Source organism: Cuculus canorus, chromosome 5, assembly GCF_017976375.1.
Source record: "Cuculus canorus isolate bCucCan1 chromosome 5, bCucCan1.pri, whole genome shotgun sequence".
Lineage (NCBI taxonomy): Eukaryota > Metazoa > Chordata > Aves > Cuculiformes > Cuculidae > Cuculus > Cuculus canorus.
This window is the reverse complement of record NC_071405.1, coordinates 32,822,219-32,894,307: the sequence shown is the minus strand read 5'-3', so window position 1 is coordinate 32,894,307 and position 72,089 is coordinate 32,822,219. Positions and strand designations below refer to the sequence as shown.

General features: G+C 39.5%; 1 protein-coding gene and 2 long non-coding RNA genes across 3 annotated transcripts; 2 read left to right on the top strand and 1 right to left on the bottom strand.

Annotated features, from left to right (window-relative positions):
* Nucleotides 1–12,138: 12,138 nt before the first annotated feature.
* Nucleotides 12,139–24,600, bottom strand: RCN1 (reticulocalbin 1). Its single transcript, XM_054068710.1, has 6 exons — nt 24,356–24,600; nt 20,550–20,743; nt 18,782–18,960; nt 18,187–18,247; nt 15,162–15,361; nt 12,139–14,207 (listed from the first exon to the last, which is right to left on the bottom strand). The coding sequence occupies exons 1-6, from the start codon at nt 24,556–24,558 to the stop codon at nt 14,100–14,102; spliced, it is 945 nt and encodes a 314-aa protein (XP_053924685.1). The 5' UTR covers nt 24,559–24,600; the 3' UTR covers nt 12,139–14,099.
* Nucleotides 24,601–26,557: 1,957 nt separating this feature from the next.
* Nucleotides 26,558–40,098, top strand: LOC128852322 (uncharacterized). Its single transcript, XR_008450083.1, has 3 exons — nt 26,558–26,675; nt 39,543–39,704; nt 39,924–40,098. It is a non-coding gene; the product is annotated as an uncharacterized LOC128852322 (long non-coding RNA).
* A 1,969-nt stretch (nt 40,099–42,067) lies between these two features.
* Nucleotides 42,068–67,174, top strand: LOC128852321 (uncharacterized). Its single transcript, XR_008450082.1, has 4 exons — nt 42,068–44,066; nt 52,036–52,141; nt 59,845–60,013; nt 66,625–67,174. It is a non-coding gene; the product is annotated as an uncharacterized LOC128852321 (long non-coding RNA).
* Nucleotides 67,175–72,089: the final 4,915 nt, after the last annotated feature.

Genomic DNA, 72,089 nt, shown 5'->3' with positions numbered 1-72,089 from the left:
TTATTTGCACTGAGTTGTATTCTTTGTCTTGGAAAGCTCTTGGTGAGTCCAAGTAAGATTCTTGATTAATTATTCAAAGCAACTTTCCTTATGACTTTTTTTCTCTGTTTTTGTCTTCGTTCTGGATTCTTTGATACATTAACTATACCAGACTTCTTCCTAAGTGCACTTCCTTCATCTTTTTAACAAATGTCCAAATTATTTTATAGAAAAGTAAATTATTGCTTCTCCCCCACCAACCTTGTTAACGAAGGCTTCCTTTTCATTTCAATGCTCTTTCTGTTTGTAAAAATGTTAGCCTAACCCCTGTTTTTACCAATATATGATTAAACAGCTTATCAAATGCACTTTGTATGCATTTCAAGAATTCATTTTCTGTTCTAATTTTTTTAATGCATTTAGCTTCCAATATGAAACTTGGGGAAATGATTCTGAACATCTTCACATCAGGTTCCCACTGCATCCCTTTGGCTATCCTCATGGTAATATCCTTGGAGATTTTCTCCTACAGGCATCTCTGGAACCCTTAATTGAACTACTAGTGTGCTTGTTTAAAGCATTTCCCTCTCTTGGTTTTCTAAAATTATTTTTAAGTTTTCCCAACGCATGTTTTCAGTTTCCCTGGGCTTTCCCTTAACTAATGGCATTATGATGGTATCTTTTCTTGTCTTCAGGGATCTTTCTTGAGCTACATGAAATTATAAAGCATCAGTGAAGACTTCTCTCAATTTCTGCTCTCACTTTTTTTCTCTCTTGGGTATCTGATGTCAGTATATGGTCTTCCTTAGGTCTCAGTTATAAGTAGTTGTGCATCCTTTTGCAAGACAAGAAAGAGGCATAAATCACTCCCTTACTCCCTTGCATGGGCTGTTCAGGCAGGAGGGCACAATGTGAAAGGGCAGTTGCTACTGCTGCTGGGCTGATAAGGGAAAAATAAGTTGCACTGGGAAAAAGTTGGCATAGATCACAACACCAATGGATCAAGGAGTAAATTCTTTTGACTGGTTATATCAGGTTATGCCAATATAATGCTTGCGTGCTTAGTTTAGTTGTCTAATCAAAGTTAGAAAGCTCAGACTAAACTAGTGATGTCTTTTAGGATAGAGCTCTGGTATACATGCAAAGTCAAAGTTATGGGAACCTTGCAGGAAAGATTAAGGAAGCTCTATGGAAGACCCAGCATGCTGATAATTTTAACTTGTTTCTCTAAAAAGTTTACTTTGATTGAGACAAGTCATGCAAAAACCAATGCTATTGTACTACTTTTTACTCAGTAGAGCTCAGTTACCATGAAAAACTTCACCTTTCCACTTTTTTTTTGGTTATTACAGTATAAGGAGCCAGATAGGTCTGCTGAAGGCACTTTGCAACAACCTGTTGCAAAGAAGTCGTTGTGAATCGCTGGCATGATCTGTATCACGTCAACCAGAAGTAATGTGCTGAGAATGCTCCGGGGCTGAGATGGGGAAGAACAGTGTGTGCAGTGAGTTACTGTCCAGGCTCCACCTAAGCTTTGGAAAGCAAATTCTTAATTATTTTGGTTTGTCCTGATTTAAAAAAAAAAAACAAACTTCAAAAAACAAAACAGGAAAAAAACCCTCTCATACTGAGAGATTTTGATCTGTATGATTCACTTTTGTTTTTGTTTCATTTCATTTAGCCTTTTTCTTTTAATACTTAATCAAATCTTTCACTTCTCATATTCTGTGGATGGGTTCAAAAGCATTTTTGTTTATCTTACGTATTGTTCCATATATCTGTCTTGAACCGTGTTGGCTTCTCTTGTCATTTTGACACTGATTTACTGGAATGAACTCATATTTTAAACTCCCTTACTGTTCTTTAAATGCCTCCCATTCCACATTAACATTTCTCAACAATAGTTATTTCTAATTAGTTTTTTTCCAGCCTGTTTGCAAATCTAGCACGATGCTTTCTGAAAATAAACTTGCTGAAGAATATCAGACATTTTAAGATAATAAGCTATCAAGTGACGTTGCTGATAGTTCATCTATGTGCTGTGTGTGCTTGTATCCAATTATATACATATCGAGTAGTAATTTAACTCTTAAAGAATAGAATTTAATTCTATTAGAAGATCTGCTCCAGAAACTCATTTTTTCCAGTGACCTATAATAAGTAGAGTTTCAAAGGCTTTTGAGTAGGTCAGAGATTTCTATTAGGTTGTTCCAGAAGAGCTCTCATATTCTGTTGTGGTTTAACCCCAGTTAGCAACTAAGCCTCAAGCAGGCTCTTGCTCACTCACTCCTGGTGGGATGTGGGAGAGAATCAGAAGAGTAAAAGTCAGAAAACTCATGAGTTGAGATGAAGGCAAATTAATAGGTAAAGCAGTAGTCATTCACACAAGCAAAGTAAACAAGAAATTCTTTCACTACTTCCTATTAGCCAGTGGGTGTTCAGCCATCGCCAGGAAAGCAGGGCTCCATCACATGTAACAGTGGCTTGGGAAGACAAATGCCATTACTTCAAATGTCCCCTCTTCCTCCTTCTTCCCTCGGTCTTTTATTGCTGAGCGTGACGTCATATGACAAGGAATATCCCTTGGGTCAGTTGGGGTCAGCTGTCCCAGTGGTGTCCCCTCCCAACTTCTTGTGCATCCCTAGCCTGCTCACTGGTGGAATGGTGTGAGAAGCAGAAAAGGCCTTGACTCTGTGTAAGCACTACACGGCAATAATGAAAACATTCCTGTATTGCTAACACTTTTCAGCACAAATCCAAAACATAGCCCCATACAAGCTACTATAGAAAAAAATTATCTCAGCTAAAACCAGCACATGTTTTGATGGCATTCTCACTGTCCTCTGATGTGTGTACTTATCCTTTTCTTGATCTTAAATAGGTCTTCAATTCTAGGGACAATGGAAAACTGCAGCAGTACCAAGATGTCTTTATAGGCCTCAGTGAAAGAGATTTGCATATGTGTTCACATTTTTATTGTTTTTTTTAATCCAAACAGCTGAAGAATTTGCTTCCTGATGTGTGTTTCTTATGCTGCTGGATGTACATCAATTACCTGTCTCTTATATTAGCAGAAAAAATGTTCAGGGATGCTTTACTCAGTGTTCCTTTTTATCTAGGAGGATTGTTTGTAGCCAGGTTTATTTCAAATAGTGTCTGTGGATGTAAATGAGCAAAGGTATGCTGGAAGAGACAGATAAAATGTACATTTTTGAGCCATAAAAAATATTTTTTTGAGCCATACCAATTAATACTAGCTCAGGGTTGATGCATCTGCAGTGTGCTGTTCTTGTCTGTGTGACTGTTTCTCTTTGACTTGTATGCTATTTCTTCATGGTTTGGTGGTCTTGAGGTATGAATTTTAGTCAAATAACATTAAAACTGGGTTGTTTTATTAATTCTGTTAATGTAACTCTTAGGAATCCAAGTCATGAGGCACAATTTCACTCTCTTAAACACTGGACCAGCACTGAACCAAAAGACATTGCCAAAGAATTTACAGTGCAAGAAAAGGGAGAGCACATGGGTGGAGGCAAAACAAGGAATGCATGTAGGCTGTGTTTGACACCTGGGGTGGGATTTGTGGAAGTCTGAAGAAGTTTTCTTCTTCTCCACTTTCTGAAATGTCAATTGGTCTATTAGAGAGCTTCTTGTCGTCCTCTCTCTTTTGTCCTGCAGGGAGAGAAAACATAATAATGTGCTGAATGGCAATTATTTTTGGAAGGTGAGGCTGAGGAGAGCTTTGGGAGAGCATTGTGAGTAAAGTTGAAATCTAGAAAACTTTCTCAAATATGAGGAAGAGGAACAGCATGGGAAAGTACATACAATATTTGGCTTTTATTTGCCCTTTAAAAAATGAACTATTACTGTTACGGGCAAATGATAGGAATAAAACTTTCAGCAGTGGGTGAGAAACTAGGGATATTGGGGACTGTAGGCTGTGAAGACCTTTCAAAGTGAAGATTAGTCACTTGAAGTTTGGTGGAGTGGAGGGAGCAGGGTGTTGGCTTTGCTTTGCAGTAGTGCTTTTTGCTGAGCATATGCAGGAGCAAGTCTGTCAGGAAAAAGGTATTGTAGTATTAAAGTTATGAGTAATACCTGACTACTCAGTTAGAAGATTTAACTGTGGGGATGGACAGAAGTCTTACATAAAAAGAGTCTGTAAGACTTCAAAGATTGCATTCCAGAAATTGGGTTTGGATAGATGTCTAAAAGAAGTGCAACTTGATCAAAGCAAACTGTTACACCTTGCCTGAGTTGATATTTACAGTAAGCTTGGGGCTAGTATTTTTCATCTCTCTCAAACTTTCAAGGGGAGCAGAGCACAAAAAGTGAAACAGATTTCATCCGTGAGAAGGCTAGTTTTCCTGGCTTGATTGGAGAGCAGTTGGATAGGCAAATTTGCAATGCTATCCCTGCCTGTATCCCCTTGTTTGTGCCTGCTGTAAACCTCTACGCCAGTTTCGCGGCACTTAGGTGAACTTGTAACTGGTTTTCGGCTTGTTTCCTATACGCCAGAAGCTCAATGAGATACAGGGATGACGTATGAATGAGTAAACCCTTGAGAGAAGAGGATTTTTGGACAAAAGAGCTGTGGCAATCTCAGCAAGAAAATTATTTTGCTTGATTCCTGTGTGTTGTACCAAGGTTTCAAAGAAATGCTTGACACGACTGTCAAATTACCGTTCTTCCCAAACAACCTGCAGGACCTGCAATTTAGGCAAAACTCTGGGGTTGAAGAAGCAAGCAAGACATCACACTGTGCGCCTTAATTAAAGTGTGTGGATTCCGTGCATTCGTGTCTGCATCACGCAGCCTCATCCACACGACTTGTTATGGCTTCGTTATGCTCCTTCATGGCTGTAAGAAATGTGACTCCTTGCATAACTGCCTCTGCTGAGTGGAACTGTGGAGGCAGCTCTGTGAATCACCCATGCATCAAAACAAGAGGCATATCAGGGAAGGGACAGCTGCGGTTCTGGGAAGGCAGGGCTGGTTTTTATCTGAGATTGTTCTGAGTTTTACCTGAAGCAAGTGGGATGGTGCAGAGCTGAAGAAGGTACAGCAAGTCCAAGGCTTTCCTTGCCCTCCTTGAGCCTGTGTTGTGGTTAGCCTATGGCTCACCCCTTTGACTAAACAGCAAGGTGCCGGGCTTTGCTTACAAGGTGTATAAACTTTTCCCATTAAATGCATTTTTAAATATAATTTTAAAGCATATCTTTGGAGATGGCATAACCCTGTCTACAAAGCACATCTGAATTTTTGGCATGCAAATAAATGTCAAACATTTAATTTGATGCTGTTCTAATAAATTCTTGTTTACAGTGTAGCATGTAGGTAGATAAAGTATAAAAGCATGATCTAATGCAGTGCAGTGCATGAGTATCTTTTCAGTTCTATTCTGAGAACACAGCAAAAATAGCCCAACGTCAAATGTTGTTTGAATATCTTTTTTAATGTGTCTGATACACTCATTCTTTATGTGAGCCCACTGATATCTTGCTTATGCCACAAAATTTTAAAAATATCTATTTTAAAAATATCTATTTTAAAAATATCTATTTTAAAAATATCTATTTTAAAAATATCTATTTCTTTGCTTCCAGGTTTCCTATATTAGTTTGTTGGTTTCATTCTCAGCTCCTTATGATTTCTGCAATGATTGATGATATTCCTGCTTATCATGTTGTATAAGAGAATTTGATAGTTCTAAGTTAATAGCTCAGTGTAGTGTTTACAAAATCTAGTATCTCTGCAGGGGAAAGAATCCTACACAGTTTCACTTCTTGCTGTTACCATCTTGCCAAATTGAGAGAAGGCAACTGTGATAAATTCTAAGGCTGGTACATCTGGTCCAATATCAATACTAGATAATACTAGAAGAAGCAGCAATGAGAAAGCTACATAAAAAGCTTCTCTGTAAACTGACACACTCTTCGGTGACAAAGGCAATACTGTGTGTGGCTGAATTTTATTCTTTACTAACAGTATGCAGTAATAATAAAGCAAGAAGACAAATGGGAGAAAAAGCTATTAAATGTACTGCATATATTAAAATTAAATGACATTTTTAGCTAAATTAGTTGATCTGTGCATCCTAGTAAGAGCCATCTTGCTATATTGTCTATAACCTTTAGCCACATCTCGGATTGTGGGCTTGAGTTACGTACTGACAATAACCACACTGTTTCGCTGACTTATTTTGACAGTTTATGTCCGGTTACTTTCAGTGGTTTGCAAAGCTGACATTTCCCTTTAGTGAACCTGAAACTCTTTTCTGCTGTATTACCCAGATATTTCTAACCTACCAGACAGTAGTGAAAAGCAGAGAAAAGAGAAGGAGTCTCCATTCTCACTCAACCTAAGGAGTGAGTCTTATAACAAATGTGAGGGGCGAAAAGAGCTGTAGAATAAATGAGGATTGGGCCTAAGATGAGTATATTTGTGGTCAGGGTGTATTGTTATGAATTTCTCATGCTGTAAATGTCACACTACTGTTTTGTTCCTTAGCAGTTATTTTTCTGATTTTGCAATATTATCTTTCCTTATGATAAAGTGTATTTGATTGAGTCAATTTATACTGACAGCTTTCCTAAGTTAACTTCTCTGTGAATTCCCAGTTCATTTAATATTTTTTTCTTCCTGCTTCCCACATTTGAGCTACCTTTGTTCTGTGTCTGAAGGATAGGACGATGATAGTTATTTTATATTTATATTTCAAGGCTGCTTAATGTTTAATGAGGCTGAATATGTTGTAAAAAGCTTCAGAACGCTCAGACTGGTTAATATTTCATACCAATCTATGGAGACAACTATATTGATCTTTTAAGCATTTGCTAAACAAGACAAGGAATAAATTAGATTTTGGTCAGTTTGATTTGGCTGGTGAGTTAAATAGCTTTTAGAGCATTATCACCTTTTAAAATGTTTTGTTTCCAGTTGAATAAAGTAGATTTTAAGGGCAATATTTCACTATGTCGTTTCTCATTGCTTTTCATCTTGCCTGTTTTATTTCAAGTGTGTTTGTATATGTTATGAAGGGGTGCAGAAACATGAAGAGAGGACATTTGCACTGTCTGCTTTATGCACCTGTAATTATACCTTCTGAAGCTGTAGTTTAGGGGACCCACTTGTCTATATTGACTGTATTTTAGACCTAGGTTCCCATTATTAATCCAACATTTATTTACACCACAGTTACCTGCCTGGAAAATTCTCTGAATACACTGCAAAGCTGCAGCACCAATGGTTGATTTAGGGGAAAACCTACCTTATCCATAAGTTCCTGACTGTGACACACAGATTATTTGAATTAACTTTGTTTAGTTGTATATAATATTTGATATTTATATGTTGTTTTTATTGTAGAAGACTTTTTAATGTGTGTATGCAATCTTCCTTTTGACAAGCTTTGGGGCAGCAAACGCAAAAAGTTGATTTCCTTGAGAAAAGAGGGAAAATAAATTATATATCCATTCAGCTGTCTACATAGCTGTTCTTTAAATCTAATGCTAGTTGATAGAAAGGCTTTTGAAAGGTCTTTTCTATACTGCAATAATTTCATAACCTTTTTGCGATGACTGTGAGTTTCCAAACTTTGCACACAGCACATGCAGCAATTGCAAAGCTGATGGAGTGTGCATCCTTAGAATAAAGTTATTGAGTTTGATTTTTAGTTCAAGAAGATACCCTAGAATTTTGATGGTCATGCAACTACACTGAAGAAAGACCAATGCAGGAAACATTTGCTACAAATCATGCTAGTTTGACTGAACTTCAGTATAAATTACTGCATTTATTGTCTTCCAGGAAAACAGTACTTTGCAGCCTCCAAGTATACAAATATTTTTCTTGTCTAGAGTTCACTTTTAAATATTTTTGTAGTAAATATTCCAGCCCAATATAACCCTAAGTCTGTCTGTTCCCGGTTAGACATCTTTTTATTTATGAACATAGATGGGAATAAGGGAATAGTCTTTTTAGTATCTTGCATTTTGTTTCTTTGTTTAACTACACTTTGCTGCACCCAGTTCAGAGCAGACAAAATAGTTGTGAAAACTTCCTTTCTTCAGCATTAAAGCATTTCAAAGTTATGACTGACTGGGGAGGTTCAGGGCTTCCCAGAAATGTTATGTCTGTACTGGTAACTGCATTTGAAACTTCAGGACAAAGAAAGAAGAGGGAGGCTCAGGCAAAGGAATTGATGCAAAATCTTCTAAATGAAGAGCAGTAACAGAGGAGAGAATCTTTCAGTTTTGTTCGATTCTAGGACACCTCTCCAGCCACTCTTCCATTCATTTCTATTGCCTGTGGAATTCGCTTGTGAATTCAGCTTTAAAGAAATTCTTCCCTATCTTTTTAAAATGTTTCATCTAAATGTTACCAACCAAAGGTTTCAGGAAGTTCTAGCTATCTGAATTCTTTTGCACATCTTCATTTGATGCATTCTCAACTAGCATTCCTTTCTTTTCTGCGTTCCAGCAGCCAAGCCTTGGTTGGATGCTGTGAAAGCAATCTCAGCAGAACTTCAGTTCAGGTGAATTTACAGTTAAGGGGATTGGAAGGGGCATTGGGGGAGTAATCGAGGGGGAAAGGTTTCTACTGTTTTGGGTATGTCTGTGTTATCTTACATTTGATCTAATGCTAAAAGTGTCCCCCTACCCTGCTTTGTTTTTCTTCCTGAAACATTAAACTCACAGGCTTTTACCCAAACAGAAGAAAAATCCTGAGAACATCATCTCTTGGAAGCTGAGAATTAACAATGAGAATTTTTTCTTTTTTTACTTCCTAGGTGCTGTGGCCTTGATAACCAGCTTGTTAACTTCAATCCTAAGAGGTGGGATTCATGATGATGAACACAGTGTTCAATGTCACGCACCTATTAAACATCCTTAGACTCTAACAGCAGCCTTAGGTGGGAGAAGATACAAGCTCACTGGAGCAGCCTATTGAGTATCTTCATTTCTGTATTTTATTTTTACCTAAACATTAGCAATCTGTTGGGAATGAATGCAGTACCTTCAGCCGTGGCTGTTTCTTGGGCGGAGCTGTACTCCATCTGTTTGAGAATGTGGCATGTGCTATGAGATTATCAACTCATGTTTCTGTGACATCACCCACAAAAGCACCGAGGAGCCTTACTGAGAATTTTAAGGTATGTCTTCAAAATCTATACTCATTTTTCATTAAGTTTTTATATCCCTATTGATCTAATGTACTTTCATTTTAACGACTATCAGGCTTTTCCCAAGAGAAGATTCCCCATTTAACTGTTTTGATGCATATCTAAATTCTTGTTGATATGATGAAACATTGACATTTCTAATGTATGTGTCACCCGTAATTACTATTCAGATTCAGTATCATGCCATGACTTGTTCTATATATGTCCTGGAATTTCAAGTATGTGGTGGTTTCAGACCACAAATGTAGTCAACCTCACAAAACACTTAAGCAAATATTAAAATTTCAAACACTAGCCAACCGGATCATATTTGGACTCTACGATTATGAAATAAATTCCTCCACAAGGAAAACTACAAATGCATAGTATTATGAAACTGAGCTCCAGAATTCCACTGCCCTGACTAAAGCCAGCACTTGTTCTGAAGATTAATATCCTTTAGTTATCAATAGGAATAGTAATGAATAGATGTAAGTGTATTGTCATCACTGGCATAGTGAAGAGACACTCCCATCTGTTGAAGACATTTTACCTCATCCTGTAGAGAGACAGAATGCAGGTGTGAAATTGCCTGTTGTGCCACATGAATATCTATGTCCCTTGTATAGTATTTCACACTATGGGAAAGCTGGTAACTTTTTCTTCTGAGGTTACTTTGAAATTCATTGTGTTTGTAATAATCTATTAAATCACCTGAGTTAAAGGGACTTCAGTCTTACTGCCACCTGAAACTTCAGTGGAAGATAATCCTAAAATCTTGCTTTGTAATTAGTGAATAAGGTTAATATGCTCCTTGCTGGACATGGTATACAGAACACACTAAATTGGCATGATGAAAACAGAAGAGTACTGCTTATTAGTGGTGGATGTTTCCAAGTATTTGACCACAAGTTGAGTAAGTTTTTGCAAAGTCTTTGGCCTTGTAATGTTTTCTGTGGCTCCTTCTGCCACCCTATAAAAGCAGTTCCATTTGCTACTGGTAACTTGCTGTCTAGGATTGATGCCACCATTGCTCAGTAAAATGACTAAGCTTATTTGAACAGACCAGTAAAAGATCAGATACTGTCTTCCGTGAACTAGACTTATGCCCTAACTATCTTACATGAGTATGAATCAGTCTAAATTCCTAAAAGCTAAGTGTTCAGTAGTAGTAGTGAGATCAGGATCTGATGGCTGTAAGGTTATTTGTAACCTCTTGGCTTTGGGTGGCTAAGGCCATAGTCCTACACAGGGAATAGGAGCTCTGCCATTAACTTTACTCGGATCAAGATCAACTTCTGCATTGCAAATAGTACAAAGCATTATGCAACTAATTTAAGATACTTGTAGAAGTAGATCAGGATAAGCTACATTCTCCTTTCCTCAAGGAGTTATGTGTGGTACCTTGATTGGAATTGGAGACAAATTTAACCTGATTGAATCATTAAATGGAAATATAAGACAATGAACATTAGCCACTTAGTTCATTTCATAAATTCTAATAATTAAAACTGCATGTGCAATAACAATGGCTATCCAGATATCTAAGTAAGAAAAATGCATCTTTGATATGTTGTGGCATCGGCATAATGAAAACATTTAGTTAATGGAGGATATATGTAATAAGAGTTACCACACTGAACCTGCAGTTGGAAATATATAAACACGTTTCCCAACAGAATTTTACTACGTCACAATTCATTAAGAAAATTGGCAACAACTGGCAAGATAGGCACAAAATGGATTTTCATGTTGCTGGGATGAAGTATGGCTCCCAGCAATTAATGGGTTTAGTCATATTAAGCAGATAAATAATGCTATCTGACATTACAGTATTTCACATTACACTAAAATTTTGTAACGTTTGCTCATAATATGACTTGAAATATCCTACCTAGGAAAAAAATGTTATCTCTGGAACAGTCAAACCCCATTAGAAACCTTAGGCTTGAAAAATCACAATGTTAACAGTTATACCCCCTAGCAAAGGTTTGCTTTCCTTAAATAGTGTTAAATTTAAACCCAGAAGCTCTAGTCTCTTTTGGAGTTACTCTTCCTCAGTGCATTGAGCCTGAAAGGAAAATTTAGTGCACGAAATGTACTGTGCATTACTGAATGCTGGTAAGTGAAACACTGTGAAGAGCTGCAGAAAGAAGAGTGTAGCCTTTAGAGTGAAATAATTTCAGTGATACTCATGTTCTCTAGAAAAAGGTTTCTACATTCTAGTTTATAAAAAAGCTCCTAATCTTAATATGACCCCATTACCCTTACAATAATTGATAAGTAATTTGATTATTTTAAATCTCATTCTAGCTGGTGTGTTTGCCTTTTTCATAGCTGATATAGTTTACTAGAATACCACTCTTTTCGTGAAAAAAAAAAAAAAAGATTTTACTGTAAAATGCTATAGGTCTAAATTTCCAGTTCCTGTTTGCATAAGTAACTCTTCTGATTTTAGCACTGTTACTCATGTAAATATAGTTTTATACTGGAAAATGCCCACTGCATCCCAATCATTAATAGAAATTGAGAACAAATATGGGAATATGATTTCTCTCTCATTTGACACTAATTATATTCCAAATTCATTGAGTAATGTGGAAAATGTGATTGTTCGTCAAAGCTCAGATGCAGTGTTTTGTTGGGATGGAACGCAGTGGATTTGGAAGTGTCATGTTTAGCTGAGGGCAACGATGCTTAGTGTCTCAGCACCCAACTCCCACTGAATTTCAACACGAGTTAGCAAACAACCTTCCCTTGGGCTCCAGTGAAAATCCTTGGCTTTAGTATCCAGTCAGAGCTGCAGTTTCGCTTACAGGAAACAAGTTTTGAGGTCTTTTAAGGTATTGTTTCCTGAAACAGCAGAAGATAACTGAAATGCAGAGAGTACTGCAATTCTGTTACTAAAATATAAAAATGTTGAAATTTAGTATGAAAGAACTACTAAAAGAAAGTGTTAAAATCTTGAGAATTATCGAATACAATAAACCTTTCCAAGTCATAAACAAAACAGATAATATTTTACATGTGCCAAGATACAATTTTATTGCTTCTCAGATAACACTGCATTTAGGCATTTATTTAACTTGAGGGTACTGGAAGAGCAAAAACACTCACTTATGTCTTATGACATTTGTCCTACTGTATGTTAGTCAAAGGGGTAAGGACTTTTTGGAGACATTGCTGGCAATGTCATAGGAAGTGCACACCAAAAGCTTAATAATCATGCTAGGAAGGACATGTAATCTCTGCCAGACTCTGATATCTGGAATTAATTGCCTTCAATTGGGAGATGTAACATATTTCACCACAGTTCTTATATGACCTTATAAAAATGACACCGTTTATGGAGCTCACAGTTCTGCATTGTATCATAATGATTTTCACAGAGTGGTTAAATTGCTGAAGTATATCATGATCTGGGAGTCTCAAAGCTCCTGTCTAGATGGTGGTGTGGTCACTGGCTTGTGACGCTGCACACCAGATCTCCAAGGAAACTCCAAGTGAACTGTGTTGTGGGCCTCTCATCTCCCAGTGTTAGTGTTCAGCACAGATTCTAACGATAGCAATGGCAACTACATACATTAGACTTATTTCTAGCTTTTTTATTTTACTAAGGTGAAGAAACAGTTGGTGCCATGTGTCCATCGTAGAGGACCACATAGTGCTGCAGGAGCTGCCAGTGACTTAGTGCTTTGAGAACTACTGGATTTAAAGGCTTGTTTCCCGTCTTCACATCATCTCTCAGTGCTAGTCTGTGTTACTGTTATAGCACCTTCGTAGTATCAAAAAGTATTGGTTTTATTGTGCTTATTTTAAAACCAGTACATTTAAAACCAACCAAACTTATCTAAGTTGGGTATATAAAAATATACATGTAATAGCTCACGTTGTACAGTAAAAAAGAAAGCACCTGTGTGGACAGCTTATGCCTTTCTTTAGAAGGAAAGTTGCCTTCATGTAGTTGCTTCAGTAACACATATTTATACGTATATACATGCAAAATCAGAACTTTAGCCACATAAATCTGTCCTCTTATGTGGTACAGAAGGCCCAGAGGGGTGATATGTCTCATTCTTTCTCCATCACAGAACCACTGCCACTCACAGTGTGTGAACAAGAGTACGGCTTGGGTAAAGTGCGAAAAAGCGCGAGATAAATTGTGCTCCATGTGGCGTAATTCCTCCCAGGAAACAGCATAACCAACAGCCCACAAACAATTGTACATTATTCTGTTGTCAGGAGAAGCAGCTGTCACTATGAACTCAACAACCCCTGCTGAGAAATGCCAACACAGGGTGTTGAGCCACATGTGTTGTCTCTGACCTGGGATGGGGGTTAGAGAGAAGGGCCAGTTGTACATGTTGCACTACCAAAGCAACAAGCCAGACAGCTGCTGGATACTTTCTTCAGCACCTCTGGCCCAAAACTGTGAGAGAAAAACAGTGTGGAGAAAAAGGCTGTGTATCTTGATTTGTCAAACCTTTTCTCTGTGTAGGAAGGTCAAAGCATAAATTGTTACATGCTATTAAAAAAATTGACTTAATAACTTAAGTCTGTTTAAACATTCTTTCTAATCCTAGTTGCATTTCACTATAGTAAAAATGTTTTTCTTCTTAAAAATGTGTATTTGAAGAAAATATTTCACTATTACAGGTCCTTGCAATTATGTTTTAGAAGTGCCTTTTCCAGATCAGGCTCTAATCTATTAAGAAAAGTTACCTTCTTATTCTTTCCAAAATAAAACTGTAGTAATTAGATATTGTATTTAACCATGTGAAAAGAGTAAAAAAACTATTCTACGCAGTTTCTGAGGTAATAAGCTGACATGTGAAAAATACGTTAATGCAAGTCATTCAGTTGTGAGTATGTCCTTTGCCCATCATCCCCACCCAAAAGAGGGGACGGACATAGTGATTTCAGTAAAGGTCTGTGGCATACTGGCTGGTACACTGTATCATAGTTCATCATGGTTTCTTGTGAGGTCCTCTCCGTAATTAGTAGCTTGACTTCCAACGAACATATTCCAGTTGTCTAGAACCTCCTCTTTTGTTAGTTTTTGATCCTAATGGGAGGAAAATAAAATCTCCGTAAGAACATTTGCAAAGCTAAGTAAAAGACACATTAGCACAGATTTACAAGAGCTCTGGAAATACACAGTTCTTCAAAGCAGGAGACTGCAGGTTCAGGAATTGTAGCTGTCATGGTGAGTGAAGTCTGGACCCCAGTGGAAGACATAGGTTCCACTGGCTCCAGTTGGGTCAAATTGCTAATTAACTCACTGCCAAACAGTATATGGGTTATATGGTAGGCAGTTTTGCCCTGTGGTTTGGTTTCACCTTCTTAACAGTAAAAATGAAAATTCTCTGGTGTATTTTGTTGAATATGGTTGTTTAAGTTAGCAATTTACACACTCTCTTGTGTAAGAGTGTTCTGGCTTTTCAGGTTCCAGCTTTGTTCACATTACACTTCAGAAGATCACTGCCTAGGATCTACTCAGCCATTAATCTCCCACATCAGAAGACGCAGATGCATTGAGCCAGTCTTAAAGACAAAGATGTGTGTTTGATTATAGAAACAGGGGTCTTTCACTACCTCCTCTATCTTTAACTTTTCTCTTGGAATCTGACAACTTAGCATACTAAACTTATGACTGCTCTTAAAAGGAAAAAGAATATTTCTACTCTATTAAAGCTTCCGAGTTTAAGATGATAAATAATTTCTTATCTAACCTAATAAAAGCTGGGTAAAGTGCTGATAAACCTCATGTTTATCAGCTAGATAAACATGAGCTGATAAACCTCATGTTACTACTATTACTTTGTGATTCTAACTACACCAACAGAAATTGGCATTGATACGTTAATACACCAGCAATTCTAGCCTCTAACCCCCATTTGAAGTCTACTAATAAGAAAAGTTATTAGGAATAATTTCTTATTACTTGATATGTTTAAAAAAAAAAAACACACAACTTTATACAACTTCTAAAAAAAATATATATTAGAACACTAAATACCTTGTCTACATCCGACTCATAGACTAAGTGCCTGGCTTCAGCTAGTGCATGGTCATAGTCTTGTGGGAGAATCCAGTGCTGAATCTCCTCTTTGTCCATTTTTCCATCTTTGTTGAGGTCACGAAAATCTGCAAACTGTTCACGCTCTGTAATCACCCAGTCAGGCTCTGGTCCACCCTCTTCATTTGCAAACATATCAGCTGGAAAGGAAATAAAAATCTCACTCAAATCATATTTAATTTTCAAATTATGCACAAACTAAAGAGATTTGCACAGTGTTCCTCAAAGGAAGACTAAACTTTTCTCTTTCCACAGCACTTCTTTTTGGATGGAATGAAAGTTGGGAGTCAATAGAGTAGCTGTGTGTGTCTTCTCTCAGGCCTATTTCTCCATTGCTGGTGATTCTGTCCATTCTTACGTTACGCTTGCATCTTAACTCTGCACCACTGCTGAGGCTAACATGAGAGGTGAATGTGTCCAAAGGTCATCATTCACTGAATTTCAGTGTGAAAAAATTCTTTACAGATCTTTAGTAAATCATAAGCTTTAGTGCTGGGCTCAGTCACATGGGGAGAAAGCAACTTAGTACTTTTATCTTGTCGCTGCCAGCAAATGTCTTTGTGGATAAGATCAGGCTCCAGACAGTGGAGTGGTTAAGGCAAAAATGGCACAGGGGAAATTTAGGAAAATAAAAATTGATAAATGGAACTTGAATGCTTTTGTCCTGCTTTTAGAGAGGTCTGTTTAAGAGAAATTCATCATAGTAAATGAGTCCTTTTTTAACCACGCACTGCTGCAGAACACTCCAGAAGAAGGTATGCTACAAAGAAACCTGGAGAAGTCGTCATGAATTGATGGTGCACTCTGGATGAGAAACCACCAGCACTGCACTTCCCATAGAGTGGTACCTTGGGACGGAGTACCGTTTGTGACATAGGATGCACAGATTACATGCCCAGGCTGCTCTGTACATTAGTCCTGTGCTATCTTTAACAAGTATCAGTATGACAATGCCGCGGTGGCTTCTATGTAGAGCTGGGAGAGTCGCAGTGATTACTAAGTGATATCTATCTATTCTTCAGAGCACAGGCCTTCCAAATTACGTGTCCACTCTACTCCTCTGGTCACTGTAGCAAAACAATGGTTTCCCGCTCATCCGGGCTGCTTATTACTCAAGCTTTACACTTTTCCATTTATAATTACAGCCTGCTTTGTGATACTATGCTGTTTTTGTTTTCAAGATGTACTAAATAAAAATGAACCCCGCATATATGGTCTCTAAAACAGAGGCTGACTGGTATCTATAGGAAGTATAAATGCTGGTCTCAAATCTAGGAGTAATCTCCTCCCAGCCTGCAGTTCTCTATTGGTAGAACTGTCCACAGTGTCCCTGAAATACTCCATTAACTGCTCATGCACCATAAAAATTTAGTTCTCTCTATTTAACATAACTAGAGATATTTTCCTTTGCTACTTGTGTAAAATCTAAGCCAAATTTTTTAAAAGACAAAATAGGAAGAAGAAAGGAGGAGACGGGGGAAATTGTTCTATAACCCTCAGCAGACCTCCTCATTAAATACCTGACCTAGAGATTGTAATTTTTGGACTTTTTATTGTTATTCCTTGTGAACACCTGAGGAAGAAATTTGGTTTTCTATTTGCTTTTTAACCCCAGCTTGATCAGAAATAAAAAAATTATATCTGAAAAAGGGAAGTAGGCATATTTTAAGCATATTTTCCTCAACTCATGAAGAAAACTTCAGACAACACATTCACTTTCTTTTTTCATTTTTTTAAAGTGCAAATTATATTGTTTATTTGAAGCAACTGACATGTCCTGTCAATTTGATTTTTATCCTCCTTGCCAATGTGGGGTGATCGTGACTAGAACATTCTATGTTCTTATCTACAGAAGACAAGAAAAAACAGCATTCACATGGTAACAAATGTTGACAATTACCTTATAATTATATGTAGGTAATGTCACTGAATGAACTGAATTTACTGTGGAAATTATGCTGCTCTGTTATTTCAGTCATAAATGAATAGCACTCACATTCTGAGGCTAAATATAATTTACACGGAATAGAAACCTCCTGCCATTAATTAATGTGTATATATTGTTCCTGATTATATGTGAAGTGATCTTTACAGCACCACAAGAAACAGAAAGATTTATCTGAGTTTGCACTAATGCTTTCCTGGTGCCACTTTCTTGATTTAAAACCCATCAAAGTAAGTGCAGTGGAAGAAGTTAGCTTTTGGAATCAGCATAATGATTCAAAAGGCTAAAATGTACTACGTACTGCTGATCTCTAGTCCCGCTTCCGTTTTGTCTTCATAGGCCTAAGTGTAAGACAGCAGCTAACAGCCTAGTGCGACTGAAGTTTGTGCAAATGAACTGTGACTGATCTGCTATTGGTCTTTTCCATTTTGTTCTTTCTGCTACTGAAGTAATGCACAGCTGACTTTGAGAATGTTAAATCTTAGTGTTATTTTTACGCAGTTCACTTTTGATGCATCCTATATTTCCAGAAGAAACATAACAGCATCACCATAAAAAACCAATAGAGAAGTAGGGGTTCTTACTTACTAATTAAATTATGAGAATAACTATCATAAAAACAATTAATTTTCTTTTTTGCAATGTGTGCTTCCTAGCTATTTTGCATAGTCAAGTAACATTCACATTTGGGAAGAGACTAATTCACTTTCTGATCCTCCGGCAGTTCTAAACAATGCATTCAAAAAAGCTGTCCATGTGGTCAAGTATAGAGTATTCCTGTCTTGAAAAATATTACTCCAGACCATCTTAGCCAAATTACGTAAGACTTTACAGCATAAGATTCTCCTCTTAAGTGTTAGGAACCTTTTGCTGGTGATGCTCCTATGTGCCTAAAATTGAATTAAACTTTATGGATGTTATGGTTGGTTTAAAATAGTTGAACTGGAACATACAAATGTTCATCACTACTGCAAATTTGAGAGAAGATGGACAAATTGAGAAACGAACTTCAACACTTACCAATGTATTCATCTTGATCCACAAAGCCATCCTCGTTTTTGTCTATGTCTTCTAAGGTTTCCTGGAAAACAGTTTTGCATTGAAGTAATCAAGAAAGAACTGAGAATTCTGGCTACTCACCTCTTCAATCTTTTCACATTTGAGGCCCTGACCTGCCCTTGTGCATAAGTAAATGCACTCCAGTGTGACTGTTGTTTATACAATGAATGTACAAATATCCTCTCGTGTTGAAAAAATGTCCTGCATGTAAATGAACTGGACACCATGCCTAAGTTTTAAGTTAGGGGCAGATACAAGCTTGCATCAAAAACTTGTTAGCTACAGGTCAGCATACCCTTCTTTTCTTTTTGGTGTTAAGTCCATGGCCTATAACAGTTTATTGATTCCAATTAAGAGCTTTCTAAGTGCATTTAACAACTGTTTCTTATACTGAGAGCTCTAAATCAAGTGAATTTCATGAAAGGCACCCCTTTCTATTCCCCACTTGGGTATTAGGTTTGTGTGTCTTTCTAAATCCTGTATGAAAAGCTTAGAGAAGCATTTCAAAGCTCATCCAAAAAAGTTAAATCAATGGCATTGGTTTTCCTTTGCTTACTAAGACAACGATGTTTTTCATATGCTCAAACTCCTCTGGGTGAAGGAAAGCAGTAAATTCTTCACGAGTGGCAGCCAGGTCTCCATCCAGATCTGCAGTTTTGAATCGTCTTTCATCTCTAGGCAGCATTTTTTTAAAACTGTGCTGGTCAGTTGCATCTTGGAATTCTTCTGGATTTTCTGTAAATGAATTAAGATGATGTTCCTTTTAAAACATATTACTGCAAGAAAGTACTCCAATTTGATGTTAGAGTCTAGAAATACAAAGGCTTATTGCTGGAACAGCTGCTGTATTAAAATGGAACTTCTTTTTCCTGCAGAGTTTTAAAGTCACAGGTTGAGCACTTGGTTTGATTTTTAAAGGTGACTTAGTAGTGTAGGTAAATGTCTGAGTAAGCCGCCTGTTGGAAGCCAAGCTAATGGATTTTGCAGTATTGTATAACCTTCATAGATTTAATCTTTTTTTCATCTGCTTTTACAAGCACTGCTTTGGCAGCATTTGGGGTAGATTTCATTCAATGAAGTTTTATTCTTCTTAGGAATCAGTATGATCTACACAACTTTTTCGTTTCAAAAAGCAAGCAAACCAAAGGTAACTGGTTTCAGAAGCTGGCAGCTTGACTGAAATTATCTAACTGCCACGCCTCTGCTACAGGGAACCTAACAATTATTTTCAGTTTAAAACAATGACATTTTTTCAGGGTGTTCAGTGGCATAAAATGAATGGTATTTGATATGATTTTAAAAATAGAATCACTAAACTGACTTCAAACATGAGAAATATTCATATTATAACAACTTCATAGTTCACGTGTTAGGAGATAAATGCAGTTGAAAAAGACTAGGCCAGGAACCATAGATGGGGGAATTTTAAGTGTGAGTTAACACACAGTATATGTAAGACCACAATATAGTAGCTGTTCTCCAAATCTTGGGGATTACAGAGCAAAGACAAAGACCTGAGAAGGGCTCTCAGGGATACTGCTTCAGGGATGGTATGTTAAATATTTCCTTCCACAAATTTAATAAGCTCCATTTTAATCTAAAGTAGACTTTGGAATTATTACTGCTGCTGGAAGCTTGCCCCAGAAACTGCCTCTATAGTAGATAGATGTTGCTTTCTAATTTCCAGTATAAATGTTCAGTTAATACCAATTTGTTGTTCTGCCAGCACTGCGCTTTAGATTAAGCGATCTTCTCTGCTCCTCTCCCTTCATTAACTTAAAAAAAGCAAAGGGAATGTATATGGGAGGGAAAAAAGATTCAGGTATATTTTTTAATACATGTTTCTTTTGCCTGATTTGTTAAGGATTTTCATTTGCAGTCTGTGGCATGTTATTCTGCAAGAACTATTTTAATCAATAACTTTGCTGTAGCTTAGACCTGATCTTAACTTTTAGCATCTAGACTCTTAGGAGTTTAAAGGGAGCAGAATTAACAAATACTGGTTAATTATGCAATATATATTTAATTAAAGTACCATTTTTAATGTTTAAAAATATGCATTTCTAACTGGAGGAGACTTTAATTCAGCTTTATCAGTATGGTTAATAATCCCTCTACAAAACCTTCTGTGTTCTGGTGACCCATGTGGAAATGGCTGCAATAAACAACTGAGAAGTGATTTTGACCTCTGAGCATCTATAAAATTTAATACAATTTTCAAGAATTCCAAATGAGACACCAAACTCCTGTTGACTGCAAGGCATCAAATCATGCCTTGTCATCTCAAAAGTCTTTGGGCATATCATCTGAAAATGTTATCTTACCTAGATAATAACCGTATGTGGCTTGTTTGTATTCTTCCCAGGCGATTTTATTGTCCTTGTTTAGATCATAGTCTTTCCAAACTTTAGCCACGTTTTCATAGATATAGCGTTTCTGTACCCGTTTGATCCAGTTTTTTAATTCCTCTGTTGTGATATAGCCATCTTTGTCGTCATCTATTCTATCCACAATTTTCCTGTAAAAAGAGACCAGCACCCTTAGGAGTTGAAAGAAAAATAAACTACACCAGTCCAATTTTAGTAATCTTTATCTGGCCCTAATTTCCCACAAAAACACAGTCCCTAAAACTTATAAAGCTGCCCTAGTGGCAAAGGTTTTCCTGCATTTTGCAGGTCATCTTAAGGAATATGTCTCTATTCATTATTCAGTATTGGTATGAATAATTGAAATGGAACTCGCACGATCAAAGCAAGTGAACAAAGTACCTCAGATAATACCTGGATTTCTTAGGTTGTATTTACTAACTTGGGGGAGCTGTTCTTCATTGTCAACAGGGAGTGGCCTTGCTGGACTAGGGGCAGCAGACATGAATTCACCTCAAAAGAAAGCCTGTACTGCAGCTTGCTGGAGGCAATTAGAGCAAAAAGCCAGGATTTCATAGGCATGTGCAGTTTCTCCTATGGTTTTCCAGCAGACTGATGGTGGAGTGAGTTTTATGACTAGTAATGTTGGGTATGTACACCATGTACAGTCTTGTCTTCCATTCCCATTCTTCCACTTCTATTTCTTTTCTTTCTCTCCCAGCAAAAAAACCAATATTGCTTGTGTTGCCAGGAATACCTGTTACTAACCAAAGCTATAGGTACTCTGCAGCTGGTCTTCAGTCATTGCTGGCAGTTGGGCTATGAGCTGCTGCCACGTGTGCAGCTGCTAGCCTCAAATCCTGTTGAAATCAGGAGTGATGGTACCGGTATACTTGCAGGGAAGCTTCCATTTTGAAAAGTTCTGCACCCACAGCTGCAGATAAAACTGACCTAAAAGAATATGTTGGAAAAGGGGCAACGCTGTCCTCTACCATTTCGGTTCTCTGCAATAAATCTCTCAAGGCATGCCTGTGATTGGTAAACGCCACCAGTTTGGGTTCGAGCTTGTAAAACTAGCTTCTGGCCCGGTGGTAGACCAGATGATAAAACCCCTTATCTAAAATGAGAATGCAATTTTAATCTCACAACTTGTAGGTAAGCTTGTCATAGCGTTACTGCATTCTGGGTGCTGGCCTGTGGGAAACTGTGTATGTTGCTCTTGGAACTAGGGCAGTTAGCACTGTGTGTCTTCTGTGCATTCAAATTAGCTTTAGGCACATCAGCTCTTCTAACCCTTATATCACTGCTGATGAGGCACAGAAACAAACTGTAGTTGCACTGCATCTAGTCTGGTTTAGCTGGTATTTCTTTCTATTGTTAGATGTATTAGTTATAATAAACAATTCTGCTAGTAGCTCTTCGCTATTTTTAATGTGAAAGAAGTTGAGACTGTTAGGTGGGACTGCAGTCAGTATTAGCTTCCCCCCTCATAATAAAGAAGCTAAAGGGCACATGCAGCAGGTAAATACACAATAAAAGAAGAAAGTTAAATGTTTTAAAAATCCTCTCTCTCCTCTACCTTCTAGTATGAGATAGGAAATTATGAGGTTAGGAAATGCTGAAAGTTAAGAAACTGTCCCACAGGGCCCCCCAGGAACCACAATTCTTATGTTCTGCTGCACAATGTCTGGATAAAAATGTGGGCTTTGTTCCTCAGAGGGACATATTAGTCACCTCCACTTAAAAGGTTATTGACTGTGGCTGTAGCTCAACGTGCCTATGTCAACCCTCCAATGTGCACACAGTCAGATGGCTAAAAGTTAAGCTTCTTCCCTTCCTGAATTAGTGTTTGTAAAAACTGTTTAAAAAACAACCCTACCGTTAAATCATATCCCCAACTAAAACAACTGTACTTCTGTAAGTGTAGACCAGTTTTTAAAAGGCACATCCATTTTAGAGATACACTTCATGAGAATCTAAGTCATATATCATGTACGCTGTGACTATGGTTTCTTTTGCTCCTTCTTGAAACAGTGTGCACAAAACTGGTCATTTCTGATAACCGCTTTATCCATTTACCCACTGAGATACAGCTAAATAGTAGTGACAGCTTACAGAAGGCTCAAGAGGTCAGTCTGGAGACAACAGCAATTCTGCACTAAGAGCTTATGATAGAACTAGACAGACATACAGTAAGCTCCACTCCCTATGGAAGGGCAGTAAAGGCAGAGCTAATCTGAGTGAGAACATACAGATATTTAGAACTAATTTCTCATCAGTAAACACACAAAAGGATCTTTTAACTACTGTTATCTTCATCCTAATTAATGTTCTGACTCCTTGCAGGTATAGGGGAGGGAAAAGCAGTAACATCAGGCAGCTGTTGCATGAACTCTATTCTTCGTGTAAAGAGCAGCACAGAAGCAAGAGCAACACCGCAAGACCATGCATAAAGATTTCACAAGTGGAAAAGTTTGGGAAGATGGCTTCATGTGGAATTGTAAATGGAGCTGTGAGGAAAGAATAGTTTAAACTCAATTCAAACTACTATGGTCCTGACACATGACCCAGAGGTAAGGACTTGCAGCAGCAAAGCCCTTCAGCAGCAGATGAGGTTTGTGCACACACCACACACAGCAGCTCCCTCCTTGAGTTTTTTTGCTGTAGGACTAAAAAAGGCAGCAAAGAAAAACACAGAAGTGATGACTTGGTGGTTGCTTGTTTGCAAAAACCAGTGGCACTGAAGGGGCACCACTGGCTACATGGAGGTACAGGCTGCTCCAGGAGCCCCTCAAAGCAGGAAGCAGCAGGAGCTGGAGCAGAGCAGGCAGCACCCAACGCCCTCCAGCCGCAATCCCCTTCTCTGGCCATGACTGCACCGGCCCCTCGGGCACCACAGCATTGCTCCCCGACTCCATCCCGCACTCGCCTCACCTCCCAACCCGTCCCACATGGAATCATAGATTCTATGATTCCGCACCCGCCCTGCCTCCTGTCCCCATCCCGCATAAACCCACAGATTCTGTGATCCTGCACCCCATCCCGCATCACCCCCTCCCGCATCACCCCCTGGCTCCATTCCGTGCCTCCATGCCGTGCCCGCACCAGCCCCACCCCGCCATGGTATCATAGTTTCTACGATTCCATGTCCCATCCCGCACCCGCCCTGCCTCCCAGACCCATCCCGCATACAATCATTGATTCTATGACCGCATCCCACACCGTTTCCAGTCCGCACGCCGCATCGCCCCCTGGTCCCAACTCCCACCCTTTTCCCCCAGCCTCCCGACCCCATCCCGCACGGAATCATAAAGTCTATGATTCTATGATCCCGCACCCCCATCCCGCACAGAATCTTAGAAGCTATGAGCTACGATCCCGCTCCCCAGCCTGCACCACCGCCCGACCCCATCCCACACCACCATCTCCCGGCCACATCCCGCATCTCATCCCGCACCGCCCCCCAGCGCCATCCCGCATAGAATCATAGCTTCTATGATTCCGTGCCCCATCCCGCACCCCATCCCCCCCACCTCCCGTCCCCATCCCGCATGGCCTCCTGGCCACGCCCCGCACCGCCCCCCGCTGCATCCCGTCCCCATCCCGCATCCCTTCCCCCCGCCTCCCGTCCCCATCCCGCACGGCCCCCCGGCTGCATTCCGCGCCCCATCCCGCACGGCCCCGGCTGCATCCCGCACCCCTTCCCATCCCCATGCCGCCCCGCCCCCGCCCCGCCCTCGTCCCCTCCCCGTGCCACGTCTCACCCGAGCCTCTCCCGGCTCTCCTCCGGGCTGAGCTGGTCGAAGCTCCGCGCCTCCTCCTTGCCCAGGAAGGCCTCGTGGTCGTACTGGAAGCCGGCACGGTCCTCGTGCCGCGCGCGCTCTTGCCGCGCCGTGGGTTTGCCCAGCGCGCCCGGCAGCACCAGCAGCGCCAGCGCCAGCCGCCAGCCCGGCCCGCCGCCCCCCATCGCCCGCCGCGCCGCAGACCCGCTCCGCCCCCGGCCGGGGGGGCGGGACCGAGAGGCGCGGCGGGGGGGCGGGGCCGAGAGGCGCGGTGGAGGGACTCGGTGGGGCTGTGTTTGGAGTGGTAGAAAGAGCATCCCTTACCGGGCCGGGGCAGCGCGAGGGAGCGAGCTCCATCGGTGTGCGAGCGAGGCGGCAGCTGTAGAGTGCGCTTCCCTCTTACCTGCGTAGGGATAAATTCTCCCAGAAATCTTATGCGTATCCTGTTCAAAGTGTAGTTTTAATGTTGTTATGAAACTTCACAGCAGTCAAAACTCTTGCTATTTGGAGCTGGCTCCAGCTCTCTGCTTGTCCTTGCCTTTAGATAGGAAGAAAACTCCAAACAAGCGATTACAGAAGAAGAGAGAGTATGATTTTGGCTCTCAGTGGGAGAACCCCACTCGGGGAACTTCAGATCCTCTCCCATTCACCCTTCACCATAACATGCTAACCTTAAAAGATCCCCTCAGTGCAAAATACTCAGTCATTTCTGTGTCTCTGTTATCCTGTGTAGTTTGTTCATCTGGAGTATCAGGTTGGTCATGTCTACTGTCATTCCTGAATTAGGAAAGGACCTTTGAGACCATCAAGTCCAACGGTACCTGTCCACCACTAAACCAGATCCCTGAGCACCTCATCAACCCATCTTTTAAACACCTCCAGGGATGGGGACTCAACCACCTCCCTGGGTAGCCTCTGCCAGTGCCCAATAAACCTTTTGGTGAAGAAATTTTGCCTAATTTCCAAACTGAACCTTCCCCTGGTGCAAATTGAGGCTGTTTCCTCTCATCCTATTGGTTGGGAGAAGAGACCAATGCCCATCTCACTACAACCTCCTTTCAGATACTTGTAGATAGTGACAAGGTGGCTTTAACTGTTACTTTTACCCTTAACTGTTACATTAAGGTATCAACACAAGCAAACTCTTGAAAACAGCAGGAGTTTTATTTTGTGATTTGTTGGGTTTTTTCTTCTTAAATTACAGTTTATTTTGCTCGAGGTTCTAAAAGTCTCTTGATGGCAGTAATTGAAATTTGCACTGGATGCATTTCCTTTTCCTACAGTACATCTTTTATTCGCTGCTAGGGAGAATTGTCATTGTATGGAACATGTTGTATGTTAATGATCCTGTTGCTAAGGGGCCCTGCTTTAAACTATATGACCAAACTGTACAGTTAAGCATCACCAGTGGGGCTTGTCTATCCATTGTCACTTTGGAGGTGAGGCTCTTTGAAATTGCAACGTCTGCTTTGGCAGCCCGGTCCACAGGGTATATAAACCATGTTTACAATGTGGTCTGTGGCTGTGCCACTGACACTGATGGGGAAGATGTTGAACACGACCACAGCTTCCCTTCTACTGTTGTTACCCTGGCAGGCATCCTTTAGAGCTAAACCTCATGTGTGGCCAAACCTTTCTGGGCACAGGGCTGGGCTGCAAAGACAGCAAAAAGGTGGTCTCAGAGGCTTCCACATTTGCTGTTTTTCTGCCTTGTGTGACTCATGCAACATGTGAAGGACAGCCATGCAGGGCTAGGGGTGGGTTTGCCTCTGAACCATTGGCAATAGTAGCAGATTTCAAGCGTTTGAATAGTCAAATGTGTTGGTTTGTTACTTAAGTCCAGACAGAATGAAACACTAATGCATCCTGTTCGCTTTGGTGATACAAGCTGCCCTTTAGGATGTGTGTGTGTTCGTCCTCAGCTGAGTAAGTGCTTCAGTGCTGGTGTGGTAAGAACTGTGATGTGCATAGCTTGAGAATGTTCAGCTCATCATACTAACTGTGTTTGAATTTAAAAAGCTAGTGAGACGCAGTGCTTTTACTAGTTTTTTTGCTTTTATTAAGCATATACCCGTAACACAAACCTTTTGTTAATGTATTCAGCAATCTCATATTTGTGCAATAATTCAGGTAGAGCATTTTTGCATCTCAGTCTTCTAATGTTCATGTCTCTGATTCCTATGTCTGTAATATTGTTTCTAATGTTTTTCGAGGTGGGGCTGTGCTGAGCTGCTGAGTTTTTACCTTCATGATCTGTCGTGCTAGAGTGTGCTACTAGTTAATTTGCACGCACGGGTAAAAGGTATGTTTAGCTGCTCATTCATCCCATCATTGTTGCTTGATGTTTGATCTTAGAAGCAGAGGAATATGAATTTATTTGAGGGATGTGGGAAATGTATCTATATGTTCTGTTGTCAGAACAATTTGGAGCTGCTTCTGTGAGAAAAGCCTCAGTAATAGGAGAGCATATGGATAAGTGTATACATGGGACGTTCATTTGAAAGCTTACAGACACTGGGAGGGTTTGATTCAGGAAAATGGGTTCTGGCCATCGGAACATTTTAATTTTGCCCTGTGTTTGGATTCCAGTGTGACTGAGCCCTGAAATGTGGTGATCCTATGAAAGATAGGAAATCGCGAATGTTCTGATCTCTCTAGACTTTGTTTGAGACCATTGGTAATAACAATAAAAATTTGATTGATACGATATGACTTTTTGTGGAAAAGGGAAGATACTGACATTGCTTGTCCTTAGAGGGCCAAAGTCTTAGATTCTAATGCTGAGAATAGACTGCATGTTCAGTCAAAGCAGTTGTTGATCCAGTCAATCTGTGTTGACAGATTTCTGTATCACTGGATTTAATGTTCATAGATTTTGCTGCTGGGCTGTTGTGACCTCATCAAACACCTCAAATTCTCAATCCTCTATGAAAACTCATGTCTTTTATTCCTTTTACTTTATTCACAAAATGGTAGAAGTTTTCTGTTAAACCCTTTATCCACAACAGTTGTTTCTTAAAATACTGAATAATTTTTTCTGAGGTACTGGTATTTTCTGGTTTAGTAGTATTACACTGAACATCTCTGCTGAGAGAAACCTACTGCTACTGAATGACTAATATCAATTAGGCTTACAGTTTAAGGTGCTATTTTCGTAATCCACACTTCTTTCAGTAATGCGTCTGAGTTGTATACACATAAGATTTCTTTGAAAGATTGCAAAATACCAGGTCTGCAACATCGACAATGTTTTTTAGCAATACATTTATGCAGCAGCAGGCATGCTGGGTAGTTTATAAGCTTTTAATGAAACACTGGCAGATATTAGGGTTTTATGGGCTGGAAAACAGTGCAAATCAAAGAGCTTTGCTTACTGTTTATAGCATTTTCCCCTGAATCTAGCAATATTTATCTCACTTTTTCCATCTTGCATTTTGCTCTTCACATATTTACTTTCACTTTCACTGACATATTTACAGTCAACAATCTATTTTGTATGAAATATACTTACAGCTACAATGTGAGTCCCATTACCTGGATAAAGCCTGAGATGACTTGTTTCATATCCTCCCTTATCTTCAGCCTGTGTTTATCCTGAGGAGGATACATTTATATCTTGTGTCTTAGTCAGTATTTCTGGACATCATTAATTGTGCCATTCCTGAGGTCATGCAAATGGTCCCTAAGGTATGGCATGTTTTCGGACTGCCTGCTGGCTAATACCTGTTCTTGTCATGCTTTCAGTGGCAAAACTCTTCTCAGGGCATACCATCTCTCAGTATGTTTTTCAAGTCTCATCTGCTAAAATCGCCAAAATACTTGTTGGCATTACAGTGTAGCTTTCTAAGTAAGGACTTTTGTGTGCTTTTACTTACATTTGAGGTCTGTATTAAAACTAGAATAAGATTCAGACCTAAAGACTGAGTCACAGTTTGATTTGAAAGGGTATGGTGAAAGTAAGAGTGATGTAGCACCTAATAGTTCTTTCAGTGCAAATATATCTTGGTTAAAAGTCAGCCTCCAAAACAGCTTGAAATCTGCCTTGTCTAAATCTTTACAAACAGTGCAGCTCTCTTTGCATAGTGCAAAGACATATTTATCCTGGCTGATGCCTGGAGCTGATACTTTTCTTCTTCTGTCCTTTGCAAAATTCATTTCTTTCCCGCTCACATAGAGTTCCTCGTGGAGCTTGGCTCCATTTACATTGAGATCCCGATGTAAGTAGGTAAAACACCAATACCCTTAGTGGTTTTCTCATTAACAAATCGTGAGTACATTTCAGAGTCTCATGATTAATAGTCCCCTGAAGCAACCTGGAGGAATGAGAGAGTAGATTTAGCTCAGCAGTCCAGGCTCTCATGGTGGCACTTCGTTATCAGGGAGTGAGGGTTTTCCAGGGCTCAATGCTGAAATACAAGTGAACTTAACTTACTGGTGGTGAGAGTAGGGAAGGACCATCATTCTTAGGGTCGGTGTGGTTTCCCAGGGAGAACTATGAAAGCCTAAGTCTAGGGCTAGAGCCTGTTTCAGCACTGAAAAAAATGTATTCTGCAGCTCAGTTAGGGAGAATGGTGATCTTTGATTATAACTCTGTTAATATCACTAGGAGGAAAAGATAAATGTCTGTGAGAAGCAAACGATTTCTAAGTAAGTAAAAGAACTTGTTTTTCAGAGTGGCTAGAAGTGGAAAATACATCAATTTTTCTCCTCAATTCCACTATACTCTGTAAATCCAGAATAACTAAATTATATTATTTCTCTGTCCACAGAACACATGATTGTTTTGGATGGATCTGAGACTAATGTATGTCACTTCAAATTAAATAGTAGAAACCTATTGTGTATTTTACAGATTAATATTTTACACTGCAGTTAGCCTAATATGCTTTACTCAGATCATAGCAATAGCGCTATTTTTTAAAACCTTGTCTTTTCCTTAGGACACAGAAGACCTTCATCTACCGTGTTGAAAAATTTTCACTGACGCCAATAGACTGCAGCTCAGGCTGTTTGTATATAATGCTGCTGTATTTTATTGGAAATGTAATTGTAGCAGTATTTCAAAATGAACTTTCTGTGTCTAATTTATTTTGGATTATCTACCATTAGATAATCTGTATTTGTACTTTCAGTCAAATTCTGCTAGGTGTTAATTGCTCACTTCAGCTTGGGTGTACAACTGTAGCTGACTTGTAAATTTTATCTCGACTCTTGTGAGAAGTTAGAAGTTAAGAGATCAGAATACAATCAGATCCCAGCCTGCAAACAGAAGCAGAAAAGTTGTAGGAGGGCAAATGGGGGAACTTTCAAAGAACCATCACTTGGACGAGACTTAGTTTTGTCCTGTCCTGACTAGCTTCTTCATAACAGTACCATGTCCCTTTTCTTTGTTGCTTTATTTTCACACACTAAGCGCGGTCTACATCGTTCCCTCCTCCTTCTCTTCTTTTCATCTTTTTGTGCCTAGCTTGCCAGAAGCAAGTTTCTTGACTTAAGACTTAATCTATCCAAAATAATCTATGCAAAATAGTCATGCCAATACCATGAAGTTTACACTCTTGTTTGCTCTGTGTGATGTACCACTTCTCTTGCTCTCTACCTTTCTCATCAAATCGCACTGTAAACTCTTTGGGGAGGGAGTTTCTACTGTTTCTGCTGATTAGTTTCTGGTTACTACTACTGGTAACTTTTCTACCGATTTTCTACCAAGCCTGTGTAGTGTCTGGCTTACTTGAGCATGGTCCGAGCTGGCCCTTAAGGTACTGTCATAAATAAGCATAGTTAACAACCATTTTAGATAACTTGGGAGCAGTATTAAAGTTCTTCTCATATCAGGAATCTTTGTGATTAGTGTTTTTTCAAACATTTAGATTTTAAAGTGTATAAAAATATCCTTTGCTTCTGACAGCATGAATCTGTGCGCTGTATGTGCAATTTGCCCTGGTAATTACTTATGTATGGTGATAACCATAGCAACATCCCAGGTAGATAATGTCATGCAAATTACTGCAGCTCCAGGGATGGAAGATGTTAATACAAGTATGTACTCACACCCCTGGTCTTCGCATTTCGCAGCCACTCTCTCTTCCCTTCCCCCATGCATGTTGTTTTTAAATTTCCTTTCCTCACTATTATCAGGAAGGGAAAGAAAATCTCTCGCTATTTTTCTCATTGGTATTCACATAGAGGGAGGGGGAGGGTGGTCCTTCAATGTTTCTGTCGTGAATAATTTGGAATGCACAGTGCAAATTCCACAGTGTATATAGGGCATAAAAGTCTAGAGACTTGGATACGCTGCAGGGCCGTGTCGTGCTTAAATCCAAGTTCTTGCATTTGTAAACATGGAGTGTGAGCATGAAAGGGTAGAATTGTAGCCACAGATAGTTGGACTGAGGTGTAAACCTCCTCAAATCATTTACAGAGAATATGGGAGGCCAGCTTTGTTTATCAAAACAGACATGCTGCGGCTGAATACTTTTCAGGGCCAGCGTATTGTTACTGAAATGAAGAAATAGCAGAGGGAGCTGGTAACAGTTATCTCTTCTTTGGTCATAAGCAATAGAAACAAAAAAAATCTGTATGAATGCTGATCTGCACATACACTAGTTCTTGTGTAACCTTGGGACCCTGAAGTTATGAAAATAAGAAAAGCCTCTAACCTGTAACTAGAGACTTTTGTTAAAGATATAAAAAAAGCAGACAAGAAAATAGGTTAAGTAAAAGTTTTGCGTTTCTGGTGAAGTATTAAATTGTTGCTAAAATTTTTTTGCATTGTGGTTAAATAGTGTGAATGTGGGTATTGGTCCTGCAATCAGTGCTGAAGTTACTAATTACTAAAGGCTGCACTGCCCCAGCCATGACATGAGGAAATATCCTGATTAAAGACAGTGGAGATTTGGAGAGAGTCAGAAAAGACTCTGCAGGCAGCCAGAGGTACATATGTAGTCAGATCCCAGTTTGTAGGGAAAATGTGCCCAAAGCAAGTTGAGCTATTCACTAGGCCAGCACTGAATTGCCTTCGTCATAAAAACATGGTCTTTCTCAAACAGAACCGTGGTGGGGAGTGGAAACAAAATTATTGAAATTACTGAGCAACTTTATTTGTGCTAGAGATAGTAGATGTGGAGAGTGTTAATTAATCCTGGTATATGTACAGGGGTGTTTGCCACTATTACAGACCTGCCTACAAATCCCAGATTGTAAGGTTTAATATTTTCTCCTCTAATTTCTCTGTGAATTAGCAATTCAGTACTTTACCCAATGGTGGCACTGATAGCACTTTTTAGCTGTGCCAGCCTGCCAAGAATTGCTATTGATGGCAGTGGAATTTGAAAGGAATTTGAAAGGTACCCATGTCTGGGTAATCCAGTTTGTTGTGAAGCCTTGCAAACAGCACTTGGACCTACAGACATCCCTGATTTACACTAGAGTTTTTTTTAAAAAAACTCTGCTAGGATGCCTACCTAGGAAAAACGAATTGCACCAAGAAAATATACATGATGTCAGGCTTTTTATCATCTGACAGAAACTATCAAACCTAATTTTCTGCTGGAGTTTTTGCCTTTCTGGTACTTTGCAGATAATGGACATTTCTTTGTCATTTCTCTATTCAGCAGGTGATTGTCTGAGGATGGTCTCTTCTTAGAGTCCACATCATATTGAAGGGAATAGTAGATGACTTGGAATTATAGAGACAGCCAAACTGATGTGTTGGCAAATTAAATGCATGCTCACTTCAAAATAAAATTCACAATAACAGCACTGCTAGGTCTACTAAAAGATTTCAGTTCACTGGGACCATCACTGGTGTAGTTTTTTGTTTCTCTGTGGTCTTGTTGATAAACTTCATGTCTCTATCCTCTTGATTTATTATTTTTATTCATAGAGTGACATATTATTATCAATGGATTAAAAATGAAAAGGCTACAAGTAACCTTGGAATGTCTGTGAAATGGTATCTATTGTTAATGAAACTCATGGCACAGTCGCTCAAATGAAGATCTTAAAAGTTCACCCCAGAAACTGCTGACATTGCAAAGCTTCCCTCAGTATTCTTGCAACATAGGGAAAAAGGAGTGCACGAGAAAAGATTTGCCTAGGTTAATGCCGCATGTAGGGTTAACATTAGGTTTAAGGATTGCGGTTTTCTGCTCTAGCAAAGGTGTTTCCTTCCTCCCTGCATTACATAGTCTCCTCATTTTTATTTGCTTCTAGCTAACAAAACCCAGGGAACCTGCAGGCATGTGAAAAACTGCTATATTAGCCAGCTGTGCAGTTTGTATTTAACCAGTGGATATATTTTATCAGAAAACAGAAGAAATTATAACATCAAATTCATATGTCAAAAAAGCATGTGTTTAATAAATAGTATTTGATGTGCATGATTTTATTTACTGTCTCTTCTCTTTGCTTTTTCCGCCTCACCAGTTGCTCACCTTTGCTAGTTTATGACATGATGTTCAAGGAAACATTGCGTTATCACATGCAGCAGACATCACCAGAGAGAAATTGGCCTGTCGGTAATAATAACTGTAAAACCAACCCTACAATAAACCCTACTTTTGGCCACAACCTCTGCCTCCTGGGTGCAGAAGTGAAACAACATCCACACCTCGCATCTGTTGATCGTATTAAACTGAGGGTTGAAATCTTCATGTGCAAAGGTCAAGTGCAGATGGGGCTCATCACAGGGCTGAGAGATTCATAAAGACCATAGCTGCAGAACAACCTGCAATGTAGGCATCCAGGGGAGTGCAACTTTCTTTCTTAACTCTTTCTTAGGGTATTGTTAAATGGCAAGTTTCCGGTTAAGACTGACCGTTCTGTGTCTGTTGTGCCAGGGGAGAAATGACATGGGAAGCCCTGGTAACAGTTCACTTCCTTAAACATCCGTGGATTCTGCTGTTACACCGGCAGTGATTTCTGAAAGGCTGGTCTGGCTGTGAGCAACTGTGGCTGTGCAGAACATGTTCTAGTGGTTGCATCCAGGTTCCTCCTACCCATCAACCTTCAGACCTGACAATGATTTCCCTGCTTGGATTAAGGTACTCATTTTGACACATACTGGGACCTGGCAAAATAGCTTGAAGTTCTAAAGCAAGGTGCAGCAGAGGTGCTGCAGGCTCACTCCTCTGTGCTTTAGAGTGTGTGTCGGAAGAATGCTGAACACTCAGCACTCGGTAGGCATCTTGGCTTTCTGGGAGAGGCAGAATGGGGCTGCCTTGGAAATTAAAAGGGGAAACTGCCTCTAAGCTTAGGCATTTTCTATTGATAATATATAGCACAATTACTGGCTGAAATTAAGCTACCTTAATTACACCAACTGCAAAAGGGATCTGTCCAATATCTGCTAAAATCAGCTGAAAGTGTTTCAGTAACTTTAGTGAGTTTGGTTTAACTGCCAACTTTGCAAAACAATGTTGCGCAGCTTTTAGGGTAGGAAATGCATAATGCTGTAAGCAATATGAATTCCTTTTCCTCCTTTTTGGATCACTAATTTTCATTTAAGTTTATCACACGAACAAATCATAAACTGCACACAACCTTAAATGCAGACATAATGTACACTGCTGTGTCAACAGAGAAGCTGTGCTCTTTTAACCACACAGATGAAATAGAAATAAGCGTTTGAATGAGTTCTCCTCAGTGAAACATTAAAAATCCTTTTTTTTTTCCCCAAATATTTAATTTTCAACTTCTCTGTTAAGGGTACAAAAGTGTAATTACACTAAAATATGTTCACAAAGGATGACACATCAACTAAATTTCTTCAGACAACAACGTATGAATGTCCAAAGATATGGTTGAAAGGGTTTCATACAGGGCCTTGCGCTCAATACCTTTTCTGAGTTTAGTTGTTGATTGGCTACTTGGAATTTACAAACCATTCAGCCAGAATGCACAACAATTGCAGTTTTGAGCATGTATAAATAGCATTCATGTAAGAACAGTTAGCTGCTTAAATGTATTAATTAAAGGAAGTCTATGTTTCCAACTATTGTTTTGTTTTGTAGCCATCAAGGCTGCAGCACACCAGTTCCTAACTCATCACAGATACAGCAAACTTGTTCGGCAAAACCAAAACATATATGGAAAAAACATGTTAACTAGTGCCAGAACTGTGAAGTGAGTAGGAGATTATTTAGATGAACTGAGTTATGAACTGAAACTAGCTGTAGTACACAGTCGTAAATGTCAGTGAACCGGACAAGCTAATTCCTTGCCTATGAAGTAATGTTGGAACACGTCTTATATGCAGTTTATGTTTAAATATAAATATGGGATTACCCTTTAGGTTGTGAAATGGAGTCATATATGCAACAAACGTTACATCTAGGGTCTTCTATGAGTGAAAACTCCTATGTCAAATATGGTTAGTTTAGTAGGGTTGATGGGCTTTATTCAAGGTTCCTCGAATTTGTCTGCCAAGCATAAATAATTATTTAACAACTAATAGGGCAAGGCCAGAAATATAATAGCTTTTATGTTGAAATTAACATCAAGTGATCTGTAGACATCTGCTAAGCAAGCCAAATGTGGTCTATGTGCTGTATGTTTTGCCTCACTGCCTCAAAATAACAAGCAGTGCTTATATTTGGAGGGGCAGTTTTCCTTGTTGAAGTGGAAAAAAAAAAGGTCTGATAGAAAATCACTTGCACTGTTAGGATCAAGTGTGTGATGAACATTAAATAGCCCTACAAATTTAAATAATGCTCGATGCTGAGATTTCAGTCTTGCAAATGCTCTTTTTCTGATGTGCGCTTAGTATGGTTCAGAGAGAAATTAAAGTGCTCTTTTGCTAGAAAGAAAACAAATCATCATCCAGTGTGTTCTAGGCAGCTTGCTGGGGTCCAGTAAGAGTGGAGCCTGTGCTCCAATGAATTTATTTTTCCCAGATGACCTAAAGGGTGAGGGAAGCATAAGAAAAACCACAGCATCAAGAAAGCCTGAAAAAGTTCCAAGTAGCAAAGACTCCTTCCAAGCAGATACTTGCTGTTGCTTTGCAGAGATGTGCATTGTGTTTATAACTGTTTGCGTTATGTGGATGCCAGAACAGAACTGTACCTCCTTTGCCTGAGAGCACCACTGTTGGCATGGTTTGTTTGCTTTACTGGCTGTTGCAGTTCATCTGCTTTCAGGGCCAACTGTTCGATCTTTGGCATCTTCTGTAGGGGTCTTGGCCTTTCCTCTGTTTTAAAAGTATTAGAAAGAGGTTGAATTGCTGAGTGGGGAACATAATCTTTGTGAGGCCAAGTCTAAAGATGCCAGTAAGCTGAAAGGGCTGCACTGGCAATTTACCCTGTACTATGCAGGAATGAATGAGAGACTCATATTCATTGTGCTTATGTATGCTCAAGTTCTTTATGTCCATATTTAGATCTATTAACACACTAAGATTAAGCCAACTTGACTTTCTTGAATGAACAAAGAGTCTCAACAACAGACCCCACAAATGTGTACTACCACCAGCAGCATGACTAACACTGGACCCAAGATCCTGTGGGGTTTGGCAGTGACACAGGAAACGCTGTTCTGAACAAGCTGGATTCCCTTTCGCACAGGAGCCTTGGCACTGACCTTGCTGTAAGCTGGCTCGAGCTTTCATGGGGGCAATGAAGGCTGGGCTCTGTGCTGGACTCGGTGGCTCTGCCCCAGGCTTTCCTGAATACAGGAGTGCAGCCTTAGGCAGCTCTGGTTCATGCTGCCAGGAGCGCCTGGGGATTTGTCTGCCAGCTGGGTTAGCCAGAACACACAGTGCTCCAGCCAAAGTCAACTTTCCCCTGTGAGGGCAACCACAGTTAGAAAATGTCAGATGCTGGCTATGCCAGTCCTCAAACCACAGCTCACCCTTCCTAGCAGGGATTTCCCCAGCAGGTAATTAATGGCAGCCTCTGCCCTGTGCTGACAACTCCAGAAGACAGAGTTAGAGGAACAGAACAAACCACCAAGGGAAGAGAACTGTTGCATTGGCAAATCCAGGCTTCTTTAGAAGAGAATAAGTTTTGACTATGACATTTTTCTCTGCTGCTTCAAGGCACACACTACGAGAAGGATGAAATCCCCTTTGCAAAGGCCTCTTCTTGAATTTCTGTATTGGAGCAGTGCACAAGGAAGTTAGGAGTGTCCCAAGGCAGGAATGCTATATCATTTTGTTCATGGATGAGGCTTCTTGTAGTCCAGCAGAGCTAGAGTGAGCAACTTCCATACTGGATGGAGAAAGTGGACCACCAGTTCTGTTTTTCTGGGGTATTGCAGCCTTGACTGATGCAAGGACTAAGCACGAGACATTATTCTAAGTAATGGTTGGGCTTCTTTGCAGGTATTCATCTAATGTGGGTGATGGGGTTTCTCTGTGCTACTTGATCTTGGCTTTCTGTGAGAAATATGAATTGCCGATTACAACATATAAGAGCTCCTGAGCTGTGCTAAGGATGCATAACAGCCCATTCAGCTTTACTCAGATGATTAGGTTACTGCTTTTAGTACAAAATACATGGCAAAGCAGTCATTTCTATGCAGGTTCTAGAGTGGTACATTATTGCATTTTAGCACTTGACATGAGAGTAATTTACACACAGTCACTGCTTTGTCTTCCATGAAAAACAAACCCTCTACAAGCAGATGCCAAAAGTGTGCTAAAGATTTCATATTAATGTTTACAGCATTTGTTGTAGTGCTGCCTGTTAATTACCACATTCAACAGTATGCCCTTCTGTGAGGGGAAGGCATCTAGTTGGAATGATGCTTCTGGAAAAAATGTTGACTAATTCAGCATTGCTGCAGCATCTCAAAAGATTTGTGGGCCTGATTCTACTTTCCAGCAAAGTGCAAACTGCGACTAAGCCTGCTGAAGGAAGTGAAATTGGCCTGGTATACAAATGGGTTTGGGGAAGAGTCAGAGCTTCTGATTTGAAAGGCTCTTTGCAGTCATAGTGCAAAACAGGTCAGTGAGAAAACAGGTCATTGTTGTTGGAGGGAGGACATTTGCTAAACTTGTGAGGCAGGAACTGGCCCAAGAATTCTGTATGCAAGTCTGAAGTTCTGCATATAGCACTCACCATCTTTTAGACAGCATCTTCTTCCTCCTCTCCCTGTGGAATGCCTCTACACTAGCCAGGCATTTTACTGGGAGTGCAAAAATTGCTGAATAAAGAGTTGTGCTTTCTTTATGTTTGGTTCTTTCTTTGATGGTATCTTGTGCTTTCATCTGGACATTTCTTCCTGTATGAGTGGAAAACCCTGCTGCATCTTGAAGCTCAGACACTGTGGCTCAGGGAGCTGTGTGTGGCCCTGCATGTAGGGACATCACACAGGTGATGGAAAGGTGAGGAAAGGTAGCATCACTCAATGGAAAAAAGATCAAGAAAGTCCTTAACTTGGCACCAGTGCCCTCTTACCATTACTGTTCTCCACACTCACTTGCTGTCCTGCTGTGCCTGGCTGGCAGGGAACCTGGGCCAGAGAGGTGCTGTGCGCTTGTTAGGAAGCAGCTTTATCTGCCTCAGTGGTATCTGAGACATGGCTAACCCCCATGCTTGGTTTAGCATCTTTTGGTTCTGTGTTGCCACTCTTCAAAGAGTGGAATTATTATGTTTACTAGAAAAATTACAGTTTGGCCTGTCTTTTATGCATCTGCCTCTCACTTGTGATCAGGGACTTTCTTTTGATTTGGGGCTGTCTTTATCTCCATAGTCTGCCCAGCAAAGTGAAGGTGTGATTGTAGCATGTTGGCTTGTCTTAATTTAACTGGCAGAGGTAACAGCAGCAGTAAGGATGCAGCAGCACTGGCTAGCAACCAAGTTATAAAGTCTCCAGAGACCTTGTGTATAGATCTCAAGGTGCGCTGACACTGCAGCAACTGCTGTTTGGAGGGGCACCCCAAGATAGCTGTTAACAATTACACAATGACTGAATTATTACTTGGCAATGACCACATTAAATAACTACCACAATTTTCACTCTGCTTTTCGAGTGGGTTTTGCAGTTTTTCCTGAGTACAATGCTGCTGCGGATGGGATGCACCTGTTTTAGCTAATGGCAGTGTTCTGGATGAACAGTATAAATGTTCATCTGGACACATCCTCAGCACATATGCAATCAATGCTAAGAGGCTAAAGATAGAAAATTAGGCAAACAAAGAGACGACTGGCTCCTATTTCGTGCAACTTTATAACTAGCTTTTCAGAGAAGGGATGGGAACAAAGTGATGCTTCCCCTCCAGTGCTGGAAGTATGAGTCCATGCTGGAGAAATGATGACCGGGACTGTTAAAATCCTTGCATGATGCCTGACTCTGGAAGAAGCAAAGCACTGGCAGAGAGTGTCGTGTTGCAGAAAAATCTGCCACTGACTCAGAAGTGGTAGAAATAGAGCATGAAAACTGGGCCCGAGACCCTGAACGATGATATAGGGATGCTACCTGCCACAGACCGGTCTCTGGGGCTCTCATGTTTTACCCTGTGGCATGGCTTATGTAAGCTGTCACAATCACGAAGGTCCACGGAGCTGAACTGAACATCTGGGCTCTGCAGTGGCAGCCAGTACTTCACTGAACTGCGCCTGCTTCGTGGAGTCTAGAACTACAATCTGTCATCCTTGCAGGTGGTTTTTGGATGCTGAACTGAACACCACTTTTCTGTGCTCATTTGCTCTACTGAAAAAGGGCTTCTTCCCGTTCAGTCCAGTAGAACAGGATCTTTGGACATAAAACAATTTCAGTCGCTAACAAGATTTGTCCTTAGGACTTTTCTTGCGTTGTATTTTGAACATCACTTCTACGTGCTGCCAGCTTTGATAATATAATGGGAATGGTCTGGACATGGAATTGACCCTTGTTTTATAAGTAGAGAACTCTGATCTGCAACAAGTGTTCTAAATGAAGTGCACTGAAGATTTTTAGGAGCTATTCAGGTGTGCTTCTAAGCTCGTGTAGACTAACTTTGTGTCACAAGCAAGTGGAGCTGTACCACTAAAGATGTGATCCAGATTTGGGACAAGCCTGTGGTCTGTACCTTTCTGAATCCCAGTTTTAGTCCCAGACACACACAAAAAAAAACCACTCTGGAGTTTTGATAAACCTTGCTAAGGCCAACAGAAATGATGTAATAAGTCATCGGGAAATCAGGGCATTTGTACCGTGGTTCTGAAGTGAGACTTCAGTTTTTTTCTAGGTGCGCGTTTGAAGTGTCGGATTCCCGTTCCTGATGCTCCTGGAGCTCCAGCTCGTCCGAGAGCCGACACCGAGCAGAGGTTGCTACTGCAGTAGCCCCACCTGCTGTTGGATGGGAAAGAAGCGTCTTGGTCCTTTAATGCAGTCTGATTATGTGATAGAAGTGAGTCATTTTAGATTACTGTCTGTTATCACCTTCTTTCACCCTTGCATTCTTTTTTACACCCAGTTCTTTACGGTCCTTATGTTTGTCATATCTTATGTTGATTTTAAGCTCTTTGGGGTGGGGCGTGTATCTTATCTCTGCTTGTAAAGCGCTAAGTAAATTTACACACAACGTTAAGTGCTTGATAATAATAACTCTGTTCTTTTGCTTCACCAGAGTTTGATTCAAGGCCAGGTTGGACGGGGCCTTGGGCAGCCCGATCAACTCACCACTTGGGAGGTGAGTTGAAATTACTTGATCTTTAAGGTCCCTTCCAACCCAAACCATTCTGTGATTCTATAATTTCAGGAGCTTTCTGTGAATCTGATCAAGAAAAAGTTACAAAGGGTTATTAGGGTTCCTGGAATGGTTTTATTCTAATTGGAGGAGGCTGACTTTATGTTGGAAATTTGGGGTTTGGGTTTTTTTTTCCCTCTCTCTGGAAATGAGAACACCATAAAAAGGTGTAGAACATGAACAAAAGTAAATGTGAGACTTTTTAATTAACTAATACTTGTAAAAATGATGTAGTACTAATGTATTAAGAGACTTTTTCTTAAACTGAACTGCTGCTTTGATGAGTGAGGTAAGCACAGCGATCAGGAATAAGGCTTGTTTAAACAGCGCAACTCATTTGAGATCAGTGTGCTTTTGGAGCAGAAAAAGACTTTTATGTCTAAAGGATTATTTTTTCCTATCATTTGTATATTTTAGGGACAAATTCTGCAAGGTACTTTTAGCTCATGATTGTTTTCAATAACAGTTCTGTTTCAGTTAACATAGATGTTGCTGAATCAGAATCTAGACTATCAGCTTTTCTTCCCCTAGAACAAACTTACAGTAAAAAAAAAATCATTATCTTCCAAGTATCTTATTTTAGAAGAGTTTACTAACCTACAGTGTGACACAGTACACTGCTTTTGAGATTAGGGAGGAACTCAAACCCGAAAAATTTGGATCTGGAACGAGACTCCACTTTGTTTGTGAGGATTCTTTAGGCTCATACATTAGAAATGTGAAAGAGAGTGAATGAATGTATGTGTTGTTATTGCTGCCTTTTGGATATGATATGTACTGGTAGAAGAGAGTGAAAAGTTGTGGTTATTTAGTTTGAGAGAATGTGGGGGCTCAGGATAGCTGGTATAATTTACTTGGTTACTAAAGTGAGTGAAATTAAAGTGTTGGCATTATCTGAGCTGGACAGAGCTTCTTCTGAGATGCCTACTCTGCAAAAAGCCAGCAAAACTGGCTTCAGCTGAACTTGTGAAACCCTTTATATTTGTGACATAGCATATGTTTTACACCAGGACTTATAAAACTTTTATAAAAGAGTCTGTTATTGAGCCTCAGATCATTTTGATAGGCTGATAGGATAGCTAATAGACAACATTGCACATCTGTTCATTTCCTGTGCATAGAGTTGGATTCATCAGTGAAGAAAGATATTAAAAGTCAATAAAACAAAAAGAATGCCTAACCACAGATTCTTAACACACAATGAAGATACTTATTTTATTAATGAATATAATGCACTTTCTCAGAAAAGATAGTTTAGACCTTAATTTTTAAGAGGTTGTTTGGATTTCTTACATGAGTAAATGTATTTGCTTCTGTCTCTGCCTAATCTGCTTTGTGCCTGGGTAACCCAGCAGGGACAGAACAGCACTTCTTGGTATTCTCGGAAGGGGTGAATTTGCCTTGCTTTGAAGATGAGGGAGGCACAATAGTGGTTCAGATACCACATGCGGATTCTCCATAGAGGTTACACTTCACCCTGCAAGAACTTAAAATGTCAGGATGGCCTCAAAGTGCAGCGATTCCAGACATCCAGTACATGACATACAAAGTAAAGAAGAGGGAGAAAAATGTAGCTGCTGCATTTCTTGAGGCCTCTTGGAATATCAACATAGGTAGGTTAGATATATACTGTGTTTCTCTGCAAGGTACGAAGCTGGAAGTTGCTTTGGTTTATGAGTATAAATCTTTTCTTGTAGGTATCTCTGCAGAGTCATTTCAGTGATATGTAACAAGTAAGAATGTGCCCTTGCTTTACCTTAACAGACAAGGCAGTCCTTCCCTTTCCAGGAATATTAGTATTAATTTATCTTGGAATCCAGCAGTACCCAGGCTGAGACATCTGGTAATGACATCTGTGTGGCAAGTAAGCGTTCTGGTGTCTGTAATATTCATATGTGATTGCAAAGGAGACTCAGAGGTTTGGAAAATTACAACAGGAATGAAAGTATGTTTTCCTGAGGAATTCTATAGTCAAGCGGGTCATCCTCTATTGTACCTTTTGTTTGTGAATGATGTAGTAAGGATTAGTGATCTGGGCCTCTGAAGAAAGAAGCATCATGACAGTTTTTGTGAAAGTATTGTTTCTGTTATTAGGTACAGGTCACAAACAAATAGGGGACTCTGGAATCATTGATCTTTTTTTTTTTTTTTTGAATGCTTGTTAATAATGTGATGACTCTCCATAAATTGTAACAAATGTATGATCGTGTCTTTGCATGGGCTCCTGTCAGTCTGCTCACTCAAGAATGGAGCAAAGACATTATGTAGAGGCATTTTATTGTTTACTTGAGGTTTTAGCTAAGCATGTTAGAAAGATCTGAGTTAGCCAACAATCTGAATATGCCTAGAGTACATAGCTGAGGTAAGATTTATTTGTAAGAGGAAGTTACTAGTTTATTAAATCTACTGCTGGAGTTGGAAAAAAAATACACAACAGTCTGGGCATATGAACCATCCTTAGGGCACTTTGGAGGAATTGATAGCAGCATTTGCTACACTGAAAGCTCAGTGGATATGAACTTATGTGTGTTTGGCTCAATTACTGTGCTCTGAGCAGTGTAATTTAAATATTGTGTGTTTCCAGAAGGTTAACATTGCTGGTACACTTCATGCTCTTCACTGTAAAAAAGCGAGCACTTTAAAAACAGGTGACAATCTTCCATTTGCCACTATGCAATCAGCAAAACCATTCTGTTAAGATAAAAACCTCCAAGACTGAAGTCAATTAGAGTGGGATACTTAAATTTGTTAGGTCCCTTCCACAGAAAATAAATACAGAAATGACATTGTAAAACTGGTGAAAGGTGGTATGCAGCACACTGACCAAGTTGTGGGCTACATTTGCTTAACAATACTTTCAGTACAGAGAAGAGCTGTGGTCTGAAGGAAGAACTGCCCACCACTCCATAGATTAGAAAAGATCTTGTCAAAGATCTGATATCACTGGCGGAGACACTTGCAGAAGCGGTGCCAGGACGTTATAAATTCCATGGCTCCCCTGTAAGCCACAGTGCTGCCATTCCCTGAGAGCAACATCCCACGTTCAATCTAGGGCAAGACATGGTTTTACTAGCAAGTACCCTCTGTGTAAGTGCCCTTAGATCAATGTCTGTTGACGTGATCATGGCAATAATCCCTTCTCCAGTATGCTTACACAAATTACTGTAAAGCAAGACAAGGTATAGACTTAGTGTATATTTATCTATACATTTATCTATACAGCAGTACTTTCAGTTAGGAAGAGCACAGACAGACAAGTTATTGCGAAGCTGGTCATTGCGCAGTGAATTCACCTAAGCTATTCTTGCAGTGATTTGTTCCAACAGTTGTATTCTGAGATACAGTCTTAAATTTCATCAGAATTTAAAGTGAGGCTCATTTTGTGCTATTTATGTTTAGATATCTTTACTAGCTTCGTAGCAAACTTTGTGGATGTCCAACTGCAATGTAGCAGACTTCACAGAATGGTCGTTTATATTTAGATTATCTTCTTGACTTCCAATCACTTCAATTAAGTGACCCATGATTTTTATGTTACAGGACATTGCAAAAGATGCACCTGCCAGTTTTATTTCTGTTTTTACATTGTTGGAAGATGCTTGGAAGTTTGATCTAAGTATATTCCTGAAAACTGACGCTTCTCTGAATCTTTCCAATTTGCTAGAGGTATATTGTGGTGTTTGTTTTGCTGGAGGGCAGCCTAGGGCCTTAAAGGTCCTTTTGAGACTTACAACCCCTGATTCTTGGAACAGAAATGTTGATTCAAAGTTGTGAGTACCTATATGGGGATTTCTAGTGAACTCAATGAAAATCTTGTACAAAATATGTACTGTCACATGCTGGGCTGACTTCTGGGCAGATAAAAAATACCATGCATCAACGTTTCTCATGGAAAATCTCTATTTTTGACTCCGTAGTATATGAGCAGAAGCTGGACATGACATAGAATGTAAGAGAAAATCAAATATGAACAAGAAGAGGTCTTTCTTTACCCATTTGTGGAGAGCCATTTGTAAACATCTGGTAAGTACGTATCTGTTTTAAGGAGTAGAAAACCTTTGAAATGTGCCACTCATATGTGATTTGAGTCCTCAATGTAGCTTGTGGTTATGATTCTGTATTTAGCATATTGCTGTGTGCTGTCCCAAAGCCTTTGCATCACGTAAACTTATCTCAGATTTAATTTTCTTTCAGTTGTAGTATTAATTCAGGGGCAGTTACAGTTTGTTTGCTTAAAAAAATCTGCGTGATTTTTCTTTGCATTTTGCAAACCTCATCATTTTGGAATCCTAAATGGACTGTTAAAAGAACTATTTATTATAATGCTATTATATAGATATGTTTTGACAAAGAGTGTGCATGAGCTCGATGATGCATCAAAGCAAAAAAAACCAAAATGGTCTTTGACTTTAAGGTAAATAATTGAACCTCTGTCAAGATCAAAGTATATGTCACATGCTAGAGTCCTGATTCAGCAAAGCATGTAAAAAGGAATTTCAAGCACAGTGAGCTTTGGTGGCAGCCACTGAACATGGTTGTGTTTACTGCTGTGTTTTCCTGTGATGCAAAACACTTGTCCACAATCAAGTCACCAAAAATAATGTAATCTTTTTCAGTTTTCACATCTTCACTCAGTATTTCTTACACAGTTTTCTTTATTTATAATGATTTGCTTTAATTTCAAGGATTTAAAGTTTTAAAAGTTCCTGCATTTGCATATCTGTTTCTCTTGGTAAATGTGCTTAGCTGATGAGAAATAGCTTGTATGCTTTTCCATGTCCTGGTAATCTTTTATTCACGTATGGTTTATGCAATAGACATACTCACTACCCTTCCTCCTTCTCCATCACCAGGAGCCTTAGAATATGTATGCTGACACCAAATAAATTAAAGCAGTACTTTTTTCTTAATGGAAAATTCCTGATGAGACACTGATTCCCTACATTCCTCTTTGTTTTTCAGGCAGACCAATGTTACAAGAGACCTTTCAGCCAGATAAATAGCGCTTTATGTTTTCGTAACACCCTTCTTCTAAAATGCTTTACAGCAGTAATAAATTAAGCCTTACAACGCCCTGTGTGGTAGGTGACTATTATATCCATTTTATGGGTGCCAGACTTCATGGAATAATCTGCATTCAACATGCCAACACACTATTAACAGCCACTTGGGGTTTCATCCTAGAATGATCATGGAAATGCTGTCTAAAATGTAGGTACCTTGTAAGAGGTACCTACAAGGCAAAGCATTAGAACTCTTAGGAGCAGTGTTAGTCTTTGGGCCTTGAATGGAGATCTTTAGAAAAAAAAGTTCATGAAGAAAGCTGTGATTAGACAGTAAAAAAAGTCTTGGAAAGAATTCAAGATGGAAAAAACATGATAAATAATGGAATGGGGGTTCAGCAGTCTGGAAAGAAAGCTAGTGTGGAAGTGGGACAAGGGGAATCAAAGGAATATTCTTGGCTGTAATCCAAAATGCATAGGAGAGTCTGGCCTCCCTGTAATACTTCAACTGAGATAAAAGCAAGTCATGACTGCTGTTAACAACAGTTAGTCCCAACCTGAAACCTAAATAACTATAAGCAGCTGTACTAACTGAGTTTTTAAATCAGCAGAAGAACAGAGGTACAGTTCTGGGTAGTTAAATAGAAAACCCAAGTTGAGCAATGTATTTGGGTCTGAAACAGGTACCTGACTGGTGGTACCCCATGAGCCAAAGGAGATGTGCTAAGCTTCTTACAATCTCTTTTGCTAAAGTATTTGAAGTCTTTTTGGAGTCTGCAATGATAATAGACAATGTTTTGAGGGAACCCCAAATCATGGAAGAAACTGTGACGTCAAACATGTAAACTCAACCTTGTGACCTGAAGACACAGCATAAGTGGTTTAACTTGGTGGCCGGCCAGCGAGGTCTGGAGGACTGGCTGGTGAATTAAGAGGGAAAGAAAGCCAGTTGGTGTCCAGTTTGGAAACGACAGCTACTACTCTGCAAAAGTCATCATATATATATATATATATATATATATATACACACACACACCCCCCTCTCAAAGCAGGGAGGTTCATGCGCAGAGTGCACAGGAGAAGAGGAACAGAAAAACCTAAGCTAGTTTTAAATAAAGCTCAGTCATTGTATGGGCAGGCATGTAAAGTGTGATGGTCTGCATTAGTGGGAGTCAAGGCATTGATCAAGGATGGACCCCTCCCAAGATAAATTAATGTCATATGATAAAAACTGGTGCTTCATGGCATGCTTTTTGTTTAGATGTTAAAAAATAATATCATACAGGAATAACCTCATTATTCTGCTGCGATGAAATGAGGAATACAGGAAACAAGGACTATCTTCTGTGCTGAAATATTCATAAGTTTTTTTGTTTTCTTTTTCTACTGACACAAACAGTCAAAAAGCAGCCTGGAGGAAATGTCCTTCGCTTTTGGAAAATGAGTTGGTAATTTATTCATATCAGGCCATGTAGTCATTTTGAATTAGCACATTGTGAAATCTACTAATAAAATGAAGTCAGTTTACATTTTAAACAACCTTTAATATTTGTAAAAGTAAATATCCCTTAATTTCTCAGCAATTTAGATGTAATGGAAATTGTCAGAAATTTTAATTTCTCCCTGTTTAGCTCACTCACAATGGCTGTCAAACAGTCAAGTGATATGACGTAAAGTACTGCTAATCGTTTCAGCACAAGACAGTGCTTCAAAGGTAAGGCAAAGGATGTGCAGACAGTAATGAAATTTTATTATCAGAACATAGAATTAGAATTGTGACAAGAGACAATGGTGGCAGTGACATGCAGCTAGAATGTTAAGCTTCTGCAATCTCTGAGCTGAGTCTCGCAGACAAAAATAGCTAGAGCTACAGACTTCTTAATAGTCTTAAATGGAAATTGAATGGGTTCAATTAATCAAATGAACAAACTATAGAGAATTACAAAAAAGGCTCATTCCATATTTTCAGGCTATTAACCTGCATGGCCATTATGTCCTGTTATAATGGTGTGGTTTGCAATCCATGTGTTGATACTCTGAGAATACACGTTTTTGTAATTTATAGGGTAACATGTAAGACTCATAGGACAGCATGGCATGATGATTTTTGTAAGCACTCTCTTGGGCAAATCGCACGAAAACAAGTCTTGTTTCACATGATCAAGCCAATTCTGTCTGTGAAATAACACTGCGTATTTCTGAATTGGCAAGCATGAGAAGTTTGCTTCAGAACAGATAACTTGTCCCCAGCATATCCACGATTAAATGATGAATTTACCTGACCTGTGGGCATCAGTTACTATTTTGGTGCTCACTAAGAGTATCTGTTTTACAGACACCTATGAGAATATCAGCTGTTAAAGAAGAAACAGCTTGGATGTTAGTGAGTTCACCTGAATTGAGTCCACAAATATTTGTAAAGGAATTGTCCCCGTCCTCAATGCACATTCCTAAGTCCCTGAGCTGTGACAGGCTTCCAGTTGCCTTGTGAGTCTGAACAGCTACAAGATGAAATGGAAAATGCCAGCTGGATTTTATTAGATTTACTTATTTTTGAATTTCAGTTAAACCTGGGTAAGAGTGATCAAAGTCTGGAAAACTCCGTCTTCTGTGGAGGGGACTTGTCATTTGCTGTTAGGAACTTGGTCTCTGATTGTCGGATTCAATCTCATCTACAACGGCATTGGAGATAGAAAAGTATTTGAGAAGGGTTGTAGACAAAGGATTCGTTATATCCTACAAGTGCACCTTAGGCCCTTTTAGAGAATGTCTGTTCCCTAGGAGCCCTGCACAAGTATAAGGACTTTGTGAAAACTCACCCCCAGCATGGATGCAATAGTAGTGAACTCTTCTGCAGCCTCCATTGGACACTACCCAGCAGGAAGTCTGCAGTGTCAGGCGCTGATTTTCCCTCCTCCGTCTGCAGAGTACCTATTGGCTTTGGGGAATGAAACAGAAGTGTTCTGAGTGCAGAACTGACATTGGAAAGTTGTTGCCAAATTCCTCCAGTGCACTGGAGTAATAGACAGTCCTTAGAGTATCGTTTCTAGCTTCATTATAAATGGGGATGGAAGTTCCATTGTTTTCTTTAGGAGATACTTGTGCATTCTGACTGATCTCTCAGCAAGAAGGGAGGCTTTCCTCTGTGTAGTGAAAAGGTCACAAAAATCATGTAATTTATTAGCCCTACCACATAATTCCATGAACCTGGCAATACCGGTTTCTACATAAACAGGTTAGGCCCCAATATGTATTACTAAGAAGCTGCTTTTGCCTGTCAGGATAGTCCAGTTTCTGAGTCCTTGTCAAGACAGTCTATGCCAGGTGCTTACTTCTCAGAGCTGCTGCATTTTCATTCCAGGGAACGTGGCTGTATCCTACCACTCCTTTTCCTATTCTTTTTCTACAGTGGCTGCATTTTATTTTCCTTATAAGCTCTTCCATTCTTTCTCTCTCTCTCTCTCTCTCTCTCTCTCTCTCTCTCTTGCCTTTTCTTTCTCTGTAGTTTTTATTCTTGCAGAGGCCATCTCCAGAGAGCCCTAAAATAGATAATTTGTGTTCCCTTGTGCTCTTTCCTGTGCCACACTGCCACTCCCCTGCCAGTGCTGAGTGTAAACATGTAAGGATTAAAGCTATGCTAGTACAGATACTTGCCAAGGGCAAACTGTAATCCAGAGTGCTTGATCATTAGCTGAAAGCAAAATGCACATCCTACATGCACATATGTTGTCTGTTTACAGTTTTGATTCCATTGCTAAGTTATGCAAGTCTACCAGTCAGGGAACAAAACCAATACCACATATGTTTGGTGACTAACCAAAACCATGATTTGTCTTCACAATAAAAAGCAGGCAGAAAAAGAGCTAAAAGCTTGTATTCCACTTAATAACGCAGTTTGGAACTGAAGTGACACATGGTTTGAAAATATTTTGGGTGTTACGTTAATAGTAAATCTAGAGCAAATTCTGAATGGGCAATATTCAGCTGTGTTGCTGCAGGGAGAGGAAACATTGCCACATGGCTTAAGCAGTACTGCCAGCACCACACATACGGTGAATATCTGCAGCAAACTGCTCTGCAGAATTTAACTACTAAATAACAGGTTCCAGTAAGTTTCAGACTCTCACAATTAGTTCATGTGCAGCTGAATACATTAGAAAAGTGGTCATAAATGAATCCTTGTGCCTTGTTTGTTGAAAAAAGAGGCTCTGAGGTCTGACTCAGGAGCTGGAGGTCCCAGACCATACTGACATGGCCTTATTCCTCCTGCTCCACACCAACAACTTGAGAGTAGCCTCTCTCCCCTCACTAATGAGGATGTTGGAGGATTAATGAACTGAGGACTATGATATTCTTACAAGGTCATAAAGCTGTTTAAAATGGGTGGAACCATAGTGTTGTCCGCCATATCCTCTACTAGCTCCTCTGATACCTTATTGCTCCTGTCAGTGATATCAGTGAAGCTTTGTGTGAATGTAGGAGTCTCACTGCAAGGGCAAAGGAATATGTGACGGCTTGGTAGAAAGCTTCTTATCTCCCTATGGTATTCCTGAACAATGAGCTTCCCTTGATCTGGAAAACCTCTTGCATGTAATATTCACACATATTTTGGAAGGACTGTTAATTACACAAAATGTGTTGCAAGAAAAACTCAGATTAAAAATGTGTTCTTATTGGAAGCAAGAAATTGTTATCCTGGCAACAGCAACCATCTGGGGCTTTTGTTTTTTTTCCATTTTTTTCTTTTTTTTCTTTTTTTTTTTTTTTAAGCCTTGCATTGGATTTACAGTGCCCTGCAAGAGGCTTTTTATGCTTTAGTTTCTCCTCTGAGTTATAATGACCAGGTTTGTCCTTCAAGTAGAATTTCATGTGATACTCTGCAGGGGAGGTCTGATGCTCTCATTGGACTCAGGCTGGTATAAAAGTGTCTTAGCAGAACCAAGTTAATTCTTGGATGAGAACGTCACTTTAGACAAGGAGCTACTGTTCAAATTTTAGTTAAAATGCACTTATGCACTTCATGGAATAACATTTCTTGGAAGTGAAAAGCTTTATGTGCAGAGGGATATTATACGGAACTTATTTTCCTTCAAATTAAGGTGGCTCTTGCAAAATCAGTAAAAAAGCTGCAGAACTAACTGGCTTATCTGAGTGTATTGGTATTAGTATCATGTATTGGACTGGGATAAATTAACAATTTTTAATTGGTACCTCTCCTAATAGAGTTGAAAATGCAAGCACAATGTTTCAGTAAGGGGGAGAAACCTTGAAATTGTCATAAACCTCTTCTCTTCACCTTTAATACAACCTCTTGGTTTTTAATTACTCCTGTAAAGTGGAGCAATCACAGGGTCCTCCTGTGACATTTTCAAGTTTTCTGTCTGCTCCACTTACAAGAAACAAATGGGTCTGCTCAGCTCCATCTAGATTGAGTTTTTCATGAAGTCATTACTTCTGTCACAGGGACTATTTTCGAATTGAAAAATCTGAAACAATAAATGATGGTGAAGCAGTTAATAACTGTTAAGAAATCACATTTGGAAAATTGCATTTAAGCAATAACCTTTCTCCCTGTAATTAAATGACAGAAAGGTCCTGGTTTTAATTAAGTCAGCAATTTATAGTTATGAAGCTATACTTCACTATGCAGATTAGAAGATGATAGGTCACAGAACACCCTGAGTGCATTTTTAGCGGAGCTGATCTGGTAATTACTCCACTGTTCAGTGGTGACCACAGTGAACCGTATCTCTAGATTAAACAATTTTCTTTTCCCTGCTCCATGATGTATAACCAGGATGAGTAAATGTACCACTAGGACTGCATCGAACATCTTTAAATTAAAATGGATTTTAAATGAGGGGGCATGAGCGAAGAAAGTAATGTTTGAAGAACAGCAGTAGAAATGAATGGGCCACTAGGCAAGTCTTGCAAGCAGAGAATATATCATTGTTTTACAGGGCTTTCTATCTTGCGCCTGAATGTTTGGTGCAGATTTATGAGGAAGTAAAATGCTAATGTTAGTGTATTTATAAACATATGATGGGGGTTTCATCTATAATTTATTCCCAGGCCCTGCATTATGCAGCCTATGAAAGAAAATGAAATGCTGTGTTGGACAGTGAAAGGGTTCATTAATACAGCTTTCACATTTTATTTAACTAACCCCTAGCTCGTATTACACATTGATTATTACATGGTGAGATGTCTTTGAACGCTTATTGTGTTCTGTTCCTCAGGCCTTTTGCTAGCTACTTCAGTAAGATTTCAGCAGCATTCAACTGTCTTATTTCAACTAGCACTAAGTATATTCACTTGGCCTTCAGGCACATGGACAATATATGTATATTTATGGATATATATGTCTTCTGAAAGAGTTGGAGGAACAGAGGTAGATTTCAGTATTACTGCTTATTAGTGAAATGTGTTAATTTAGTTAGATATTAATTAAATAACTTGTACTCAAATTGCGCCACAGAATCAGTTCTAATCAAATATAACTACGGTGGAAGCCTTGCTGAACCAGAGATGGTAAATAAGGAATATTCAAACAGCACTTTAGCTTACAGTTACTACTTCCTTTTAGTCATAAACAAACTAATTCATTGACCAGAATAACTTCTTTAATGGGTCAAATTAGCTATCAGTGTAAATTGCCAGCACTATGTGGAAATCTGTTGAGATTTGCCAGTACACCAGTCTGGAATTTACTTACAGAACTCAATTTTCCCATTTATTAAAACAGAGTGTGTGTTAAGGGGAAGGCTGGCATATATGGAAAGGGATGAAAAGGCGGTTACAAGACGATATTTATGAGAGTGGACATCAGTGACTATTGACATTAAGTGAAGACAGCAGATGATGTTTTTCAAGTTTACTGATATAAATACGTGCTTACAATTTCTTTTTACTCTATTTGCTGGGCGATTATTTTATTTTTATTCTCAGGTTTTTGCGAACCTTATTCTGATTCTCTCTGACTTTAACAGGAAGGGGATTCAGCCAGCAGTTGGCAATGGCAGGATTCTGTCAAGGTTGAATCAGTCTAAACAGAGCAAGGACAAGAAAGACAACAGCAGTATCTCTCAAGCACAGGTACTGGTGCCTTTTCTTCCAATTTTGGGGGTTGAGAGGGGCGCAACATATTTTCTTTTCCTTAACTCTATGGATGTTAACAGTCCTCAGTGGTACTGTAGCATCTTATGGTAAAGATGTTTCAGAAACCTACAGTGTTGAAGGAACCCAGTACTGTAGATCAAATTCTAGGTATTTTTAAAGGTCTTCCCTAGCAATGTATGACATTTGGAATTGAAATGTTGGAGTTGCAGAGTTGCAGAGCCCTACTCCCTGAAGATATAGTGCAAATAACAAGGAGACTCAAATGCCTCCTGCATCACTGTGGACAGAGCCAGTATAACCAAAAACCCATGTCCCTCCAAATTCTAGGATCTACAATCCATTAGAGCTCTGTGAAACTCGAAGCTTAGAGATGAACACCTACTCTTTGCTAGCAATTACCATCTGTCATACCAACCTCTTGTTATCAACAGATCTGCTTATCATCTGACTGGAAGTTGATAAAGGTAAATCTCTAAATCCGAGATCTTAACTGGCTTCCACAGAAACTGAAAGTTTTCCTTAACTCCTCTGTTAAGACAACCAGCTAAATCAGCATTTGTTTTATTGCCTTTGAAGAGCATGAATTTACCATTTTGCTTTCTCCTGAGACAGCTGGAGTTACTTGTACTTGGAGGTACAAATTTCCTTCTCTTCCTTGCAGAATCTAAGGAAGTTTATGGCAATATTCCCTGTGTACAAGGCCATCAAAATGGCTGTCATGAAGCATGGGGACATAAAATAAATTAATGACAGAAGGAGTACGCATAGGGCTTATCCTTCAGTGATCGTGTATATCTGCCATATAAGGACAACTAGAGGAAATCTCCCTTCGAGACAGCCCATTCTTACTATGTTACATCTAGAAAAGAGACATACAATTAAGGTGGGCAGGAAAGAATTTGAATTATGGAGAGGTACATGCTTCCTGATGTGTTTGACAGCAGAAATCAGACAGGGAAAGCTGATGAATTCTTATACTTCTCAGGGGAAAAGTGAATTTGAATCAATGTGACAAAAAATTGTCAAGTGATACTAGCATGCTTTGGAAGAAGCGGTAAAATCCTTCCTCCCCCCTCTTTTACTATGGATTTCTTGAAGAACACCTTTTCAAAGTCATTTTAGTTATGGTAGCTTTGCAGAGAAGCCTACAGGAAAATGCTGGAATAAAGTACTTTTACCGTACCGTGAATCAGAACGTTATCTTTAGTCTCACCACTTTACCTACAGGCAAGGGTGGCGATACTTACACGAGCTTCCAAGCAGTCCCTGCAGCTGCTCAGTTTCTGATTCTAAGTTCTGCATCTAATGTTGAAACAATTACGCTCATCAGTTTTAATTATTCCATTGGATCACTGTGGTCATAGAGAGGAAGAAATATCCACATATTAGTGGGATGGGTACTAGCACTTACTCATTTCCTTCTTTTGAAAATGACTTTCTTTAATGACAAGGAGGTTACGTATTTACTATTTCAGTTATCACAGGAAAGCCCCTATGGGAGGTACTGTACAAACAGAACAAAAAACTGGCCCTGCCCCAAAGTGCTCTCAGTTCATATACAAAATTACAGAGACAGATGAATTCTGAGAAGTAGTTCTGTGGTGTCTAATCCAGAGAAGAGAAACGAAAGCTAGTGACTCTTATAGTGAAAAATACGTCAAGTGAATGATCTCTTTGGGAAGTGGGAGGTGTGAACTAGGGCTGCTGCTCAGGTGAAAACATGGAGGAAAAATGTGCAGCTCCACAGCTGCAGGAATAATGAAGTTGCAGAGACTGTGACTGTGTGTAGGGAGTAGAACCATGAGTTGGAATATGGAAGGAAAGCTGGTTTTACCATTAACTTTTCCATGTGTATGTTATGGGCTAATCCACTCTTGTCTCCATCTTTAAAGGTTGTTGGGAGCTCTGAAAGCCTTCTGATGCTTTATTTCAAGGACTACAAAGTCATCCAGATGGACATTTTATTAAAAATCAGAGAAGTCAGTTTTAAGAAATTTCAGATTTGAAAGTAAAAATTGAAAGGGGCTGCATGAAGTAGATGATGCATTGTGACTAGATTATGTCTAACATAGGAAGCTCAGCAATGATAGTAAGTATTCACCCAGCTTTTTTCAGGAGGTCAGTCAGGACATAAGCATGTAAATATCTGTAGCAGTCTGAGCCTCGTTTCCTACAGCCTCTCCAGCTCAGTGTAAATTATTATAGAGAGTAAATTAGAATAGCATTTCAGAAACTTCAACAGGTGCTGGGAATCAAAATGCAAAGCCACAAACATCAGGTCCCCTGTGCCCCATTCTGTCCTGTACTGCACATAGTGCTGTCAGCCCCCAGCCTGGACTGCTGAATTTGCACAGTGAAATACTGGATTTCTTCCACTCAGTTTTGATGGGGAAAAACTGAGGTTTGTCAAGTTGAGTGCTGAAAGTTCTAATATTTTTTTTCTGTCAGAAAGCCTCGTTTTCCTGGTAACCATGGGACCATCCAGTCTTCTGGCTTATGGGAGGATCATCAGACCCACATTTTTTGGCAAGCTGCAGAGCTGACAGTCAGTATTGAAATGTGGGTTTTGCTGAGTAGCCTCACAGTGCTGCCAAGAGACCCTTTAAATTCTTGTGGATTTTTTAAATCTCTTTCAGAGTATTTTACTGATTCTTCTGCGAATTCACTTGACTGCTTAAAAAAGCCGTGACACTGCATTTTACTGATGCACTGTTGAAAATTGCCAAAAAAAGTCACTTATGTATCAAAACCCTTATGTATGCTTATGTACTCTATTGTTTTAATTGTACCAGATTAAACAGATAGCTGTTAGAAATATCATACTGTCTTCTAATAAGGGAGTATGCAAAAATTTTAGGAACAGTCCACTAATGAGAAATCATTCCTCCATGTTCACTCAGAGAGATCTCTGCCAACCTTGTACCAAGGGCAGTCCGGAGTCTCATGTTGTGTAAGTGGTCTCTGTTACATTCTGCTCCCTGTATGAACTGCTGACTTCACAGCGGGATACTTTATCTTTGATTGCAGCATTCATGTCTGGCAAGAATAGGACATCTCAAACACTGTTTTTACACTTTTCAACACGCAAATGGGAACTACAGATTATGTTTGCTGTGTCTCACCTCAGGCTGTGTGGTGCTAGAATACAGTTGTCTTTGTGCAGAGTCCCATCCTTAGTTGCAGTTTGGTCTATCTCAGGGTGGAAGTCACATGGCCGTTTTGTTAATTTAATATCTCATCTAAAATAGCAGCATGTATGGGTCTTTTGAGTTTCTTAACTGTGCTTTTTAAATTTTACTTTAGAAGTATACAGCAGAGTAAGTTTACTTCTTTCTGTACTGTGAATCTATAAAAAAGCTATTTAAAGCATTTCTTCTGTGAAATACCTGTTGTGGGTAAAGACTGAGTGTTAAGTCCATTATATAAGGGATTATATTAAATTTACTTAGTCCCAGCACCTTGCTGTGTCTTCCCATTGACTCACTGGTACCCTTTGAAGGTCACAGTCTGTGCCTGAGTTTCCTATTGAAAAGTAAGCATAGTAGCACACTGGAGGTGTAGCAAGACTAATTGCAATTGGCACTGATGTGGAAAAGAGGGTTTAAATGTCAAGGGAGAGAGTGTCATGGCAGTATCTAAGGAAGTGACTTTGAGCAGGTATTTTTGTATAGTATCTTCAAGAACTGTTAGCCTGAAATCTACAGGGTGAAAAATGTTCTCTGTAATGTTGCTGGCAGTGATTTGCAGTCATTTCTGGTACAAATGGACACAACTCCGTTCTATTTAAGGAAGGTTTCTGTAATGTGTGCAGGTCTCCCACTGATTTCAGTGAAGCTGTGCCCACTTACAAAGCTTGTGAACCTGGCCTGTGAACTCTGCCAGTTGCTCATCAGGTCTGAAATACAAAGCCAGCCTGAAAGCTGACAATATTTATGTAATTCTGCCTGGAGATTACTGTCTTGGGGTGAGCCCAGCAAGGAAGAGAAATTTTGCATGCTCAGACCAAAACCAGTAACATTTAAGTACTTAATTTTTTTTTCCTGGAAGATTTGTCCATTAACTTTAATGAAGCTTTTTCTAGGCTTACAAGCCTGAAGAGAGCTATTAAACAAAAGGGAGAGTTTGCTTGCCAGGCATTTTCTCTGCTCTCTCGGTTCTGTTTCTTTATGGCCAGAGAAACACTTTCAGCCATATGTCTTTAAAGCAATGCTAACACTTAGTGACCAGTTAAGTAAATCCCACTTGTTAAATTCCTGTGGCTGCATTATGCTGGGAGCCTTACTCTAAGGGCCGTGTTCTGTCACTGCTTGTTTTTTTCCACGTTAAATGAAGTAACTTAGATGGGATACACAAATTGGTGATGCAGTGTAATCCTCTTCTGCCACTGAGAGGTGGCACAGTGCAAAACTATAACTTTTATTTTCTTCTTCTGCAAAAGGTAAGCCACATTTTGTTTCCTGAGCCTCAGGCTAATGGGGATGCAAGCCATTCTGTAGATGGCCTTCTTTACTTGTGGCTCTCACTGCTGAGGCAGAAGTCAAAGGATTTGTGCAGGAGTTGCTTTCTCAGAACCTCTTCAGTTTGCACTTGGACCAGTGGAATTAGAAAACTAAATGGTAGTGAGACAGTTTGGATGTAGTGTCTCACCTTCATGGAGCTCTTCCTGCCACAGTGGTGGATATAAATGTCCCTAAAAATCTTACAGGTTCATGGTTGGAAGTCTTGAACTTCCTCAGGACAGAAACTGCAACTGCTGAGGTCTTTCTCCCAGGCAAAAGAGACCAACGATGCTTTTGCCCATTTGCCTGCCTCTCTATGGGCTGTGTCCCTCCCATAGCCTTCACACTTAACAGCCCCAATTCCCTTCACAAACACCAAGATGCCCCATTTATCTTTTATTTTTCACTGGGATTAAGACCCATACGTTCTAGACGCACTCCCATTTAAAATGAGCACCTAATTTGTACCTATACCATCTGTGATATAATCTTGTCAAAAAATGCCCAAGATTTCTTTGTGTACCAGATCTCTTCTTTCAGTTACAAAATACTGTTCATAAGTTCTGACCTTATTTCTCTTACGAATTGCTTATATGAATTTCTCTTGCTTGAAAATTAATTGATCATACATTAAATTGTTTTCCCTTGAGCAGGAACTATTCTGTTTCCTGTGATGTTATAGTAAGCTGTCTTTGGGCCAAATATTTAAAGGTATTTAGGTGCTTAAAGATGCAGGTAATGTGAATTTTCTGAAGTACCTAGCTGCCTAATACACAGTGATTTCAGTGGGAGTTGCCATCTAAGAGGTTCTAAAAATCCCACTGTGCACCCATCTGCTTCTTTAAGCACCTGAATTCTGCTAAAAAATAGGTTCTTCCCTCTATCAGTAGAGACAAATTTTATTTTTCTTAATGTGGACAGACCTTCTTAATACAGTTTCCCAGATATTGCCCGCCACTTTTAACGTATTTTCATTGTTTTGATTATGATGTCAAATCTAGTTGATGATCATGTTTATGCAGTTCCAAGCAGAGCGTGGGCACACAGCATCTATCCTTTATGACATGAACTTGGCACAGCATCTAATATTAATAAATCAGGGCTAACTGGTTTGTAGGCAAGCAAACTGTCAGGAAGTTACTGCAACTTTTGCAGTATATTAAGTGATCTGTGTTTTGTTCTAACTTTTAAAACCCTCTTTGAAAACCAGTATTCTGTTTCTCATTAGCTGGTCTTTGATCCAGTGAAAATATCATTCCCTTGAGTTAATATTTCATCTGACTGTAGGGCCATGTAATTTGCTAAGACACTAAGTCAATAGGTCTCCTCTGGCTTACCCCAGCAGGACTTGTATGTGTAGGCAAAAAATTCTCTGCAAAATATGAATAATGTGGATCTAATCAAGAATTTATTTCTTTGGTTAACCAAAGCAAAAAAGTGGAGTGTGAACATCAGTCCATCTCTGCACAAAAGGAGCTTGAGGGAATGAAAACATTTCATTTTGTATCAATTCACATTCTCAATTTAATACATAAACAGGAGTGTCAGGACATGTGCATCTTTCAGAGCCACGGAAATAACAGTAGTCTGATTTATCATTATTTACCAGCTTAGCCATCCTATCTGTATGCTTTCTATTATGATGTGCTTGGAAAGCTCAGACAGTCCTTCTGCATTAACCTCCACCTACTGTTGTCATCTTTCCCTCTGGCCGCCCTGTGCTACATTCTCAAATTGTAATTTCATTGCACAAGGTGCTATAGAATGAAAATAAACATTTGTCTGTAGAGACTTTGCTGAGTCTAGAATATTCGGTTTGGCTTAAGTTAATTTAAAAACAAGCAACCAAAATTGTGCTTTTACTTTTTTAAGGCTTTTCCAGGGATATTTCATTCCATCATCTCCAAAGGAGCGAAACATTTACGAATATGCATTAATCCTCACTGGGAATTGATCCAGAGCTTGTTTTAAGCGTATGGTTAAGTGGTTTGTTGAACTGGGGCCATAGCTGCCCAGGCCCATCTTTGGCTGAGCTTTAATTGAGCAATGTGAACATTTGAATTCATTTACTTGCACTTGTGAGTTTTATTATACATATATATATTTATTTAAATTGCTCTTGGTGAGATTTATAAGAATTTGTGCACATCTCTTATTTGAATCCACTATGTGAGAAAGGGTCAGGTCTTTGATATGACTGAAAAATAAAGATCATCTTTAGTTCAATACCTGCCTGAGAAGGACAGGTACATTTCTGCTATATTTTCACCGAGCTGAAAAAAAGACTTAGATCTGCATTTTGTGATTTTTTTTTTTGGTCTTTCATTGGCTTTGGCTTGCTTTTTTATTTTAAGTCTTCCATTTTTGAGGGGGATATGTGATAAAGAAGAGCCCTGGTGTAGAGGAACCTTATGCTCTGGTTGATATGTTAACATATCACTGATCCAGTGCAGCTCATTCATGAGTTTTCAGCTCTGACAGGTTGAATGCCCAGAGTGGTCACTGATTAGACTGCCACTCTTAATATTCTCATCCCTGCAGTTATCAAGCAGGAAAACAGTGACAAGTATATCTAAGCAGCGTGGGAAATGCAGAATATGAGAAATCATGGACTGTAGCATCTTCTGGCATTTGTTGAAACTCTAGTGGCGTTTAGTGTGATAGCACAATAGTCTCGATCAGAAAAGGAATCCAAATCTTGGCAAATGGAAGGCAAATCACACATCACATTTGCAACTTGTACATTGCTGCATGATGCCTTAGGGGGAGGAGAAGAATTTCATAGTACTGGGTGATTCCTTTGAGATTGGTTGTTTTGTGTTCAGTTGTGCTACTGAAAAGATCTGACCCTGAAATTTCAAGGCCACCTCCTGAACTCCAAAATCACTATTCATCAAGACAAAACTCTCAATAAAGTCACTGGGAGTCTTCCTCAGACCTAGGGATATTAGAATTTGAGGATCGTTATTGGTTTTCTTTTTTCACGAAGATGGTTAAAGCATACCTATGACCATAAATGGTGATTTCAGTCCCAAAAGAAGAAATTCTGTTTTTCCTGGTTTTAAAGTAGACTGACTAGGCATCTTACTGTTTTAGAGCATTTTTTTGACATGTTGTAAAGTGAGATTTTTTTTATTCAGTTTGGGCAAATTTGTTTTTACACTTTTTTTTCTTTCCCAGATTTGGGTCCCTCCTTTGTCCTGCCTTTGTCCTGCCTTCTTGATGAGTATCCAAGGAAAAATTTTAATTCCCGGGTTCCATAAATGCCCTGGTCCACTACCTGAGGCTGAGATGCATGCAGTTGGTCAGGGCAGTCACCTGGGATGTGCTGAGGACAAATTCAAATCAGGTAAAGCTCCAAGCTGAATTTGGGTCTCCTGTGTCTCAGATGAATATTGTAATGTCTTGATTCTCTGTCACTTTTTCTCCAAAAAGCCTGCAAGCGTTCTGAAAAATATTTCTCTGACCTCCTTCCTACCAAGAAAAAAAGGAAAAAAAGGACAAAGTGAATAATTAATCAGCATTTTCCAGTGAAAATTTTTTATTACAGTATTCCTGATTGGTGGTAGACATTTTCTTAAAAGCACCTGTACTTAGGTTCTTGCTAAAAAGATAAATCTCCTTAGAATATGGGCTGTGCCATGTACCTTTTACAAACAAGGAACATACTTCTGAAGTTGCACACATCTGAACTAGGTGATCCAATAAACATTTTAATGAGAAGAAATTAGGAAAATAAACTGTTTGTGACCCAGACTGGTATGTGCTGGTCTGTTGGCTATGGTGAGCACTTCCTTCTATCTCTTTCTTGTCTTTTCACCCTCTTCTGTGCTGTGTTTTTAAGCTCTGTGGCATAGTTCTGAAGTGTAGTTCTAGTAAGAGTGAATTTGTTTTCCATCCTCTGGGTACAGTTTTATGTACAGCGTTGAGCAGGGCTCTGCACAGCTGCCCTGGTGACTTGGGAAGAGATGCTGCGTAGCGGTACACTCTCCTGTTCTTCCTCGTTGTGTCACAGGGAGGTTGAAAGCCACATTGAACCATGGTAATGGTGGGCAGAGAGCAATTCTGCATGTTTTACACAAATGGAAAAATGAGCAGTCCTCTGCACTCCTTTGAAGGTAGCAATGCTTTAAACTCCAAGTGGAGTTGAACATCTATTTTCTCCTGGAAGCTGAGGACTTTGGTTAGAAATGGGTGCATCCATATCTGATTCCCTGTGCAAGTGAGCAGCTGGATGCATGGCTCTCACATGTGTGCACATTAATGTGTGTCCATCTGTAGCACCAGTTACTACCCAAGATTGGTGGACGGATAAAACAAAGGAAAAAAAGGCAATAGCTGTTCTCAAGAAGTTCTGATGTGAATTAAGCCTTAACAACAATTTTTTTCTGTTCTAACTAAAAATTACTCTATTTTGGCGGGGATGTTGAAGTATTGGTTATATATGGAAAAATCACCATATCTAGGGTTAGCCCCAGGGTTCTCATAAAGTCAGTCTGAAAAATTGTCACAGCTGTACCCCAAGTTATGTATGTCCATAGCCTGTTCTGCCCTTTTTGCTCTACAAAAGGTGATGAGGTCATCATCCCTACAGCTCTCATCTCTCCACCCCCGCTACATGAGGGAAGAAAGGGGAAGCTGGTGACAAGGGTAGAAATCCTCAACTTGAATAGTAGAAAAGGGACAAAGACGTGGTAAAGGTAATTGATAAAACATGGCAGGTCACAAATGTGCTGCTTATACAAATTATTTTTCTTTTTAAAATTATCCAGCTATGTGGTGCTTAGGGACATGGTTTAGTGGGACTTGGCAGTGTTAGGTTTACAGTTGGACTTTGTGATCTTACAGGTCTTTTCCAAACTAGATGATTCTATGATTCTTTGTAGAAATATGGGTAAAAATGCATGGCTTTTGCTGCTTTTGTGACCATATATAAAGTGTTATGCTAGCCTTAGCAGGGAGACTGTGTATTAAACATCTGGGGGGTTATTGTAAGAGTATTAAATTAGAACTGGAAATAATGGCATAGAATGTGATGAAGGTCTGTCTTGTACTTCCGTCTGTTGCACTGAGAAGTGAAGGAGTCCCATCTGCACATGCTGCTTTCCCAGAATGTAAGGGAATTTGGAACAAGGTAGCTGTATTCTCCCACAAAATCTCTGCTATGCAAAAGGAACATTTCAGGATACCGTTGCAAGCATGAGTGCATCCTTAATTCTGTTTTCAAAGGCAAATCATTTCAAGTAGAGTGCATAGAGGTCATGACGCAAACACATCTGGATTTCAGTTGTTGATCTGAAATATTCACAGTACAATATGGTAAAAGCAGATGTTGGATTGACAGTCATCAAAAATGCGAATGATCACATGAGAAATCCCATCTGTAGTTTAGTTGGAAGCAGTGAAGCCTACCTGGCCACCCTTGATTTTGTTCTGGAGTTAAAAACATTTGCCTGTACACCTATTGTTAGTCATCACTCTTTGTTTAGGTATGGGAGATTCTTATAAATGCTTAAAAGGTTTAGATGCAAACTGTGGTAAGGATTGAACTGGCTGTCTTAATCAGAAATACTTGGTTTGAAATGAAACAAAAAAAAACCTTCTTTAAAATATTTAATATAATCATATTTTGTGCATAGTAAGCACTACTGCAGAGGTCAGTGGCATCAAACATAATGGCTTGATTGTTAAAAGACACCAAGCATCTGTGCCATCTGCTGAAGTACATAGGGGCTGCAGAACTTCTGACACCTCTGAAAAAAAAGTAGCTGAGGCAAGAAGAGTGTAACTACGTATGTGAATCAAGGGGTCCATATAAACAGCACCTGATTTTTCAGAGGCTTTTAATTTTCACAACATTTTCACTTTGAAAGTGAATTTTATTGGTGTGAAAACTGCATGTTTGGCCCTCTTTATGTATTTGCTTTTGAGTGTATCCACAAAGTGGAGGATGTTGAAGATTATTTTGTATTCTTAAAGTACCAACGTGTCTGTCTTCCAGAGCTAAATATTTCCAGACACAACGGCTGGGACCAGAACTTCTGCAGAAGTAAAACCCAGGCTATGACCCCTTTGCCTTCTTCACAGCCTCATTGATTCACTAAATGTTTAGACCTAGAGGACCATGTACGGCTCCTGCTGTCACTCCTTGATGCAATGGTGCTGTAAAGGGGTCACAACTCTCCAGCAGACTAAGGGCTCCAAACAGGTGTAACAGAGGGTCAGTTTAGGCACTGTGCAAATTGGAAGAAGGTGATAAGTCCTTGGTTGAAGTTCCCTTCCTTGCAGGTCTCTGAGCTACAGAAATGCTCACGGTTTCCCCATGTGATTCCACAATTAGAGGACACAAAAGCAGGCGTAAAGCTGCTGTTCTCAGGACTGCCCTTTCTGTATTTGGTGCATTTGGTGGCAAGGTGCACCCTACAGGGTGCCGGTGAGATGCGTTGCAGAACTCTGTTTATGATGATCTACTAGAACTGTTTACTGATAAATAAAACATCTATTTATGTTAAACTGCAGCATTTGTCGTTGCAACAGAAAAAAATGGTTGTTACAGGAGCTTTAACGTCACTTGCTTTCATAAGGATTTTAATGCAAAGTCTACATTTGGGAAGGAAGTGAAGAAAGGAACTTCAGTGTGTGACTAAGGATGAATGAAAGATAATGAGTAAGAGATTAAGCAATCAACGAGACAATTATGCATGGACTGAAGCTGGAACTTCACAGGCAGTGAAAGAACAAGAATCACAGAGATGCAAGAGGGAGGGAGTTATAGGGTTAGACCAATGGAAATTGTGTTGGCCACAGTGTTTTAAATGAGGTGAAATAACAAACAGAACAGAGAAGTTGAGCAGAAGGTGAGGAAGTTCTAAGGAAGAGTTGGAGTGAGGAACTATCTGAGTGCATTAGGAAAAATGCACAGGGGAACATGAATGACAGGGAAATTTCTATGTTTTTATGTTACAAAATGAAATGGAGCTATCTCAGAGTTTAAAGTGATTCAGTTTTAGGTTAATTTCCTTTCAAAAAAAAATATTTTATTTCTGAATAGGCAAACATTTAAAATCAAAATGGAGAAAAAACAAGTGTAGTCCTAGAGAGGATGGATGAAGCATAAATCTTGAGCAGAACTATAAACTGTTGAGACAAGGCAATTTTGCTGGATTATGTAGCTCATATTAGATAGCAATAAATCAAACCCTCAAAGACAAAACACTATAGAGAGAAGAATAAACCAAAGACTCTCCAGATAACAAAGGCCAGATACACAAAAGTAACTGAGGAGCTGAAGACACAAATAGATGCCTGGCGGGATTGTAAATGGGATTATTCAGCACAGACACTCATCACCTGCTGGTGATTACTGGCATCTTCAGGCTCCTTCAGCCCCAAACACTTTCTTGACTTAGGTTAAAATTCCCATCAGCCTCAGGGAAACTAAGTCATAGCCTTAAAAGCTGCATTTTTGGTATTACATTCTTAAGATAAATGGGATTTACTTAGTGGATGGGTTTGACCTATTATCAATGTTGACAATACACCTTTTTTAATACAATTCTGTCTTTACTCTAGTTGGGTCATCCCACTGAAATGTGATCATTGCCTGCTGATCCAGGCTTGACTAGATAGTATAATAAATTTTGAGCAAAACTGTGGTTTATTAGATATGACAAGAGAATTCTAGCAGTGGGTACCAGCCACTACTGCTCATTAATACTCGCTTGCTCTCACACTTTGGAAATTAATTTTCTGTACTATGAATTCCTGAGTTTGAGGTAAAGAAAACACATTCCAGCACTGTAAACCACAAAACCCATGGCTGTATCCTGCAGTCCCAGTGCCTTATTGTTCAGATCATCGAGACCTATTACAGTATGCTATGGCGTGTTCCTAATCTATATGCCTTGGCCTTCCCGAAAATTAGTATATGAGAGATGATTAAGACTTGGTACTCACCCTGACATGCAGGCAGAACAGTCAGAGGAGCTGGGAAGCATTTTCAAATCCCCTAGATGTACTGGGAATAGGCCTTTTACCTGAGCTTTGCTATACTGGTAGTTACATATTCATCCAGTATCAGGTATGGCTGTTTTGTTTGTTGATATTAAAAGGATTACTTGAGTCTTAAACTGTTGAGGGTGTGTGCAGGATATAGAAAGGGATTCCTGTCCTTCCTATATCAGAAGAAATAAAAGTAGTACAGATAATAAGATGGGGGTGGAGGGAAGAACATAAATTGTTTTACATCTATTAAAAAAAAATAACAAGAAAAGAAATATTGAGGACATAAGATCTTATTGTGACTGAGAATTACTAGAACATGCCAGACATGGTGAATAAAAGACAAGCAGGCAACATTACTGCTGGAACAAGCAGAAATGTGAAAAAATCTAGGAAAATTTGCCACTAGTCTGATAACAGATGATGATGGCATATCTGTGAACATATGTTATGAAAAAAAGAGTACTATCACAAGCTATGCAGTGATAGGGTCATTGAATATTTTTAGTTCCAATTCTGGTTCTGGTTGGCTTGTGCATCATCTTGAGTTTGAAAGTGCTGTTTAGTTCAGTCTCCCCACAGAATACTGTTCCACAAAATGCTTTAAGTGCATTTATTCAGACAGGAGCCCTGGCATTTGAATACAATATAATTATGATTGCAATCCAAGCCTATATAATTTTAGGTTTGCTTCATCAAAGACTCATATTCTGTTTACTTGGACTTTGCACACTTACAGAATTGAGCTGGCAAAAAATCAGAATGCAGTACTTACCAGTGAAATGGTACTGCTGTGAGTGATTCTTTCAAGTGCCTTTCCCCTTTGGCACCAGAGAAGTGCTTTTTTCACTCTCTATCTTATGATGTGCAATACTTAAAACAGGGCTGCATGGAACACCATGTAAATAAGTCTTCCTGGCTTAGTTCAAAATACAGTTATCTGTTTGAAAAAAAAATAAAAATATCCTTTTCCAAAAGCTTGTCTATACATCAGTCCTGCCCAAGGGCACATTCTATGTATGCTTTCACCATATGTGGCTTTTATATGCAACTGCTTGCTTTGGTATGGACTACAAAATGAATATTTTACCAGTCAGGCAAGGACTGGACAGTAAAGCATAAGACTGTCCACCTGCTATTCCTGATAACCTATTCCTCAAAAAAAACCCCCACCTTACAGTTGCATTCCTCTCCACACATCTCTCAAAGTATGAGGATTCATCTGAGAAAATGTGTTTCTGGTCTCATTGTTTACTCTGCTCTTGCTGCTAGTATGATCCCATTTCCACTCCCCCCTTCTTCTTTAATTACACCCCCTCAGTGCAAAAAAAAAAAAAAGTAGCTGTTTGCGAATGGCAAATCAGTCCATGGGGGCTGCTGGGATTTTAAGGGCAGCTGCTGTTCAATGTATCTGGTGTGTCACTTTCTGTTTTGTGCTACTGTTTTATTGCTGCTGTGGGAATGGAGCAAAAATAGCGGCTACTGCAGTTCTGTTGAATAACCATCAACGTGATTCTAGCCGATGTGTCAGTCCCTCACTGGGCAAAAAAATGCCCATTTTTGATATCCACTGCCCTACCCTGACCTGTAAATGAAAATAGTAACATGCTAAATAGCTACAGAAAAGCATGATCAGCTAAAAGCTGATATATATAGGTGTGTTTGTGCTACTCTGCATTTGGGGGTGTGAGAATATGTGTATGTCTCCAGAAAGGTCGGTACAAGTAAATTATTCATAAGGTGCGTGCAATATATTTAAATGTTAAATACACTGGCTTTCAAATTCAGCGCAACTGTTGAAACCTGCATTTGGCTACAACCATTCAACATTTTAAAGTGAAATCACTAGCAGTCTGCAAATGCTGAGTAAAAATTACACGAACCCCAGTTACTGACATACCACCTAAACTTGCCAGCTTATCCCTTTGTGGAGCTCAGATTTATCTTCCTCCCATGCAGGACTGCTGCTTGTTTCAATTTGAGTGTAAAGGCTTGACATCAGAAGGGTCGACTCATGAAACTGCAAGGAAGAAAAATGCTCTTGCTGCTACGGTGGCTGAATCGCATGGATTTACCCCACCAAGGCTGCTCCAGCCTGTGCCCCACGTTTGGCCTCCGCGGATCTGAACCTGCTGCTGAAAAAGAGTGGGAAGTTATTACATACATCTAATAGCTGCCGGATAACATGGTTCGGTGTTGAATCCATCTGGATTGTTTTACCTCTCTTTTCTGTTCACCAGCAAAAGTTTATCCTGGATCAAACCAAGCTTATCACATACTGAGCCTGAATAGGCTTTTGTTCTGCCTGCTGCGGTTCCCTGAACCGGCTGGATTTCCCCAACAGATGGCACTGCCTTTCTCTCGTAGTTAGCCAAAAGTTTAAAAACATTTTGTTAAAAATAGATGCCCCACATTCTTAATTGGCAATCCTTTTTCTATTTATTGTTAGGCACAAATCAAATGCTGTTTAGCTCTTGGGCAACCTCAATGCACAATACATAAAAGCATAATATAAAACACCCAGATATTTTCTTTTTCTGTCCTGTAGCTGCTTGTTGTATCAGAAAATACTGAACAATTTGTGTTTTATCACTAACGTCTTCAGAAACTTAATTATAATAAAATGTTTTTTTCCATTGTGAAGATAGAACTTTTTTGTTTAATCCTAAAACTTACTTTGTAATCAGACATCCAAGCCCACATGAAGCCTCTCTTTTCACATAACTGAAGCCAGTATTTTTGCAGCATCTCTGGAGCTCGCTACATTTACTGGAGTTCTTAAGGCATTTGGACCTTATCTTGAAGAATGCTCTGAAATCTCCTGTGCTGGCATGCCTTTCTTGTGTCAGGGGACGGAGGTCCTCATGCCAGCCAAGCTCCCCGAGCTGCAGACCCTGCAGTGGGGCCCTGATGCTGGTTTTGGGATGAGGGCATCTTCGAGCTTCCCAGGGGTTATCCCTCTCTGCAGGGGCTGGGAGCACACTGCAGGGAATCGTGGCTCCTCCACAGCTCTCCTTCCACCCTCCCTGGGTCCTCGGGGGTAATTCCTAGGGCTAATTCACTGCAGCTTCTTACCAGAGTCTCCTGATGCTCAGCTCTTGCAGAGAGCGGACACACACGTCACCGGGAGTGAGTTCTCTCCTCAGCAAGCTAATCATTGCTGTGGCCTCTTCTGGGACCCATTTCATTTCTGCAATTCCTTGGGCTACGCTGAGCAGAAAGGCCAAATCACTTTACAAAATGAAATTGTAACGGCTTCACTATTTCCTAGTTTAGTCTGTACCTAGGATTTCTTTTTGTGGTCGAGTTGTTTATGGTGGAGCAGAAGGAACATGTTTTCTTTTGCTTTATTTCTTTGCCTGCTCTTGCACATGGACAGATTTTTCGGCCAGCTGCCCACAGTTTTACTCCATTCCACCTCCCCCCACAACGGTCGCAAATTCCAAGTAGGGCCTGATCCAGACAAGTGTTTCATTTCCCTACCGGAACACTTCCAGCAATGTCAATAGCACTACCACAAATACGGTTTTGTATGTGCTCGAAGGCGGTGTCAGCGCAGGCCTTTTAGCACAGATGCATGGGAGTAATTCTTTCCAATATGCATTCACACGCGTCTCTCTCCACTGACCTTCATTTACTGTCTCTGCCCATGTAGTTAGTTTATTCGGTCCTTCTGATGTGGCTCGTAATATTCTCATAATATTGGACAAGTCTCAGTAATTGTATCAAATTCCAGTGTTATCGGCTGGATTTTGAAACCCCTTTTCCTGTTTGCTGACATAGTAAACAACGCCGTACCTAACACAGTTCTTTGAGTCACCTCATTGTCACAGCAATTGAAAACCTTTTCTTCTTCCTGTTCTATGGTGATTTTTACTTCCCAAGTTGGTTTTGTTCCCTTTGTCACTTTTTGTGGTGAAGGCTATCAGCTGTTTTTAGAAAGAGTAGTAGTAGCTTGCACTTGAGACAGTTTTCTTTTAAAAAAATCTGGACAATTTTCTCTTTTATATCATGTTAGTCTCATTTTTTTCAGACTTTATTTTTGTTTTAGAAATTTTGGGTGGTAGAGGAAGGTTTAGTGTGCTACAATTTTCAAGGCTAACTCAATACATTATTTAAATCTAGTACTTACAGAGCAGCATCCAGCTCTCCAGCAGCCAATGGTAATGAGCAAGGATGTAGCGTTTTCTAATTAGTTTCTTCAACTGTTCCTTGAAAATATTTGCATGCACACAAGCCATTTCTGGAGATCTGTTGCTCCCAAACACAAATGTTGTAGCACATTCTGCCTTGAAAACAGTGTTGAATATTGATTTATTTTTCTTGCATGGGAGAGTAGATGTGCTGAAGTGACATCTTAAAATCCTTTTTTTGATACAGATGTAAATAAAATATTTTGGATCTTTGAAGACAGCACTCTTAAATGCTGATTTGTTTCTACTTTAGTCCTCCTGCTTCTTGGGTATGTGCCTCTGTCTGTGCGCATACAGGAATTACTTTTTGTTATTTTGAGTTCTTGCTTGTGAAATTTTTTTACAGACCTAATTTCTGTCCTACTTTTTCTTTTTTTTTAGGCAGTAGCATGTGTATTTTTTTTTGGTTTCAGCTGATGTGGGTTTTCTGTTTTGAAAGCTAATGGTAAACAACTCACCATGTAAACATAAACATTTCTTTTTCCTTAACTTCTGCTTCATCTTTGTGTCAAAATATCCATACTCTGGTGACTGTATTATGATTTTGAGGCTTATGGATATTAAGAACATCTAGTGTTATCTTGCATCATGCCAACCACGTGATTTTAGCCCTTAAATCCCAGATGAGCTGCAATGTATCTTTTGTATTCTCATTCTTGCTGAAAAGACATCCGCTGATTATATCTACTGCTCTCAATCAGTTAATTTTAACGTAATCCTTACTTTACTCATTAAAAGAACAGACAGATATTTTACAACCCTCATGTGCCTACCTTTTCTTTCTAATCATTAATTGCTCGTATGGTTTGCTCCCACTGCTGTCAGGACTATCCTCTTCCTGGCACTGTGTTGAGTTATCTCTGCCTTTTTTGGGGATGACTGGCTGCAATTTGTTAACCACAGGTAAGGCTTCCATTATTTCAAATAATGTAGCGACTCATTCTTGATTCCTTTGCAATACTCTGGAATCATTGCCATTTGAAAATTGGATACTGGAACTGGACATAGCAATGCTGGTCTCATCAGTGATACATGCGTGTGATATCATGGGCTCCTGCATAATGATGCAAGTATTGCATTAACCTTAGCCCATAGATTGCATAGGGAATTCATGGTAAATTGATTTTCTGAAGTCCTTTTCAGTGTCACTGCATTTCAGGATATGGTATTCTGTGTTGTTAATGTGACCTACATTCTCTCTTTTGACATATCTGACTTTGTGTCTGCCTGTATTAAAACCTATTTTAAAATATTATTTAATTTAACAAGCTGATTCAAATAGCACATTATAACTGACCAAGCCATATGTCTCCAATCGTTATTTGGCCAATTTTTTATTTTTGCATACCTTTGAGATAGCCAATTTAAAATATTTGAAATATTTTCTCTCCTGGACAGCTAAATATATTTCCACTAATTCCTGTTCTAAATGTAGTCAAAAAGGATGTTAAAAAAAATAATAAACACACTGGAAATACTACCAGATACACCCGTATTCAGATCTAATGACTAATAACAGTGAAGTTGTCAGTTATTATAATATGTTTCACTGTTATACATTTTGAGTAGTGTTGGTTTTTAACAGAACGTAATGCAAAACTTCCAAAAAATATGAATTCAAAATGCAAGTGCAATTACTTTTGACAACCAATTTTTTTGACAACTAAAAAAATTATGTCAGGTTTGTTTCAAAAAATATGCGTCCTATACACTGACTAGGCATTATGCTCTCATTTTTCAACACGTTTTTGATCACAAACTGTGGTAACTTTTCCAAAGTTGGCCACAGTTCCTAGTCCAAATGGTTCTTTTATGCTCTGTGAGTTTCTGTGTGCCTGAAGTTTCTTCATTTTGTCTAGGTGAAAAACTGCTTTCCCTAACTTCTGACACTATCTACTATGGAGTTTGTATTTAAACCCTTTCCAAGACCATCTCAATTTAGAAGGTTACCAGAATCTTCTCCTCTTCCCTGTGTCACTGTATGTCCCATGCCACAAGCCAGCACCAAGACTGGTTAACATAGTCTTTCTTTGCCTTCTGTGGCCATACACTCTGAACAGGTCCCATAAGAGTCTCTTAAAAACTCCTGCCAGAGAGGAGACTTCATCTTCCCTGTTAATCTCTTCTCCCAAGCAGCATGTCATAGGATGAGAGGCAAAGGCCTCAGGTTGTTCCAAGGGAGGTTTGGATTAAGAAAAATTCCTCCACCAAAAGAGTTGTCAAGCACTGGAACAGTCTGCCCACGGAGTGGTTGAGTCACCATCTCTGGCAGTGTTTGAAAGATGTGTAGCTGTGGCACTTAAGAACATGATTGAGTGGTGGACTTGGCAGTGCTAGAGTTATGGTTGGGCTTGATGATCTTCAAGGTCTTTTCCCACCTTAATGACCCTATGATTCTATCATCATACGCCACATTCGGTTTTATCTGGGCAGCGTAAGTGTAAATGTTACCATTTGAACTTAGTGTCTTGAAGTGCTGAACAGGCAGTAGGAACTAGTCTTTGTCCAATCAAGAAACTGACTTGCCTGTCTTGGCTTGCTAATCTAGTTTGCTAGTCTTGCACTAGTGATGTACATTAGTGTCTTCCCACTGGCCTGAGGATTTGTGTTTTGAATGACCATCACTTCTATTGAAAAGAAAACAAAACCCTATGCTCAATATTAAACAAGAAAGAATATGATGCAAGAAAGAAGGAAAGAGTATGTAGGTGTCAAAAGGCTCTGACTAGATTTCTTCTATGGATAAAGAGTCATTCCTCTCAGCTTAGACCCATAACATGAATTTGAGGTAGCCCTGATGGCAGGAGGGTCTTGGAGTCCAGCCAGGTTTGCAGTTGCAGCAGGGGAGGTTTTGCCCTTAGGAAATGGCAGTGCTTGGGGTTTGCATGTTGAGTAGGGTGGACGTTCACTGGGCCTAGATGCAAGTTCTTTATTGCTGAAGAAGAAATTTTATACTCTTATTCAGCAACAAATAAGTAATAGCACACTCTGTTTTTCCATCTCTATTCAAAAGCACGGGGAAAGAAGTTATTTTCACACACATATTTCATGGAATTTGTGATAGCTCCCTGTCAATTGACAGACAAACTTTTAGATCAGTAAAGCCAGCAGAACAAGAGATGCATGCTTAACCTGTTTAATGTTTTCTTAATGATAACACAGGAGACTTGGCATATTAGTGTTTCCTCAAAGAATATCCAAATATCTGCTGACTCAAAAGATGAAAGAAAA

What these genes read in the sequence shown, in the direction of transcription:
- RCN1 (XM_054068710.1), bottom strand. Translation starts at nt 24,558, where the DNA reads ATGGGGGGCGGCGGGCCGGGCTGGCGGCTGGCGCTGGCGCTGCTGGTG. An exon ending in TGAAAAACATCGTTGTCTTA is followed by an intron (nt 18,248 to 18,781) that starts GTAAGCAAAGGA and finishes ACTGTTTTCCAG; the next exon opens with GAAACCTTAGAAGACATAGA. An exon ending in ATGAGTCGGATGTAGACAAG is followed by an intron (nt 14,208 to 15,161) that starts GTATTTAGTGTT and finishes TCCTCCCATTAG; the next exon opens with GATCAAAAACTAACAAAAGA.